Consider the following 72,089-nt stretch of genomic DNA (forward strand, 5'->3'; position numbering starts at 1 on the left):
GAAGAAGAAGAAGGTGCACATGTTGACCCAATTACATGTGCTGAACTGTTAAATGGGGAGATTTAATGTCTTGATGGAAGGCAAAATTGGGACACTCAGGACACCCAAGATGTGGACGATTTGAGGTGTAGAGTGAAAACTGATGAAGACCAATCTTGACGAATCTAAGCACTAGTAGTCTCGCTAGATGTTGAGAAATCATGTATTAAACCTGTATATTCCAGATCACTTGTAAGGAAAGCCGCAACAAAGCTAGCAAATGGTTGTATATACGGAGAGACAGTACGATGGATAGATATAGCCTAAGAAGTTCTGTCTAGGAGATTGGGTTTTAAGCGGGACCGTTGTGACCCCTCCAATCTTTCCTGGGAACTTGCTTAGTGGAAGGATTATCCATACGGTACTATTTTCGTATATATAGCAGTTTGTAATGAAACGGTTGAAGACGGCACAAGGGGAACAGTTGGGTTCCGTATGATCAAGGATCTGATGGAGTGGTGATTTCTTCAAAGAAGTTAGATTCGGTGACTGTGATTTCTCGAAGGGAGAATTGATGAAGACCCTGATAATGGAAGAGAAATACAACAAGGGAATGAAGATTGGCACCCTATTTTGACTTGGACAGGTGTTGTGACAGGATGAGCTGCTGTCAAACATAAGCAAGGAATAGGGAGAAATCTGGAGAACATAAATTGCAAGAGGGCACACGAAGATTGTGCAGGAGTACCCGAGGGATCCAATGAGGTACTGTAATGAGACAACAGGTGCAAGGAGAAGAAGTGTTCCCAGATGAAGCTCAGAGCAGAGACTGTTAAAGTTTGTACAACAGGAAGTCTTTTATGCTCTTGATGAAGACAACAAGCGAAGACCTTTCCAATGCATGCAAGGATGGAAAGAGAGTTGTTGCAGAGGCACCTAATTGAGGGGGTGCGAACGCCTGTGATAAAAGGCGACCGCCTATGATAAAAGGCGAAGACACCAAAGAGAGTGGTGTAGGTGGAGTTGTCAAGCAGAAAGGCGTAGAAGCTCCAAACATAGAAATCGAGGTGGAGGATTGCGAGGAGTATACCGCAACTTTCTCTTTCTATGTCGTTAGTGGCAGTAATCTCTCCCAAGTCCACATGGTGGTAGAGAATCTTGAAGCCACTGGAGTCATCCCGATGAAGGAGGATGAGACCGCTCCAAGATGAGCGGAGACACCTTGGATGGAAGGTGTGAGGGCCATGATATGAGCCCAGATTTCAAACCGCCACATGACGACGAGCGGAGACACCTCATGAGAAGGTGTGAGGGCCAGGATAGGAGCCCAAGTTCAGAACACCCCAGAGCCGATGTGATGGCTAGATATAAGTGGACAGATGGATAGCCAATGAAGTGGCTATGATGAGTATGAAGACAAATGCAGGATTGACTTTCATGGATATTGCCCCCATGCTAAAGATCAATGAGCTAGAAGACATTTGCCTTGGACAATAAGTGTGTGACTTGTGGAGCATTAAGACGCGGCTGCTATGAAGGAGCAGAGGGCATGCGCAGGTTCCGGGAACGAGTTGACTCTTGTCAAGATGGTGAGCTCGGTAATGGCATTGTAATACTCAGAGTATGGAGATAGATATGGATCAACCTTTAATGGGCTGCCCCCATGGTTAAAGGTGGAGAGCTACCTGGACTCTTACGACTAAGAGCGAGAGACTCATGGAGAAGTAAGGCGTGGTTCCTATGGTGGAACAGAGGGCAGGCGCAACTCCTGGATGAGTAGACTCTTGAAAGAGTGGTGGGCTTGTGATCATATTGAGATACTCAAATAATGACTGTCGCACTTGGAATATCCGTTTGAGGGGGTGTTGTAAGCCTTGGTGTGAGGCTTGGTGAATCATTCCGGACCGAGCATGATTGATACGCTCGAAGGGGAATGTTGTGTTCCCAGAGACAAGCGTTAACACTCTTCAGATGTGATGTGTGAGACCATCTGGTTGAAGTGATCCTTTGGTGTAAGCAAGGGTGTGCTTTGGTGACTCTGGTGATTGAAAGGTTTGGCGAGTACCTGTAAACTTGGCCACAGACGCTCTCGGAATGGTAAGCTTGGAAAAGCTGCAGAATGCAAGCTTGTGCTGAAGAAGCAAGAGGACAATTGCCCACATAAATGGCAAAGGGGGTGATTGTTAGGTATTGCCATTAGTGGGACTACCCCACCACCAAGCAAGTGGTAGCTCCATTAGTGCCACTAATGATGGCATGTTGGCCCCTCCATGATGGCCATTCATTGCCTATAAAAGAGGCATGCAAAGAGAGCTAAATGTGAGAGGGAGAATAACGTGAGTGTGTGAAAGAGTGAAGAGAAGAGAAAGGGCTGCTGCCCTGCAGCTGCAAGGGCAGCAGAGATGTGAGTTGAGTGGATGATCCTCCTCCATGTATTTATTGTATTCTTTTTCTACTATAATAAAATGGACTCTCTCCCGTGGATGTAGGTGGTTTTGCCGAACCACGTAAAATATTGTGTCTCAGTGTGTTTATTCCTCCGTTGAGCAATTATCAGTACATCACCGGTCATCGGATTCCGCCCAACACTTTTCATAAATGATTCAAAACATATTCTAATCAGTTCTTTTCTCGATCATTTATTAAACAAAATGTTTAGATACTATTATTTCTGATAAAGCGTTGACCACACTTTACAGTACTCGTTTGCCTTCAAAGGTTATATGTGATTTTCTCAAGAAAGAACTTCATCGATAGCAGCAGTTGAGCAGAGGAATCCAGAAACAGGAGAGCTTGGACTTTCTACAAACTCATCGGTGCAACATACCATGCACTTACTTCTACTTTGATCAGTATAGAAAAGTGGTACGACCTCAATATGGAGTGTCCCAATCCAGTTGGACCAAAAGAGATGCAAATAATAAACTTGGGGAAGAAGAAAAGAACAGAGCAAATGTGACACTTCAGGTAACGGGATAACAGGATTTATTAATTCTCAAAACTAAAACTCAGTCATAGTTGAAGGGAATTTCCAAAATACATAAATGGTAATTAAGATAATCATGGAAGGAAAATATCAAGCCAAATTGATTTGTCCTGCGTCAGATTGAATCACAGATGTTTTATTTATGTTTTATTTTCCATCGAGTGTCTTAGTCATAAGAGAAAAGCAACTGAGGCATGGCCTCCCATAAACAAGAGTCGTTACAAGGAAAACACAAGTAAATTCTTAACTAAAGACAATAGTAGGTCTACTGACTCATACGACCTTACAGACATTTTCAAACGCCACCAATTGAACTCCCAGGCCTTGCTTTCAAATCCTTAAGTCCCTTGCTTTTTCTTCAATGATACAGTTGGTCCCCATTAACCTGTATCACAGATTAGTTAATATTTGTAATAATTCAATTTTGATCCCCTCAACTTTTATAAAATTCTCAAAAAAATTAAAACCAAAAGCAAAGAAAGTTCAACGTGAAAAAAACATAGCATGTCATGAGTGCTCTTTACTGCTTACACGTACGTTTAGGAGAGCTTATCTTTTGTAACCAGCTAGTAAGCCAAACAGAATATTCCCCTCCTTTCCTACAACGCTGGCACCGAAAAGGACAGCAATATCGAGGTAGATACTCCCCGGCTTCCTTAAAGAGGTCCTTCATAGTGCTCAGAAATGAGACATATAAAGGGAACTGCATTAGTGCAAATACTGTCACTGGAAGGAAAGCAGCAAACGAAATAAGACCCGTGGTCCATTTCTTTCTGAAATGAATTACTAGAAAAACGGTGCAAGCAAAAGCAAGCATGGTTGTCATCACTGAGAAGAAGAGTAAAGTGAAGCCCAATATCAGTTTCCGAGGAATATTGTGGTAGAAGTTCTCATATTCAAAAGGAGAGGTGAGGATAGAAAGGAACATCACAACTGAGGTCAAGGAGCTAGCCAAGGCGATAACATCCAAGATAGTGAAAGCTAAGAAGAAACGGTTGTGAAGGAAAATGGGAAAGCCACGATCGTCAGAACCTCCAGGTATAGTGTAAGCGGCAGCAAAGACAACGGTGGCCAAAAGAACGGCTACTGCTGAGCATGACTGAGAGGTCTTCTCGATCCATTCTTGCGCCAACTTGAGTTGAGCTTTATGCTCCTCTTTGAAGAGCTCGAGTGCAGTCAATTCCTTTCCACGTTGCATTGCTTTATAACGCAGAACCACCACCCTTAGATGATCTTCATTGTCAGGCGGAACCACCACCCTTAGATGATCTTCATTATCAGGCGAATCCTCCCTCGGTGCCCGCTGCTCGGACAGAGAAGGTGGAATCGCCCTCTGCACCCGCTGCTCGGACAGAGAACATGTAAACAAATTCATTAGTGTCGGTAAAGTCATTAATTACAGGAAAATGGGTTCCCTATCATGGACACGTATTCTCTTTTATTAAAGCAACAGAATGTACATTAAAGTACACTCTTATTTACTGCAAGGCATAAAGAGCTGCGTTTCACTGATTTTGAGTGTATTTTACAGTGTGGTAGCGGTTGCTTTTCAAATAGCTTTTTGTGTCAAAATACATGCCAATGATGTTTTTTTATTTTTTAAAAATCATTTATGATATCAGCACATCAAAACGATCCAAAAAGTACAAACCGAACTCAATTTTAGCAAAAAAATAATAATTTAAATTTGGGTAAAACACCGTTTAAAACGCAATGCCAAACGATGTCTTTGTGTATGGGTATTGAAAATGAACTTAGATTTCAGTTTGTTTTTGTGTATTGGTTGCGAATTAGTTGACTGGTTGATAAACAATTGATTTGTTAAGTTGGTAAAATTATTATTTTTATTCAGAATAGGTTTTATTTTCATTAATTTAATTTTTTATTTGTCTAAAATTTTAAGCTTATAAATAGACTCGTAATCAGAATCATAATTCAATAATATAAAGAGTGATATTAAAGCGGGCAACACTTAATAAAATATATCAATATATCTCAAAGTTTTTCTTGTTCTTGAGTTTGCTATTTAACAATGTTGTTCATGAGCTTAATTAAAAACATTCTTTAATTTTACCTAACCAATGAATACTACTCATAGCTAGGAATAAAGAATTGTATTGTTAAAAGTAAACTAAATTTCTAAAGAACTAGTTGGACAGGTCGACTAGTTAGGAACTGGTCAACTGGTTGAATTAGGGCAACCAAATTACATTAAATGAATCGATCAACTAGTTCAAAAAACAATTAACCAGTTGAGTCAGTAAAATACATTTCCTTATAAACTTAGGTTTTCCTCTTGTTAATTTAAATTTTTTATTATCTAGGATTTTATACCTATAAATAAGCTTGTAATCAGAACGTGAGAAATGTATATAAAAGAGCTTATAGAGTGTATCTTTGAGAAAATACTTAATGAAAAACATCATTTCTCTTAAATTTATGTTGTTCTTTAGTTTTGGTTTTTAGTGATTAGCTTCTACCACACCTAGAGTTTATTCTAACAAGTAGTATCAGAGCTTGTGTTTGATTATTTGACATAACCAATCCAAACATCCCACTTCAATGTCTTTGTTAGACAAATGATAACTATGAAACTTAGCATCTTCAAGTGAAAGCTTTGCTAGGTTCCCTAGAAAACAATTAAAAAGGGCTTTAAAAAGCCTATGGAAAGAGTAACGTTGACTTCATCCCAAAATGAGGCCATACAAAAGGCATGAAGAAACGATCAACAAGAACTCACAATCATCCACCAATGCATGGATGATGCTATTTTTTAGATAATAGTCAGCGCAACCACCACTAAGTTGGTATAGGAAGGTTTGCAACAATCAAACTAAGAAGCTGACAATGTAAGAAAGTTATGTCTACAAAATTTATAAAATGACTTTAAAAAGTTATATATGCTTAAATTTAAGAATATTTTAGATTACTTTGCTAAAGTATTGGTCATATACAATAATAATAATAATAATAATAATAATAATAATAATAATAATAATAATAAAGAATATAAAGTGATATCAAAGAGAGAAACACTTAAAAAAGTATACCTCTCTCAATCTTCTTCTTATTCTTGAGTTTTGCAACTTAGCATTGTTGTCCATAAGAATCTACTACGCCTAATTTACTTCCAACAAGTAGTATATACTCTTTGAGTAGATGGCTTAACACATGTGGTAGAAAAGATTCTACGCTCGTTGTAAAAGAGATTCCATTATGTGATGATTGCGATAGAGGAGTAATAAAATATGGATTTTTTTACAATTCAAGATCTCATGGGTAAACTACAAGCTCATGAAAAAAGAGTCAATGAAATTCAAGAGGATATAGATGCATAAGCACTCTTCTCAAAATTCTCTACAAAAAAGAAGCAAGATGGTTTTGAATATACCCAAAGAAGTAAACGACGTGGACAAGGCAGAAGAAGAGGAGGAAAGGGTAAATTTAGAAGAGGAAGCCATGACAGCCTTAGCAGGTTAACCAGTCAACCAAATAAAACAAACGGGTCAACATGTTCCACTTACGGTAGCAATCCAGGACCTAAGAAATACCTCTGATGAAGGTCCTTCTAATCAACCGATCACCTTTGTTCCGGCTCCTACTACAGTTCAGCCTGAGGAAAGAATGAGCGAACATGGTTAAGAACCTCAACAAAATCCAACATTTATGCAGTCAACGACACCTGCACCATCCCCAACAGTCGTGAAGGCATCTGCTAATGAGTCCCACAAGGCTAAGTCATCTGATAGCATTGATCAAGCTAAGATAGAGGCGCTGGAAGCCAGACTCAAAGCCATTGAAGGGATAGACTTATATGACCCGGTACGGGAAGCAGAGATGTGTTTGGTCCCAAATGTGGTTGTCCCAAAGAAATTTCGTGTTCCTGAATTTATCAAATACAGTGGAACACAATGCCCCATGACTCATCTCAGGTCCTACTGTATTAAAATGGCTGAGATAGTACATGATGAAAAACTACTAATGCACTTTTTCCAAGACAGTTTAAGTGGGGCAACTTTGAGTTGGTACATGAGATTGGATAACACAAAAATTCGCAACTGGAAAAATCTTGTGGATGCTTTTGTCAGGCAATACAAATACAACATGGACATTGCGCCCGACAGAACCAGTCTGTCCAATATAGAGAAAAAGGATAAAGAAAGCATAAGGGAATATGCTCAAAGATGGCGAGAATTAGCTGCTCAAGTACATCCCCCACTTCTGGACAAAGAGATGGTCTCTTTATTTGCCAACACACTCAAAGCACCATATTACAAACATATGATGGGTAGTTCAACCCAACAATTCACTGATGATGTGATAGTGTGTGAACGCATAGAGCAAGGTGTCAAGAGTGGTAGAATTTCTGCACCAGCCGAGAAAAGAAGCTTTGAAAGAAAAGAGGTTCACCATGTTGAAGATGGCTACATGGGTAAAACAAATACATCCCAAAATAATCATACTCCATCCTAAATTGCCAACATAAAAAAACCTGAACCCCAAAACTTTCAAGCCAAAAGCCAAAATTTCCAAAGGGTTCAAGAACAACTACCTTCACTCCCGTTGCCCCTGAATGAGATGTATCAAAAGCTATTGCGCATCGGGCAAATAGCTCCAGAACCTCTACCACCTTTGCAGCCACCTTATCCGAATTGGTACAAGCCAGAACTCAATTGTGAATACCATGCCGGTATTACTGGGCATAGCATCTATACCTGCAACGCCTTCAAGAGAATACGAACCCGTTGCCTAATCATGCTTGAAGCATATTAGGATGGAATGTTTTGGGAATTGGAAAGCATCAATGGTCCAGCATGATAGCTTGAATTTTGTAGAACTCAAATTTTGACCGTGATGTTGTTCCACATTGTCTTTGAGTCCTCTACGCAGAGCTTTTGAGAGGAGGTTAGCCTATGAACAGATTCACCAAAGCCTGCCTTGTTATTGCCTTTTGTTAATGCTTTTGAATAAGACTTCTCTGTTATTGAGCTTCTCTTGTGAACTAAAATCATGTGTTTTCTTGTGTTCACATCACACTCTTCTTTGTTGTTATTACATGTAAATAACATGTTGAGTACAACTTTTGCTCACAAAACTACAACATGAAGAATCCTTTGGTGTTCTTTTCTTCCAAACCCATACATAATCTCATATGTTTTCAAGGATATTTTTTGGGACCTCCAAAGTGAGTACAAAAACAATAATCGTGTTGATATTTGTCCAAAACAAATGCATTTTGGAAATTCAAGTGATTCCTTAAATAGGTACACATATACCTAGAAAACTTGAAAGAAAAAAAAGACAACAAAGACAAACAACACTATGAGGTGACTCAAAAGCTGATGTTTTATTTGACTGAATAAATCACTTTGTATACGCACATGAAAGCAACACTTATCGATCCTCAATGCATGAGTTTGAGATGAGGAAAGACCATCTTTGATAATCCTTTCACAAGGCTGAAATATGTCCTTTGCAGTCCCATTTTGAGCCTAGTAATGTTTTTTTGAAATAACCTTGACTAGGATCACACCCCACACTGGGGGGCAAAATAAGAGTTTGTTGTTCTTACCATCCAGACAAAGCAGTGAAGATGGGTGCTGGAATTGATCATGTAATGTTTCATCTTTCATTATCATCCAAATGAAACAGCGAAGAGAAATACTGCAATTGGTTAAAAGATTTGAGCTTCTCATAAAAACAACTAATATGATTGTGCTCAACGAAACAAAAATGAAGAAAACAAAGAGAAAAGCCCAAACCCGACACTGGGGGGCAGGACAATTCATTTTGAAAAACAACAAATCCAAAAGACAAAAGGTCAGGAAACAAGTAGAAGTGATCCCTAGTTTTTGAAATCCCTTTAACACTTTTTGAGCCTGCAACATATCCTTTTCTTTGTAACCAATAACTAAAGCCTACATTACGTACCTGATAAAGCCCTTTCTGATCAAAGGCAAGCAATCTGGATAGGGAGGCAGTGCTTTCTCGTGCGGGTCAAATCATTATTCATGCAAATAAAATAAATGCTTTGAATCAATTCAGTTCTCAATAACCCTCAAATTGAAATTTCAATCTTTTTTTGACCAACCAGATGTCACTTCATCTTTATACCAAAAGCAAAAAATTTTCATCACGTCAAGAAACCTGTCCATAGGAATCACTTGAATTTTTAGAACAAGTTTATTTTGAACCAATATCAAAATCATTTTTGTGATTGGAATAACTTTGAAGTTCCAGAAATTTTGCATGAAAACATTTCATTGTACAAAAAACCCAAACTTACTTTCACATATCCTCACCCTAAACTAAACCCAATTTGAACACTTGGAGGGCATGATCAAGATGGGGGGCAATAAAAAACACATGGTAGGGCTGACTCCATTATTTCTTTTCTAAGAAAACTGTCTGGCGAAATTAGCAACCCTTAAGATAAAGGGTGAAGGACAAAGATGTATGATGACATCAAACCATTCTCAAACCATTCTCAGAGGTCAAGATCACAAGATGTAACCCGAGGAAGCAAAAGCGGAAAAGCCATCGAAGTTTACTACCAACACTACAACTTTTGAGAGAAAACAAAGACACCATGAAGAAATGGGAGCCTATATTTCTCAGGTAAGTATACATGCATATCAATCATAATGCATTTGCTTTTCAACATTGACAATCATTGTTTCAACATCAACTTTTGGGTAGTGCGTTTTATAACCCTACCTCTTTTTTAGTGCGCCTTGAGCCCTTACCTCCTTTTGAGTGCGCCTTTGAGCCCTCACCTCCCTTTGAGTGCGCCTCTGAGCCCTCACCTCCATTTTTTAGTGCGCCTTTGAGCCCTCATCCCTTGGGTAGTGCATTTTCTAACCCTACCTCCTTTTGAGTGCGCCTTTGAGCCCTCACCTCCATTTTTTAGTGCGCCTTTGAGCCCTCATCCCTTGGGTAGTGCGTTTTCTAACCTTACCTTCTTTTGAGTCCGCCTTTGAGCCCTCACCTCCATCTTGAGTGCGCCTTTGAGCCCTAACATCCATTTTGAGTGCGCCTTTGAGCCCTCATCCCTTGGGTAGTGCGTTTTCTAACCCTACCTCCTTTTGAGTGCGCCTTTGAGCCCTCACTTCCATTTTGAGTGCGCCGTTGAGCCCTCAACTTCGTTGGTAGTGCGTTTTTCTAACCCTATCTCTTTTCGAGTGCGCCTTTAAGCCCTCACCATCCAATTTTTGGATAGGTCACCCATTACAATTCGACCAATTCTTCATTTTTTTACCTGGGTAGGTCACCCATTACAATGAGACCGCACTTCACATTCTTTCCTTGTTTAAGTTTCGGGTTAAAGGGGATTGGCGAAAGGAATCTCAGTTTAGCCCAACCACACACAAGACTTTGGGTCCGGTTGAAGTTTTAGGTCAATCAAATTTTGAGACGACCAGTTTTGGAAGACCAATTTTATTTTATCTTTACAACACTTACTATGCACAAATCACAAATCTTTGCTCTGTAAGCATTGAAAAGAGGGGGGCAACTGTTGTAACCCATTTTTGGGTCCCCACATAAAAAATAATAAAATACAAAAAAATTCAAAAAAATATATTATCAAAAATATATCAGTGAAAAAAAAAAGCCAGAGCGCCCTAAAAATGCTCAAAAATGGATTGAGGATGTTTAAAAATATAAAAATTAATTTTTGACAGTATATCATTGACTGATGAGAGCCCTGTTTACAAAGAAAATTCATCCTAAGGAAGAAAAGTCCAAAATCAGAAGTTTATGGACTCAATTAAATTTTATTGAAGGTTTAATTGAATTTATAAAGAGTTTAATTGTAAGAAAATTGATTTTTTGAGTTAATTTGGGCTTTAATTGGAAGAAATTAAAGTTATGGGATCAAATTATAATTTTTAGAAGTTAATTTGGTCAAATCAGGGGCTTAATTGCATAAATATTGAAGTTTAATGGCCATTTAGGGACTAAATTGAAGAAATCCGAGACCAAGGACTAAATCGTAAAACGCGCGCAAATTGAAGGCCTACTTTAAATTTGACGCGTTTTGGCGCCAAATCCATTTAAATGAAACGGCGCGTTTTGGTAAAAACGACACCGTTTCATGCACTGTTTTTTTTAAAAAAAAAAACAAAGAAAGAACCCAAAACAGTGCCGTTTTGAACGGCGCCATCATCTTCTTCCCCTGGACACGCAGCGAAGCAGGGGAAGAAGAATTATTTTTCTTCTTCCCACGTTCATCTTCAATAAGACGCCGCCTCCCTTAAAAAAGACACCGAAAAAGGACACCCACTTGCCCCGCTTTCCATGTATTAAGGGATGGTGGAGGGGCGGCCAACAGTGGCCGCCCCACCTTGTTTTTGCCTATAAAAACAGGGGAGGGTTGCTGAAAAAAAAAAGGAAAAAAAGAGAGGGAACAGAAGGGAGAAGAGGAGAGAGAACATAGTAGAAAAGAGGAGAAGAGGAAAGGAAAAGAAAGAAGAAAAAACCGAATAGAAGAAGCAGAAAAGAGCAAAAAAACGACAGAGGCGGTAGAGAGAGAGAGAGAGAGAAACAGAGCAACGCCGGCCACCGTGCCTTCGCCGCCAGCAACACCACCGGCAACGCCACCGCAGGTAATCTCTCACCGCACCGTCTCTTTCTCCGATTGCCCTCCTCCCTTTTTTTCGTTTGCATGCAGAACGTGAATTAATTCACGTTCTGCAGCTGAAGGAAGGCTGGTTACTGTGCCCATTTTGGTAATGGGCCGAGTCCGCCCCTTTTCAATTTTTTTTTTAAATTTTATTTTATTTTTTTCATTTTTGTCAGAAGTTTTAACAATTTTTCGTTTTTGTCAGAAGTACTGTTCACACGGTACTGTTCTCACATGTATTTGGGCCTAACCCGGCCCATTCAGAAAGCAAAGAAATCAAAAATATTTGTTTCAACATTTTATAATTTTTCCGCGTAGTTTTTATGTCATTTTGATTAATATCGGGCAGTATTTTTATGTCGTAAAAATATAAATCCGGTATTAAAATACCCAATTTTCAGATAAAAAAATTCCAAAAGTACAAAAAAAAAAAAAAAAGTTTTTGTGCATACGGCCAAGTGTCTCAAATCTAAAAATCATATCGTATTTTTCATATGTAAAAAAAAAACAATATTTTAGCATGTATATTGGCTTTAATAACCAGTTTATTAAAGTCAAGAGAACATTGGCCAAAATCTCAAAAACAACAAAAATATTAATTTGTTTGATTTTAGTATCAGAGATTATGAATTTATACGTAAATCGTATTCCTGATAATAAAAAGATATTTTCTTTTGACGATTTTGAATAGTTAGTTTTTTTACCCGATAAAGATAAGGATCTTCGTACAGAGAAGGACTTTTTTTAAACTGTAAACAAACCAACAATTAAAAAACCACAAGAAGATTTTAGATTTTATCAGACATTAAAACAATGCAGCCTACCTTAGGTAGGGCGTAGTTGGGGTGCTAATACCTTCCCTTTACGCAACCAGCCTCCGTACCCGATCTCTAAAGACCAGTTAAGGTTCCTAGTAACCAGAATACTAGGTGGCGACTCTCAGTCCGTATTTTCACATGTAGAGACAAGAATTCCTTGTCTCTCCCTATTTGCCAGGAATAAATATTCCGATTTTTCCTTGAGGGTGGACGATCGCCGCGCCGCCGCACACGTGCGACAAGAACAAAGCCTTTTATGGATTGAAGTAAGCCCCAAAGAGCTTGGTATAATCACATTGATGGATATTTTTTAAAAAATGAATTTGGTAAATGATCCCATGAATATATTATATATGTGAAGATAAAAAGAGAGTGATGATACTCTTATTATATGTTTGTATGTGGATGACTTGATGTTTATAGGAAATAATCCAAAAATGTTTGGAGACTTCAAATAAGCAATGATCAAGGAGTTCGAGATGACAAACATTGATCTTATGACATACTATCAAGGGATTAAGATCAAATAAGGAGAGTAAAATCTTTGTAAGTCAAGAGAACTTTGAAAAAGAGATTCCTAAGAAGTTCAAGATGGAGGATTGTGCAAAAGTGAATACTCTAGCTAAGTGTGGAGTGAAGTTGTCAAAAAATGATGAAGGATATGGAGTTCAAAGAAGTAATCTATAGTCATATTATCAACTTGTAAAGCTGAATATATAGTTGTTACAACATGTCTTTATCATTCCATATGGCTAAAAAGATTATTGAAATAGTTGTTAATGTCACAAGATAAAAATAAAAAAATTTATGTGGATAACTCATCAACCATTGTCTTAGCTAAAAATCCAGTTTTTCATGACAAAAGTAAGCACATTAACACAAGATTTCATTATCTAAGAAATTAGATTATAAACAAGAAAGTTGAAGTCAAGTATTTAAAGACTCAAGATCAAGTCGTGAATATTTTCATAAAACCACTTAAATATAATGTTAGATGAGAGATTTATTGGGAGTTATAAATAAATCAAATTTAAGAAAGATGTTGAAAGTAAACCAGATTTCTAAATAATTAATTGGACTGGTCGACCAGTTGGGAATTGATCAACTGATTAGAACAAAACAACTAGATTGGATTATATGAATCGGTCAACCGTTTGAGAAAACGATCGATTGGTTGAGTTAGTAGAATAATTTTTTTTATCAATTGAGGTTTTCCTTTTGTTAATTTAATTTCTTGATTGTTTAGAACTTTTTACCTATAAATAAGCTTATAATCAAAATCGTGATAGATGCATGCAGAAGAGTTTAAGAGTAACTTTGAGAAAACACTTAATGAAAAGCATTAATTCTCTCAAATATTTCTTGTTGTTTAGTTTTGTCTTTAGGGATTAGCTTCACCACACCCAGAGTTTCTTCCGACATGTATCTCATAAAAATATGGCAAGGGGTTACGATAGTACAAGAGTAGCTAACTCACCTTGAACCATTTTATTTCTTCTTGTAGTTTGAGTGCAGGGCTGGGCTTGGTTCCTCCGCGGTAGTGCTTAATGTGTGCAACGTGGTGTAACAATGTGTAGCCATTATTATCGATCCTCGAACTCAGCCTGATCATAATTGATTTGAACTTTTTCTCTACATAACTATAAATCTCCCGCCGTCGATGCATCACAGCTACATGCATTATGTTCTGTCCTGTTTCATTAAGAAGCTCAACACCCTGAGGAAATTTTTCAAGTATTTCTTTAGCAATCTCTTCTATTCCATTACTAATTGCTATAAACAACGGGATTGGGTCTACTCGTTGTCCTCCTTTTCCTCCTCCTTCCCCTGGGTCTACTCCTTTTCCTCCTCCTTCCCCTGGATTTCTTCCCCCTTTTTGTCCTTCGCTTTGTCGTCCTCTTCCTCCTTGACCAGGGGTTTCGATAGTAACTTTGTTAGGACCCACTACATTGATAGATTGCCACCAATGATGCTTGTTCCTTTCTATAAGCTCCTGTGCAAGTTTCAATGCAGATTCATGCTTGTCCTTTTCTTTCTGGATTCTTCCCACCTGCCATCCTATCATGTTTCTTCATATGTGAGATATACAGAGAGAGATCTATAATGAATTTTCTGCAAATATGAACAGAGTATACGAGAAAATAATACAAATGTTCAATTTTGGTGAGATGTGTCCAAATTTCTACTCCTATGTCAATTTTCCGGTGTTTCTCAATTTTCAATACAGACTTATATTACGTAATTTTATTTTATTTTTTGACTAGTTCGTGGTGAGGTACTGAAGCAATAAATAAATAGTGAAAAGGTAATACGTGATTTAATTTAACCATAACCACAACCATAACTATATTTAAATGCAGTAACTTTAATAATTCGAAATATGGATTGGACAAAAACACCCTTCACTAAAAGTCTTTCATAATCAGAGGCTCGTTTACTTGTATTGAGAAAGCTCTAGAGGTAAACTTTAATCCTTTAATTACTAGATAATTTAGAATCCCAGGCTTCGGAAATAATTGGATTTGGTACTGCTTCAAGAAGAGAGATCTTGTGGCATCAAAAGGCATTAGTTTGGGAGACAGAAATACCAAATTGTACCATGCTCTTACAGTTGAAATCTGCGGATGGAAGCTGGTGTACTGATGTAGATGTTTTGAAGATCATGGCTATAGACTATTATAAACAGTAGTTGATAAAGGATTCTCCTTTGGTCTTAGGTGCATGTGTTTCGGATATTTTCCTGCTCTTTCCTCTAGTGATCTCCTCACTCTTGCCAGGCCTATCACTAATGATGAAGTAGAAAGAGTAATTTTTCTATGGATTCTTATAAAGCACCTGCATTGCATGGACTTCAGCATTTTATTTTATTTTTATCAAAGCTAATGGGATATTATTGGTCGTTCTTTGTTCTCTTTTATTCGGAGGTTGTTTCAGCACGGGATATGAGATTATGCATCCATTCTTGTCTTCTACAAATTCCCTAGCTTTTGTTCTAACTCTCCACAACTGCATTGGATACGACTTTATTCCAAACTTATCATCTAAAAGAACATCAAGAGCTTAATTGGATAAGTTAGGGTCGCCATTTACTATAGGTAGTAGTTTTTAGCCACCCATGTTGAGTTAGTTGTAATGACCTAATACAACTATGTCTACCTCTCAATAACTTAATCATAAAAGTTTTGCTACTAGGTAACAAAGAAGCATAAATCCTCAATTTGTAGCCAATGCCTAAACAAAATGCACCCACTTTACTTTTTTAATTAATAGTTCTTTTAAATTTATAACCACACTTAACTTCATATTTCCTCAACATATCCCTAAAATGATAAACATTAATGAATAGTTTACATTATTAAAAATCAATAGACCCATCAACCAAAACCCTAAATCTTTTATATTTAAACTCAAAAGGTTGGAGCTACATTCTTTTCTTGCCCATACAAGTTTCATCCTCATTATTGTTAGATTTATGACTCAGATCAACATCATTATCCTCACTACTCTGTCTTCATTAATTCTCAAAATTAGAGGCATCATTTAATGTTTATCCCATTATAAAATTGCTATTAATATTGTAAATCCATTCATCCTCATCTTCATTCACAAATTCAAACCACTTCTCGTCTAATGGAATATAATCATCATTCATACTATAAATATCACCATCATACTCATTTCCTTCAACAAGATACTCAAAACCAACATTACTAAGATCTTCTTTGACACCAACACTACCAATATCATCATCATCATTATAAGCATATACACTAACTAATAGAACTACTCTATTGCTACTATTAGCATCATCATTATAAACAAGAAAATACTTAATCCTTAAATACATACCTTCATGAGGTTCACTTGAGTAGTATTGAGGTCTATATTTTGGAGCTGTTTCAACGTCCAATTTAATCTCATTTTCCTTTCCATGTTCATGCAAAGACAACATCTTCAATGTGGAAGCATCATCAAAAACTTTATTGCCTTCTCCATCTCTAATTTGAAATTCCTTCGATCCATTATCTTTACCTTTATTGCCTTCTCTATCTGGACTTTGAGATTCCTTCAATTTATCAATGACCACTTCCTCGCAGATGAAAAATATGTCTATATATGATATATAGTTAGCGCCATATTGAATTTCTTTGCGGAACTCTTTGTCAAGGGACACTTTGAAATTTAGCTCTTTGTATCCTACAAAAAATTAATTAAATATTAGATAAAGATCAAACAAAGCTTAAATAAAGTTAACTGCAAATTGAAAAAAAATTAAGGTTAAGGTTCTTGTGAATAGTACTACGAAATTTTTTTAGGGTTTTGAAAATTTGGCATTTTTCCTCCTGCAATAATTAATTAAATATTAGATAAAGGTTAAACAACGATTAAATAAAGTTAATTACATTATAAAAAATAAGGTTTATATGAACAATAACTCATATTTTCAGGATTTTGAAAGAAAAAAAAAAACAATAGTAATTCATTTATAGATGCCAAAAGGTCTTAGATATTCTAAATATTGATGATTTAACAAAAACAAATTAGGATTTTTATGGTTTGGGTTGACGGGATCATTGTACAAAAATAGGGTTTCTTTTGGAAAATTCTAAATAGAGGTTTAGTTTAGGATTCAACACTATCGATATTAACAAAAAAAAAATTTACTTATTATGAATTTTGATATCTTGATTTGTAAAAAATATTGTTAAGGTTGAATCTCAAACCTGATTTTTTATGACTTCCAAAAGAGAAGAGAGACAAATGAATTACAAAGGGAAGATTTGTGTTCAATTTGTGTTTGTGAGAAGGGGAGAATATGTCGTGGAGAGGGAAAGTAAATAATTGACGTTCGTGCACTCTAATGGGCTGATTTGTTATCTGGGTTGTTGGTGTAAATGGTAGAATATTTTTATCTTTTCATTAAAATTTAAATTTTATGTTGATCCTGAATGTAAAATATAATTTATTGAAAAATAAAAGTAGAGTGTTACTGTGCTCATTATTCAGAAATGAAAAACATCCTTCTTTTAAGAGTAGTATGTGGCACCAACCACCAATCGAATGTGTTGAAAGAAAACATGCTATGAAAGAAAATAAGGGTTGTGGCCATGGGTATTGCGATACAAGAACCACAAATGGCATGGAATGAGCCACACGAAAACAATGGTTTATTAACTGGCAAAGCCAAGAAAATCTAGGTCAAAAATCAAAGACTTAGGAATCTATTTAATAAAATATAACTTCAAAGCCAAAAAAGTATTGTAGAAATATAGAATCAGTAAAACAACCAAGTCTCAAACTAGAAAAAAACAAGTATGAAAATCTTGGGAATCATTTTAAACCAGTGAAAAGCTAAGGTTAAGAGCATGTATAAACAAGAAGATCTCAAAGAAACCCAAAGCTGAAACAATGTTAAAGAGGTAGAATATGCATAGACCAATGCTAAAACTGGAACGAACATAGTAAAGAAATCATAGGAACTAGTCTGAAACAACACCAAACCAAGTAAAGAAAGGTCGAACCAAGAGACCCAATACAGTTAGTACATAATTTGGTTGAACTAGAAAACTAGGAGAAATAACAAAGGAGCGTGAATCACACTCACGTAAGAGTAGGCGATGTTACAGAAGATGTTAATGGAGATCGATCCATTGACAATGAAACTTCGTCGAAAAGTTCCTCGGATAACGAGAAACCCGACGGTCTAGGAATTGTTGAGAAAAAATTGAAATTTGGGATAACAAAGAGTGACAGCGATGTAGACAATTGATGAAATAAATAAAAAAGAAACACTTGAAGCTTGCTTAAGCTGGAAAAAACCCAGGTCATAATAGGGGGCTCTGATACCGAGATAAAATATGAAACTATTTAAACCTATAATTAAATAAGAAATAGAATCATATTTAATCTCTAAAAAGGGAGGATATCTCTAGATATGAAGGATCTTAGATTGAGTCTCAAGTCAATCCTATAATTATTAGCAAATTATTCAAATATAATCTAACATGCTTCTAAAATACATCTATTTAGCATCGTTATTGTTGACAAAAGGAAATTTCGTCCTTCCACGAATTACTTTTGACACTTACTAAGGAGGATTTTGTTGTATGAGCAGTATCGTTATTGTTTCTAAAGCTTTAAACCCTGGTTGCTTGTGTTTAAAACCACAAGGCCCAGGCAGCATCGGTCAGCGCAATATTATTATCAATATAATAGTTGAATTACTCGATGATTTAGGGCTGTTCAAGATACCAAAATAGTTTCAATTTTCAGTACCTTTTTTACTCTTGCTCTGGTCGTCATCACCATTTGATGCGGAAAGGCCTGCGAAAAGAACTCTCAACTTAAGTCTAATCAAACCTTGTAGGATTTAAAGCAATACAATTTTACATGGCTCCCGAAAAACAATTAAAAGCCGAAAATCGTGTTTACTTAATCGGTTAAACAGCTTTTCCTTGAGAGCAGATGCTCGAACGGGGTTTAGCTTATTAATGCTTATCAAATAAAATAAAGGAATGGAAAAGAAAATGTTGCATCAAACATACAACAGTATATCTTCCTAATGGAATATTTGAGCATTGCATATCCACTCTTGAAAGCACTAGGCATCTCAGCAAGGAGATGAAGACAGGTCCTGCCCTGTTCGTCCGTCATATCAAGTGATGGATCCCCGTTTGGGCAACGTCAGAGCAGTTTCTGCCTTGAAAGTATAATGTCATTTGATTTGTTTCTAATCAATTATAAATTTATGTTGCATCTAATCTTAGATGTTTATGGATGAACGTGTGTGCAGGGGGAGTGTCTATAGATGTCTTGAGAATTTCATATGAGAGAGCATAAGACAGAAAAAATTGAAATTTAGGATACCAAAGAGCGACAGCGATGTAGACAATTGATGAAATAAATAAAAAAGAAACACTTAAAGCTTGCTTAAGCTGGAAAAAACCCAGGTCATAGGAGGGGGCTCTGATACCGAGATAAAATATGAAACAATTGAAACCTATACCTAAATAAGAAATAGAATCATATTTAATCTCTAAATAGGGAGGATATCTCTAGATATGAAGGATCTTAGATTGAGTCTCAAGTCAATCCTATAATTATTAGCAAATTATTCAAATATAATCTAACATGCTCCTAAAATACATCTATTTAGCATCGTTATTGTTGAAAACAGGAAATTTCGTCCTTCCACGAATTACTTTTGACACTTACTAAGGAGGATATGGTTGCATGAGCAGTATCGTTATTGTTTCTAAAGCTTTAAACCCTGGTTGCTTGTGTTTAAAACCACAAGGCCCAGGCAGCATCGGTCAGCGCAATATTATTATCAATATAATAGTTGAATTACTCGATGATTTAGGGCTGTCCAAGATACCAAAATAGTTTCAATTTTCAGTACCTTTTTTACTCTTGCTCTGGTCGTCATCACCATTTGATGCGGAAAGGCCTGCGAAAAGAACTCTCAACTTAAGTCTAATCAAACCTTGTAGGATTTAAAGCAATACAATTTTACATGGCTCCCGAAAAGCAATTAAAAGCCGAAAATCGTGTTTAATTAATCGGTTAAACAGCTTTCCTTGAGAGCAGATGCTCGAACGGGGTTTAGCTTATTAATGCTTATCAAATAAAATAAAGGAATGGAAAAGAAAATGTTGCATCAAACATACAACAGTATATCAAGTTCTTAATGGAATATTTGGGCATAGCATATCCACTCTTGAAAGCACTAGGCATCTCAGCAAGGAGATGAAGACAGGTCCTGCCCTGTCCGTCCGTCATATCATCAAGTGATGGATCCCGTTTCAGCAACGTCAGAGCAGTTTCTGCATTGAAAGTATAATGTCATTTGATTTGTTTCTAATCAATTATAAATTTATGTTGCATCTAATCTTAGATGTTTAGGGATGAATGTGTGTGCAGTCGGAGTGTCTATAGATGTCTTGAGAATTTCATATGAGAGGGAAGAAGATTAAGAACAATACCAAAGTGTTGTCCTTCGATGGCAGCATGAAGAATCGGCTTTAAATCTACTTTCTCGGAGTTTTCATTCTTTTCTTTTTCTAAATATCCTCTCCTGCGGTGATTTTTTAATAGCTCTCCCTCGGAGATTTGCTTCATTTTTATAACTAAATACTCCACTATTTCTTTCTTACCACATGAAGCAGCTCTATACAATGGAGTCTCCCCAAGCGCGTTTTCAGTCTCAAGTTGCATTGAAGGATGATAATTACCCTGTTCTTCAGGGGTAAACTGGAGTAAGAGCTCTACAGCTTTCATATTTCCAGTAAAAACAGCTTCATGAAGAACTGTGTTTCCATACGCATTCTTTAATGTACAGGGATTCCCGGGAATTGAGTTTTCATTAACAATACAAAGTAGACTTTTAAGCGGTTCATCCTTTCTGCTATACACTGCCAGGTGCAATGGAGTATCTGCCGAAACCGTTATTGGAGACATCACGTACTTATCATATTCTCCATCGTAAGCTTCTTTCATCAAATCCCATTTTCCTTCCGAGGCTGCTTCGTAGACCATCTTCATCAAACGTTGAGGTGTACCCATCTAGCCTTCTCTTCTTTGTCTATCTTAAAGTTCTCTGCAATTGCAGTAATAATCATGAGCGAACTCTTAATGGTACGTACGTAAGTTCCAGAAAAAAGATGCTCTTGATTAAATACATCAAGTAAACAATATATATATATTAGAAGATTGATTGATACGGATAGCTAGCTAGAACTTCGCTCCCAAGACGTACGGATCCTTGTGGATTAACATCTAAGATTTCCGTTGAAGGATGAATTCTAAGCACACTTCAACATGACAACCAATCAGGGGGGGGGGGGGGGGACTTGCCTATTAGAAAAGAAAGGGAAATCAATAGATTTGATTTTCTATTGGAGGAGACTTTGTTTAACCAAAAGTGTGTTATTCAATGCGTTGGTTAAAACATAAAATTATATTGACTTTATGCTTAACTGAATGTTTCAAGATTTAATAACAATCATTTAATCCATTCATTAAGTACTCCATGAACCTTTTAACCAAGAACAGATATATATCTAAGTCTACCTCACCTCTTAAAAAGAAAGATACAAAACATAATGAAATTCTTAAAAAGACTTTATCAATTCCTAAAAAAATTAGGCTAAACCAATTTTTAACCGAATATACTAATATCAAAATCAAACCAACATCTACATTTTTTTTACATAAAAAGACTGAACCGTGAAAAAAAATCAGGTTTTGAACATTGAGATTGAGGAGGGCTAGTTCTTTTATTTATTTATTGTAATGATGGTATGTTTAGGTAAATACCTTGGAGCAGAGGAGTGAGCAGTTGGCAATGGGAGAGAAGAGGTTTAGTGGAGGAGAAGAGATGGGGAACGGATATAAAGAAAAGAAACCAGGCAGGACTTGATTAACAAAGTTTCCATGTAGTTTTCTTATATTACAATAATACCATTGGCGTCCATTCTGTTTTCAAGTTTCAACATTCAGGACATGCCAGGTTTCAGCAAAGGCAAAAAAACGACTGTTAATTAACAGGAAAAATAATAATCACAAGAGCCAGCATTAACTGACATCTGACACCACCAAAGTCTTGACTTGAGACAAATCTTGATCACTTTATAACCTTGTTTAAGTTCTCTTGGCAACCAATTTTTTTAAATTCGATCTCTTTATTTTTTAGGAGTGGAATGTGATTCTTTAGACAACATGTTTAATTTAAAAAATAAAAATAACTTTAAAACATTTTTAAACCATAAAAATATCAATAGTGCACATAAAGGTCTTAATTAGATTATGTATTTTATATATAATATATTTGATAAAGGTCTTAATTAGATTTTGTCTTATTTATATTGAAAAAGGATATTTTGACTTTTGTTTATTTTTTATTTAACTTATATTACTTCAAACATTAATTCAATTTACTAATAAAAGTATTCATGTTTTCAATAATTTATTTTAATTTCTAAAAAAGTCTTTGAATTTAATATGTTAGATCTCGTATACATAAAAGTTGATTATCAAATATTTTAATATATTAGATCTAGCAATACAATAATACAACTAAACAACCATTACAAGAACCAAAAAGACTTAAAAGATTTTTTTCAAAAAAAAAAATTGTGTTAAGAAGGGTAGAGAAAGGGAGGTGAGGGATGAGAAAAGTTTTATCCATCGCCTTTTTTTGGATAAATAGGAAGGGGGAATGAAGGAGAATAAATTTGCTTTGATTAATAGAAAAATGAATATAAGATAATAGATATTAAATGACGATAACCTTATCCCACTTTCATAAATTACACTATGCAATGTTTGGTTATATTGTTGTAATTATTTTTTAAAGTATTTTTTACTTTGAAATGTATTAAAATAATATTTTTTTTATTTTTAAAAAATTATTTTTAACATCAGCGCATCAAAATGATCTGAAAATACTAAAAAAATATTAATTTAAAATTAAAAAATAAAATAATTAAATTTTTTTAAAATATAAAAACAAATAGATTTGAAATCGAACAAATCAATTATTAGGATGGTGGCCATCTTAACCACTCTAATCCTCTAATAATAGATCAAGGCCCTTGACCCTCACCTACCAAGAGACAAACAGTACAAGAATAAATGTTCACACATGTCTTAAACACATATCTCTATTAGAACTGAGAAATATCTCACTATGAATTAAGGACAAAACCCACACCTTTTCAGAAGTAGCTTTAAAGAATCCTAACATATCTTATTATTGAAGATACTGCAGATATACTGCAGGCGTTAAGGCAGAATCAGCGATACGACAACAGATATTGAGGAAGAAGATATTGCAGATATTCGACCTTTATGTCATTGCCTAATACAGCTTATATATTACCTTGTTTATATATGTTTGTATTATTAGTATATGATCTTAGCAAGATTCATGGGAGAAATTATGTGTAAGATTATCTTTTCTTGCTGCATAATTTCCCTGCTATATATACATGTGTACAGCAAAAGAATAATTCAAGAATTCCGTTTCTTGCAAATCACTGTCTCAAAATTCTTCACTTATTAGGCCACAACACTATAACAAACTAATGGTAAAATACCATAATGCTTCTCAGTGAGAATATTAGCTCATATGTGCTAAGGTTGTATAGGGTGGGTGGCAAAAACTTTTCCTTGTCTTTTCCCTAATCTTGCTTTTTTGTTCTTAAACCACCACCAATTTTTTTCCTTTTATACAGGACGAGATGTACCATAAGATATATTTTTTTAGGAGAATAGTTTGACTAAAATTTTGAAATAAAGTTATTTTGTTTTCTCTAATGTCAATAAATTGAAATCGGGTGGGTGTCAAACTTTTAGGCTTCCTCATGAGCACCCCATATGAAGGGGAAACAAAAAAAAAAAAAAACAATAGCAAGACTTAATTTTTTAGAGGTATAGTTTGACTTGGTTAACAATGTAAAAAAAACTTAGTATTGAATATTTCAGTAATCACTCTGTCATATTTGTTTATTACAAAAATAAAAATATTTATATTTTGACGATATAGAATGGACACAACAAACTAACATTATTTCAAACTCTTGATACAGGTAAATAAAATAAGAAAAAAAAACTTCAAACTTCTTTTTATATCTATATATAGAGAGAGGGGGGGGGGATGCAAAACATTATTGCTTAATTGGTAAATTCATAAATAGGGCACTTTCAAGGGGTTAAACTTGGAAATTTAACTTTTAGCTAGGATATCAAATAATTAAAACAAAGAGGGCCTCACGTGCAAAAATTTCTATAAATAACTTCGCTATTTTTGCTTCTTTTCCCATAAATACACGCGTAGAGTAATAAAATAATTAAAAAATACACTAATAAGCTTTAATTGCTTAGTTTATTATAACAAGTGAATACTAATTTTAAGAAATTCAACAATTAGACTAGTATTTATGCAAGTTCAATTTCTAAGCATATAAATTTATACATCATAAACATACAATCAAAAATAAGAATATATAAAGATTGTAGTGTATATATTATATACATATTTTAAAATTAAAAGAGATTGAAATACAATCCTAGCATCGATACCAATCATATATATTATTTAAACAACACTACTTATTGAAGCAGTTAACATTTTATTAAGCTAAAAACTTTTGTTGTTAAAGATAATCTTTTTGTTCTTAAAGTTTTATTACTCCTCTTTTAGTATAAAAAAATGTTTGCAATAAGATACTATTGCAATTAAATCTTGATTATGAGCAGTGAGGAGGTTTGTTTTAGATATAAAGGGGAAGAAGAAGAAGAAATAGGGGAGGATCGATAGCCAAGTTATATATTAAATATTACTCATGGAATTATCGACAAAATAATTTTGTCTGTCAACTTGTTAGCAATTCTGTTGGTATAATAAACATGTCACTGTCGGACATCTAGGTTTGAATCCCATTGTAATTTCATCATTAAAATCATCCACAAAAACATATACGTCATCGCACTACTTTATTTTTAAAATTCTTTATATTCTGACTGGGATTCCCTAGGTATATACTGATGGAATGTTTCTATCGGTATATACTGACAAGGTTAGTGATGAAATAAATTCTGTTGGTAAATATCACTGTAAAATCATTGGTGATTCTATTTGTATTCGTTGATTTTTTAGTTGTGGAAGATATTTTTGTCATTGACAAAAATTGTTAAAAAAAAAAACAAGAGGTGAACAATTTTTTATAAATATATTCTCTTTTATTTTTACTCCGTTGGGATATTTTGATTAAATGAAAACACAAATATTAGTTTTAGGAAGGGAGAAACAAAAGCCAATTTCTAAAAAAAATAAAATAAAATTGCAGATCACAGATGAAATATTCCTTCTGTGTTTTGAATTGGTATCAAAAATTACTAATGAAATTACAAATAGAAACATGTCGGAAAACATATAATCGATGATTTTTATTTCATCGATCAATCCATCGGAATATAATCACCGATGGATTTACATATGAAATTATAATGCCAAACAAAAAAAAAATACAGGCATTAATTCTGTTAGTAATTCCATCAGTGATTATGGTATATTACCGATTTAATAATCATTTGGTAAATACATTGGTGATTATTGCATATCACTGACATAATTAAATTCTTAAGAAAATTACATAATTGAATACCAAAATCACCACCATTGAACTTCTCTCTTAAAACCGAAACCCATCGACACCAACATAGTTGATATTTCATTAAGAGCATTTTACTATACTTTCACTTGGTATACTAAGACATGAAAATCATTAACACAACTCATTCTTTATCACATTGAAGCTTGGACCACTTTTATCATAAGAATAGATATGCAATAATAATTTTAAATGCCACTAATAATGTTATATGACTTATTTTTCATATGAACCTGGATCTTGGAATCTCACAACAATTAGGTATAGTTACCATCATTACATCTTGTTATTATTCATTTTTGGGTCCCACATAAAAAATGAGAAAATACAAAAAAAAGTCAAAGAAATATATTCAGAAGAAAATAAAAAAAATAATAATAGTGAGAAAAATATTACAAAGCGCTCGAAAAATGGATGGAAATTGGTTGAGGAGGTTCAAAAATACAAATATTGAAATTTGACAGTATATCGTTGATTGATGAGAGCTTTATTAACAAAGAAAATTTAATTTGAGAAAAAAAAGTCCAAAATCAAATGTTTATGGACTCAATTAAATTTTATTAAAGGTTTAATTGAGTTTATGGAGGGTTTGTTAGCCAGAAAAAATGATTTTAAAGTCAATTTGGGTTTTAATTGGAAGAAATTAATTAAAGTTTTAGGGTCAAGTTACAATCTTTCAGAGTTGATCTAGTTAAATCAGGGGCTTAATTCTATAAATATTGAAGTTTGATGGTCAATTAGGGACTTGATTGAAGAAATTCAAAATCAAAGAATCAAAATGGAAAAAGCCTGCAAATTGAGACTGATTCAAAAAATTGACACATGCATCTTTACACCTTTCCTTTTAAATGAAACGGCGTGTTTTGGGCAAAATAACATCATTTCATGCCCTGAAAAAAAAAACATGAAACAATGTTGTTTTGGATGGCATTGTGCTTCTTTTCCCCCTGGACATGCAGGGACAGGGGAAGAAGAAGTTTCTCTTCCCTGCAACGCCACTATCTCCCTCCCCACTTGCACAAATCCTAACACAACTCACGCCTCTCATCTGCCGCCATGATAAAGATTAGATAGGGGAGCCCTGCGGATAGTTGAGGCGACTGTACAGAGGCCGCTTGAGACGCCCTACCCTGTCTCCAGGATTGGACAAAGGTAGGGTAGCTCCCGCTTCCCCTATCCTATAAATACCCTGTTCAACCAGGGGGAACAAAGGAAAAAATTTAAAAAAAAAAATAGGGGAAAGTATAGATAGAAGAGACAAACATAGAGGAAGCAACGATTAGAGAGAAAGATTACATAAAGGGGGGAGATTGACAAGGAAGAGAGGGTTCGAGAGAGAAAAAAATATTACAAAGAAGATTGAAATAGAAGACAAACGAAAGGGAAGAAAAACAAAGGAGAATAAAGGAAGAGAAGGGAAGAAGAATGAAAGAAAAAGAACAAAAGATGGATGACAACCGCAAGGGAAGAAAAACAGGGCTTCCCAGCCACCGTCAACTCCAGTACCATCAAGGCCACCGCCTAGTTAGCCACCTCCCATCATCTTCTTCTGCTGCTTTATTCCCCCACCCCTCGCAATCTCCATGTTTTGGCTAATGAACAGTGGGGAGTTAATTGTAATTCACTCTCCACTGTTCACGTAGCATGTGAACAGTTGAGAACTTTTTACCTTATGCATTGGGCCCAAACAACGCCAGCCTATGACCAAAATGGCTAGGATGGGTTTTGCTCAATTTGAAAATAAAAATAAAAAAAACTTTTAGGCCAATGTAAGAGTGAAATATTAAAATACCCGGTTTCATTAAAATGTTTGCAATAATATAAAAAATGTTAGAAAAACAAAAGGGTTTGTTTTCTATACATACGGCCAATGTCTAAAAAAAATTCATATTGTATTTTCATACAATAAAAATTTTTAGCATGCATTATGGTTTTAATAACCAGTTTATTAAGTCATGAGAACTAGGCCAACATTTCAAAAAAAATTATTTTGTTTTCTTTTAATATTTAGGATTACGAAACTTATACGTAAGATGTACTCCTAAATTTAAATTAGTTTCTTTGATTGACATTAGAATAATTAGATTTTTACTCGATAAAGATAGGGATTCCTTTACCGAGGAAAAACTTTTTTTAAATCATAAATAGACCAATAACTAGAAAACTCAATAAGACCTTAGCTACATCAGATAATAAACAATGCTAAACTACCTTAGGTAGAGTGTAGTTGAGGGTGCTAATACCTTTCTTTTACGCAACATCCTCGTACCCAATCTTAGACTAGTTAGGGTTCCTAGTAACCAAAACACTAAATGGCGACTCTCATCCTTCTTCCAATGATAAAAAGACAAGAATCCCTTTGGTCTCCCCATTTTGTTAGATATATAACCTACTTGAGAGTGGATGATCGTCGTGACGCCGCACACGTGCGACAAAATCCTTTTATTTTTTAAAATTTTGAAGGCTCATTCCCCTCAATGAACTATACATAATCCCTCTTGATGAACTTTGGTTAGCAGATCAGCAATAATTTCCTTTGACTTTACATAGTCAATGGAAATGATTCTATTTGAGAGCAAGTGTTTGTTTAACGATATTATGTCTAAAACTTATATGTCTAAATTATTGTTATACATACTACTTCGCACTCTTCCAGTTATGAATGACTATTACAACGGGCATAAATTGTCGGCACTGGTTTTGGCCCAACGTGAAATATCCTTTTTAAGAACTTCAAAGTCACTCGGCTTCCTCTCCAATTTTATCAAGAAACATAAACTCTAATTTCATCATGTATCTTATAATACACGTTAACTTAAGGGATTTTCATAACACATCTACTCCACTGGTATGAAGATATATCCACTAGTGGATTTGAATCTTTTAAGTTGGACATTCAATTGGCATCACTATACTCTTATAGTAGTGTCGAGTAACTACTATAATATAGCTCAAAGTCCAAGGAGACCTCAAATATTTTGAATACCCTTTTTTATTTTTATAATTATTATAGAATGTGTGTGTGTATATATATAGGAAATACTATATGATTACTCTAGTGTTATAGTTTCTACAATTACAATCGTGTACTGCCTCTGTATATAAAATAGAAAGGTGGCTAAGAGATAAGTCAAGCCTTCTATTATTTCAACTTGGTATAAAAATAGTTTGTTGATGGCTCACTCTTGGTCCTCCTCCACATGTGTTTGCTTGCGATGATACTTCTCTTTAGGTAAAATCACTCTTTTCTTCAGTGGAAACAATAGGACCAACTCATTAAGTGCACCTACTTTCTTCACTCTCCAAAGATGTTATCCATCTTGTTTTTGACTATCAAACCTTGCATTCAGATCTTCGACAAGATGATGGTTTTGGATACTAAGTTTATAAAAAGCCAAGGCATTAATTTGATGAGTTGGTCGCTGCTGGCCTGGCTAGTTTCGCTAGAAGATTTTACTTTGTATATGTTTCGTGGTCTTCGATGGGGAATTTAAAGACTTAGTAACAAGCCTATGTGACGAAGGCAAAAACACCTATCATGAACTCCCCTCGTCAAAATGAACAATTTGACACAAATATCGTTCTATTTTGGTGTCCTAAATCGGTGTTCAATCACGTGTTTCACTCTCTACCGTTGGATTCCAAGCAGCCTATCCCTCTCCTCTCTCAACTAGGGACTACAAAATAACAAAAAAAACCTTAACTTTTGTATCATAATTCGAGAAGTTTGAAAAATATTGTAACAATAGGCACAGAGTACCAAAAATTGTATTAATTTGCGAAAATTTCTAAAGTTTAAGGAATCAAAGTTACTCGTTTCAAAAACCTTATGACCTTGTCACCCATGTTTGCCGTCTTTTTCACTCATGGTCTCTCTTCTTTCAACCACACCCTTTCTTAAGAAATCAAAATCAATGGTTCTTCAATTAAGATGAAATAGTTGGAAAAAAAAAAACTTGAGAATCAAATTAAAAAAGTAAAAATTTTGCACTTCCATCCACAAATAATACATGAGATGATTAACAGTGCACACCAACACATTGAAAATCCCATGTCTTTTATAATTGTCTTTTAATTATAGGTAAATAGGTTTGCTGATATTACGATGCTGCCATCTGTAACTTTAAACTCCAGAAACAGAAGCATCCTGTTACGAAAAGCAACTATTATACCAAAAACCTTTATAATTTCCTATGAGAAAAATCTGATATAGGACTCACATCCCTATTTCTATTTGTATTAAAAACAATGACGTTGAATCACAATTTACTGTTGAGTTCTTTAGAATTCACTTGGAAGGGCAATGGAACATGCCTCTGGTATTCTGCCAGAGCCCACATTGGAAAGATATTTCTGTTGCTTTGTGATGTAGCATGCATTTTTTGCATGAAAACACCAGTGATTTCCTTCATCAATAAGCATCATGGGCATAAGGTTTTGATTCAAGTGATTTCCTCACTAAATTAATTTCAGAAAGTTACCCTGCTGGGTCGGAAAATCACCCATCTTCCAAATGTTGAATTGATTATCTGCTCGCCGCTCGGTGATAGCGAAAAGGATTAATGTTCAAGAATTATGAGCCATTTTCTTGACAGGCTAGAACATATATAGAACTTATCCCTCTATACTAGACAGATCTCTCCCCACCCTCACTACTCTCCATCTTTCTAAATGTTAACACACCCAGAGACAATTACACATACATCTTGAGGGCTTAGCTTGCTGTGCGATAAACTGCAGTTCAATCCTTGTGCGACGTCCCGGGTTCGAACCTTCAAGAGATTACCCCTGCTCACCCCCGTGGTGTACACTTACCTGCTCACTGGCTTGTAGGATGTTCAGTGAGCGGGGATTAGTTGTGGTGCGCGCAAGCTAACCCGGACCACCTCGGTTATCAAAAAAAAAAGAAAAGAAAGAATTAACATATCATGAGCGAGCGATTGCAGCTTAACTAATTAGATTTTGAATTTATTTTTAAAAGTTATCAGTTTATGTTTTATAAAATCTTTATGATTAATAAAACTATATATAATAATATTAATTTTAAAATTTTATAAAATTAATCAATACTTATATACAAAATATCTACTTTAATAAATAAATAATTAATTAACGTCTTTCGCTCGATATAGTCACACAATTACTCTTTGCTCTGCGCGAGCAGCCCTGCTTACGGCCTCCCTACGGCCAACCATGTTCCACAAATGAAGCACATTCCCCTGATTTCCATACTGTACTGGAACAATATTTCTCCTATTTATTACTCACAAAAAAAAATTAAAAAAAAAAAAAAAACTGAAATTTACTAGGAAATGTACCATCCACTCTCAGGAGTTCGTAAGCTTTCAAAGAACGGTACAGCTTTTGTTATGAAAAATATCGATTTCCTGCTTCCTATTACAACTTCTTGAAAAACATTTTATTTTTACGTTTTAAAAATGTTTTTTAAAAAGTTTTTAAAAAAATTCTTTACTTCAAATTAATAAATTTTTTAGTTATTTCAAATTATAGATAATGGATCAGATACAAATACGCCCGTGAGAAATGAATGCCTGGCTAGTTATTCAGGATTGAATGATTAAAGCCATTAAAAGTAAGTTCAACATGGTCAAGCCTCGTGACTTCTTTAAAAAATTTAATAGATGGACAGATTAGGCCGGTGGAGAAATGAATGCCTGCTAGTTATTCATGATTGAATGTTAAAGCATTAAAAGTAAGCTTCAACATGGTCAAGCCCTTACTTCTTTAAAAAATTTAATAGATGGAACAATTAGGCCGGTGGAGAAATGAAATGCCTGCTAGTTATTCATGAATTGAATGTTATAGCATTAAAAGTAAGTTCAACATGGTCAAGCCCTTACTTCTTTAAAAAAATTTAATTGCAAATCATAAAGCTTATGTATATATCTAATTAAAATAAACCCAAAACTAAATTACTAATAAATAAACTATATAATTATTAACGATATCTAAAAATTATACAAATCTATTAAAAAATTCGTTTATAATTGAAAAAAAAATTCAAGGTGTGTTGTGGTCTGCACAAGTGTTAGCAACCAACAAGATAATTTATATAATATAAATCAAACAATATTGATGACCGTATTTTAACACGATTAAAACCGGGTCGACCTTTTTCTTCAGGGTTATTCGCAAGACAGAGCCGACAGGTGGCATGTGGAATTTCCATCGCTTAGCCTGACGAAATTGACATGTAGTGCGTTCGTGAGAATTTTCAAATCGCTTTTAAAGATTTCAATGTGCACATCATTCTAAAAACACACATTGATTTTAGGGATGCATAAGATATAAAAATATAAGGTAATGATTGGGTTTTTAAAATATGTTTTATTTAATATTATATTAAAATAATATTTTTTATATTTAAAAAAATTATTTTTAATTATCAGCAAATTAAAATATTTAAAAAACATCAAAAATATTAATTAAAACAAAAAAATTTTAATAACCCCCCAATTTACTTAAAGAATTATCTAACATAATTCATAGATTTTTAGGTCCTAGTCTTGATCTTTTTAGGATCAGGTATTGACCATCATTTCAAGACTCCCTTACATTTTAAGCATTTATATGAAAGTCTTATAAATTTTCCATAACTCATAAGATGTCTTTTTTATTTTATTTTTTGTGGTACTTTGTTTAAGTATATAATTAGCATTAGAGTTGGCCTCCCCCCACAAGTTTTGAAGGATGCTCTCAAAACTTCTCAACATGGCATTTCATTCATTTCTTTTAAATTTTAGTTCTTACGTCCACAATGTCATTTTATCAATGTGAATAAGATAGTAATAGATTCATGTTATAATTACTATTTTAGAATACAATTAACAAAAAAGTGTTTCGTTATACTCCACATCTATCACTTTTTATTTCTTTTATCATTTTATTTAGTTGGATTTTAAGTTTATTTTTATAATTGTAAACATTTAATAACCCTTATCTTTATTTCAAGCAAATAGGTACAACAATATTTTATGCAATCATCTATAAAAGGTAAAATAATATGTCTTTTCCACCTTAATCTTTCATAAACTTTAAATCACTGATATCTAAAGTTGAAATTAAATCTAGAGTTCACACTTCTTTTAATTATTGAAAAGAAGTTTGTGAATTTTTTCTTATACAAACTTTTTACACTTATGATTTTTTTTCAAAATCATACTTGGTTTATAATTATAAGGTTAATTAACTTGTGATAGAATTATAATTCTATGTTCTTAATTTGTCATTGTACTCATATTCACAAGACATGGACAAGTAGAAGATGAGATATTCATAGGTCGTTCATCGTTCATATTATTATTATATTATTTATTATTATTATTATCCTTGGTTTAATGGTCATTATATTTATTTTTAAAGAGGCCATCATTAGAAACCTCATTTGTACAAACATTTACTATTTTTAGAGAGTATAACTTGTCATTCTTAAGATGTTTTAAATTAATTTTTCCATCTAAAATGAGCTTTAAATACTATCCTTTAATGCCATCATTTGAAATAGTATCTGTTGAGAGTGAGAAGCGTTTTTTGAAAGTCTTCTTTTAGTATGAACTTCCCAAACCTAAGAGACGCCTTTTTAGAGGTTTGATGATTTTTTCATGTATAAGTGTTTTCCATCATTTCTTTGTAAGTAAAAATATTATTTTCTTCGCACCATATATGTTTTTATGCACTAATGTAAAACCCACACTAATTAGGATTTGTTAACCTATGTTAATTTGAAACAAAATAAAAAAAAAAAAATCATTTGAAACTTCTTTTAGTGAGTGATCAACTTTGTAATATTGCGTGAGCAGTCTTTTTCTTTTTTAGGATAAATTTCTTGTTGGCTCTATTTCTACAATTCCCGGCCAAATGTCTAGTCTTATTATAAAATAAAGCATAATAGTCCTTCTTGTTTTTTAGGGATTTCCTTCTTAGTCATATTACTATGATCCTTCGACTAAGTTTTTTAGTCTTGATGGCAAGTAAAAAAACATTTTCCATTGAGCTTCTTAGAATTTATTTCCCTTTTTCATACAAAAGCTTTTTTAATTTTGATTTATTATGGAAACTTTGCCACTAGTTCTATAATTTTTTCTTTGGAGGCCATACCAGAAAAATTGGCTCATCTCTCAAACAACTTATTATCATTTTTTATTCTTAAATTTCAAAATAAGGTCTTTAAACTCTCATTTTGTTCTTGGAAATCTTTTGAAAGATGGTTTGGGCAACTTTCAATAATTACAGTCACTTGAAAAGATTTACTCATTTCAACATGAATATCATATTAAAAATAAGCTAAAAAACTTTTGAACTTGGCTTATAAATATCTTTGTGTCTCCCATCTGAAATCAATCAAAAAATTTTCCCTATTATTTAACTTTTCCATACCATCATCTTTTAGCCTTGTGCTTTCTTGTCTAAAGCTTTCCATTATTCTATTGCACTCTTGATCGAACTTTGTTGATAACTTAGACCTCCCGATAAAGGGAGACTCTAAAATGAAATTTTTGATAAAAAATTTGGTGGAACCTGTATAAAAACAATTACTAAAAATTTTCAATGTATCTCGAAAAAAAAAAGATGTAGAAAATTGGTTGTTGTAATATTAATTATCAGAATAATGCAAATTATGATTGAACCATGTTAGAAAGTATGAATTTATGAATTAAGTGTTTAATCTTTAATAGAAAAAACAAAAAATTCCTTTCCCCCTTTTATTAGAGGCTTCAAGATAAAAAGAGGAAGATTTGAGAGACTTAAAGTTTTACGGTAGTAGTAGTTTGGAAAATGTAGGTTTATAGGTGTTAATAGATGAAATAAGTAAGAATTTTTCAAAAGAGAGAAGAAAAATCCTCACTTTCTTCTTTTAGGTGAATTTCGACTAAGAAAAAAGAAGAAACTGGGGGACAATTGAGTTTTGATAAAAATCATGAGAAATCATGAAAATTGTAGATAGTTTGATGTTTGATAGGTTAATTGAATAATGATTTTTTTTGTAAAGGAAAAACTAATTAAAAGGAGGTTTTCATCCTCTTGAATTAAAAGTTTAATCAAACTTAACTAAGGTGTTGAATTTAATCAAGAAATATGTAATTAGTATTAGAAATTGAAACCGTTCAAGTGAATAAATAAGAAACATACTAAATTGTGTTGGTACAGAGAAAGTTGTAGGACCTAATCAATAATAAGAAACCTTTTTGTGCACACAGACACTAGTAGGTATTCTACACCTTGAGATAATATAATAGCTTATTGAAGGAATTTTGTAAATTGTAAATTTATTATAAAGTTATGAAATAAAAAATGAGGTAGATAAATGCCCTTGTTGGAATGGGCAAGTTGAGAAAATTATTTACTGGTTAATGAAAATAATGTCATGTTGAATAATAATGCCTTGTTGAATGGGCAAAGTTGAGAAAATTATTTACTGGTTAATGAAATAATGTCATGTTGAAATAATAATGCCTTGTTGAATGAGCAAGTTGAAAAAAAAAAATTACTTCCTAGTTTATCGAAAAGAATTTGCCATGTTGAATATAGGCAAGTTGAGAAGATTAATTCCTTGTTATAGAAATAATGTCTTGTTGAATGAACGAGTTAAAAAGATTATTTATTGGTTAAAGGGAATAATGTCCTAACAAATGGGCAAGTTAAAGAGGAATTAACATCTTGGTTAATGGGATAAATACTTGTATAATGGATTAAATTATAAATTTAATCGATTTAAATTGAAGTTAAATATTGTGGGATTGTTAGAAGGCACTTTGGTATTCATAAATTTATTTCTATCTAGAAATTGTATTAAACATTTAATGAAATCATTAAATTACTAGAGATAGGAATATTTCAATTAATGATTTTGGGAATTGCTTTAATGCACATGAAAAGTTAGTCCTTTAATCAATTATTTATCAAAATGTGCAATTTTGATCATGCTTAATGTGATTATAATTTTTAGATACATCGCACTCTCAAACTGAAAAAGTAGATACATGTACATATAATTTTGTTAAGTAATTAATGTAATTTGAAGAATTAATATTTTTTTTTTGTAATACACTTTTAATATTTTTAAGAATTGTAATATTTAACTTAATACTTATGTATGATATAATTTATGATATTGTCTTATTATTAAGTTGAATTACAGTTGGTTTTATATATATTTTTGAGGCACAATTACCTCTAAAAAAATAAATTGATGCATGTTATGAATTAATTAAGTTTTAAGTAATTTTTCTATAGAATATGGAAATGAGAAGTTGATATTATGGTTGAGTTTTAAATGTCCAGATGATAGGATGAAAATTATGATTTATTTTTATTGGTTGAAAAATATTGAGTTAATAACTTGGTATTAAAATAATACAAAGAAGATTCTGCCAAAATTTCAGCAATATATATATATAATATATATATATATAATATATATATATATATATATATATATAAAGATTTGGTAACTATGAATATATGTAATATAATTTGAGATTATATTTGGGGTTGTTACAAGATATTTTTTTTCTCTTACAAAAAAAAATTGTACATGCAAGCTTTTTTTGATGCGTTTTTTGTACATAAAAAAATTAGAGTGTAAAATGAAAAGTTTATATATATAATTAAATAAATTGAGAACTATGTGAGTTAATAAACGGGAAAAAAGTATTAACAATAACTAAAAATGAAAAATGAAAAAATTGAATGTCTTAATAAATGAAACAATTTACTTGGTTTTGTTTTTTAAATTTATTTATTAAAATTAATTCTTTTATTCAATCAAATGATATTAAAAATAGACGCACATATTAAATTGATTAAATAAAATAAAAGTTAAAAGAAAACATATTATGCAAGGTTACATATATTAAAAATGTTTTCCGAGCATAAATAGTTTTTCTTTTTTAAAAAATAAATTCCTTGGATTAAAAAAAGATAAAAAAAATATAGATAAATCAGAATAATGTTTTCAAAAATTAAATACATACAACACCATAAAAAAACAATCTCTATCCAAAAAAAAATATTAATTAAGCAAAATAAATCATAGATGAGAGATGTTATTTGAAACATGAATTTAAAAATCATTTAAAAAAATATATTTTAAAAAAATACCAGTAAAAAATACAATATCAGAAAAAACAAATATCCGGTTGTTGTGGCTTAACTCGTTAAATCTGTTAACCCAAACCATGAACTCAACCGGGTTCAATATTGTTTTCTTTTAAATTTATATTCGACCTTTGAAAAAAAATAAACTCATGACCCGAATTATGAACTCAATTGAGATTAATATTATTTCCCTTAAATTTTTTTAAAAAAATTAAATTCATGACTCGGACCATGAACTTAACTTAGTTTAATAACTTTTTTTTTCCATAAATTTAAATTCAACCATAAAAAAAATTCAAAAAAGTAAACACACACAACACAATAAAAAAACCATTCTTTATCTAAAAATGTTGAATAAGAAAAAAAATCACATATGAGGGATATTCTCTTAAATAAAAATTTTAAAAACAGATACAAAAAAATATATATATAAAATAAATTGTCCAGTGTGTTATGGGCTCAACTCGTTAAACTCATGATTCGGACCATGAATCCAATCAGGTTCAATATTGTTTTCTCTTAAATTTATATTCAACCTTTAAAAAAAACTTGTGACCATACAATAAATTTAAACCGAGTTCAATATTATTTTTTCCCTAAATTTATATTCAACCTTTTTTTAAAAAAAAAATTAAAACTCGTGACCTAGACCATGAACTCAACCAGGTTCAATATAGCTTGTTAAGAAGAAAATTAACAAACCTTGAAAGGTACTAGTTATTAGTTCAAGTCTCATAAATTTTGGAGACACTAGAGTTTTACATGGTCGTTAACTTTAGAGCTCCTAAAATTAGTCGAGATATACACAAACTGGTCAGGATATTCACGTTAAAAAAAACAAAAAAAAACAAGAAAAAGAAGAAAATTAACATCTTTGCCTATAGCCGCACAATTACTCTAGCTCTTGCGAGCAGCTGCGAGGCCTCCTAGGGCCAACCATGTGCCATAAATGAGGCACTCTCCCCGATTTCCATATTTATTACGGCTATCAAACTCCTAAGGTGGTTTCAGAGATGAAATGAATTTAAAATTCATTAGGGAAATGTACCATCCACTCTAAGGAGTTCGTAAGCTTTCAAAGAACGGTACAGCTTTTGTTATGAAAATATCGATTTCCTGCTTCCTATTACAACTTCTTGAAAAAACATTTTATTTTTACGTCTTAAAAAATATTTTTTATAAAATCTGAATTTTTTTTTTCTTTACTTCAAATTAATAATATATTTTTTAGTATTTTCAAATTATTTTTTATGTATTCATATCAAAAATAATTTTTAAAAAATAAAAAAAATATTTTAATATATTCATCCAATAAAAAAAAACAACCACTTCTACGCCATAAATTATTTTTCAGTAGATGGAGAGAAGCCGTGGAGAAATGAATGTAAAGCATTAAAAGTAAGTTAAACATGGTCAAGCCCTGACTTCAAACCAGTTCTCAGCTCCAGCTGGCTCCTAAGTTATTTAATAGATGGACAGATAGGCCGGTGGAGAAATGAATGCCTGCTAGTTATTCATGATTGAATGTTAAGGCATTAAAAGTAAGTTCAACATGGTCAAGCCCTTACTTCTTTAAAAATTTAATTGCAAATCATAAAGTGTTGTATATATATATAATTAAATAAACCCAAAACTACATGTACTAATAAATAAATAAATTATTATTAATGACATCTAAATATTAAAACTTGAAAATCAAAAGACAAATACAGATTAAGATATTTAATCTAGTAAGACAAGATATTTTTTCTGATCACATTTTCTAATTTTGTTTTTATTAAAATATTTTTTATTTAATCAAAAGATAATAAAAATAGATAAACATATTAAATTTATAAAAAAATGTTATGCAGGTTGCATATACTGTGGTGATCAAAAATTCTAGGTTTAAGCTCTTTTGATCTAAAAATCTATTTTTAACTTATTTTTTAACCCAAAACACTTTTGAAACGATGATAACATTATCCATGACTTCAAAAAACCAAAAAAAAAACCACTTCAGAAAACGAAACCAACCTGAAATCAAAATTTAACACAGACTCAAATATGTTTTATCCATAAACTTTAAAGGTAAAAAAACAAAAACAAAAACACGTGATATGAACTCTACTAATCAAAATGAACAATTTAACACAAATATCATCAATTTTGATGGCTTAAATCAATGTCAATGACTTATTTCTCTCTATACCAGTGAAATTTAGTGACCTCTCTCTTCTCTCTAAATCAGGGATAAAAAAAATAACAAAAATAAATTTTTGTACCATAATTAAACTGGAAAAACATTGAGGGACCGAAATCATAAAATTTACATGATTTTTTAAGTTGAAGGATCAAAGTTCATCTTTTGCAAAACTTATGGTACACCACTTATTTTTGTCGTGGTTTTCATTTCAGTCCCTCCTCTTTTAATTTCACCCTTTTATAATAATTCAGAATCAATTGCTCTTTAATTCAAACACATTAAATCACTTAAAACAAAATTTGATGACCAAACTGAAAAAAAATATAAAATTTTGCACAATCCAACTACAATAATTCATGAGAAGATGAACTGTGGAGCCGTGCACATTAGAAATCCCATTCCTTTTAGGTTATAGGTAAAGTAATGGTTGACTTAGAATATTAGATCGTGGAAATTGATACTCCCAAACAACAAAGCTCTCATTATTGTTCTTGTATTGAACTTTTACCACATAGTTCCTTGAAATCTCTTTGGCATACAGGTCATGAGTACTTCTTCCGAAAAGTCAAGCAAAGGGGCTCCCGAAGGCTCTCAACCACCGCCTCCAAAGGTCGGAATTCTTTTTACTTCTTCAATAATTCAGATAATCATTTCGTAATGATCAGGGGAGCAAATGAAATGTTTTAATGATATGACAATCTGGAATTTTTCTTGTGTGGTATGTTTTAAAGGGCGCTGGTAGTGGATCACCCGATGTTCGAAATGCAAGGTGAGAGTATGGTTTTTTTTCCCTCCTATTTGAAGCTTCTATGTGCATGCTTTTTTTTGCAGTGGTTGAAACATTGTTTACTAATCAGTTTATTTTTGGTATATGATCTGCACATAGAAAATGGAAAAAGGTCCTTTATTCTATTTTATGTCAATAGATCAGCCAGCCATCCAAGGGCGATGCGAAAATTTATTATTGAGGTGATAAAAAGACAAGATTGATCTATTGAATAAAATCACATACTTGTTTAGGTGAATCGAGATCGCCAATATGTTGAGGTGTGATCGAAGAGCAAATAATACCTTAACCACATCTTTATCTTCTATTTCTTCCTTGCATATGACCTTTCCGATGCATTCTCCATGATTTCTTTATCCTCTCTACTAACAATCTTTCACAGGTCCTGACCTTGGAGATGGGTTTTGTATACATAACTCTCAATAGTAATAATTGGAGCCATTGAGCTTTTACATCCCAAATTGATTCAAATTACTGTTGGAATCCATATTTAGTAACACAATTTTTTTTTCACAAAACTTCTTTTTTTACTCGATCACGATCAAAACTAGGAAAAAAAACAACTTGGGTCCACTACAAGTTCAACCAATAAAAAGAAGAAAAAAACTAGCTATAAAATTATACTTTATGCTAAAAGTCATCAACTTTCACTTTGCGAATCCATAGTGAAATAAAAAATGCTTTTTAGCTATTTTAATTAAAATTTTTTTGTTTAATTTAGTTTTTTAATATTTTTTTTTGTTTAATTTAATTATTATGCTCCTGACACGAATTTTAGATTAGACCGGTTAACTTAGTTGATTCATATTTTTTTAATTAGTTTTTTTTTTCAATTTCATCCTAATATACATTGTGATCATCTATTGGGTTTTGGGTCAAATTGTTATGTTTGTATTAATGGATCAAAGATAATTTGACGAAGAATATTGTAAAAATACAGGTAGTCATTTGGTAAAAATATATGGTACTATTTTATATGTTAAAAAACAAACGTAATTAACTTAAAAAAAATCTTCCTATGATAAATATAATAACTTAAATTTATAGTCATTTGTGATATTCATTGCAGAATAAGTATGAATTAAAGATTTCAAATCATACCTAAATAATTTATGGGTCTCATAAAAATATATGGATTGAATATTATCACAAGGACATCTCTTACAATTTTTTATATATAATCGAAACATAAATATTTTTATATTGAAATATATTTTATACTGGTGGTGATGCTTTATCAAATGTTTTATATTTAGTATAGTGTAGTATATATAATGATAAACTAAACATTATAGGTTAATTATGTAATTTATTTTAGACATGTCAAGCGCATTTACAATTAAATATACAGCCTAAGGGCATTTAAAAAAAATATTCACAAATTTTTAAAGTTTAATTTATTTTTCAATAGTTGTATATTGAATTTAGAGTTCCTTCAATTATGTGATATCATGAAAATTTTGACAAATATTAAGATTTCTATAAAGGTGCAAGAAAGAGGGCTAATTATTTTGTCACTCTGTCATGGTATGGAGTGGGATAAGTAATCATATCACCCTTCATTCAAAACCTTAATTTCTATTTTCTTATTCGGAAAAATGATTTTCATAAAATTGTTTTTATACAAATTGATGTGTCAGTTGATTATCGATAAAATATGAGTCCTCCAAATGATAAATGGTTGATCTTCCATGAATTGAAATAATTTTTCGGTGTTTGTGTGCAAAATTTTGTATAAAATATTTGTTTATACTGCATCATTAAGTTTAACATTTTTTTTATTAAATACAAGTCCATAGTGGAGTCAAATTAAGATGTGTTGTAAAAAATAAGATTTATAAATGATGATACTGCATGTTTTCGGAGTTAACAGGAAGGAGAAGCCTGGAGAGCCAAAGAAGGATGAAAAAGGCTCCTCAGAGGTTAGAATATTATTAGTGCTTGAATGGTAATTAATTAAGATGATTATGTAATGATTAGGGTCAAACGAAACGATTTAATAATGACAATTTCGAAATTCTCTTGTTTGACACAGGGCACTGGTGGCAGAAGGGTGTTTAAACCAAAGGAACTTAAAATCTGCTGGCAGGAAGAGAATCAATTTTGGAGTATTCCTAAAGAGTGAGGATAACATACCTGTTTTCTTCTTGAATAGTTATGCGCTGTTATGTTACAAATCTTGGTGTGCTTGATCTAGTTATGTTACAAATGTTTTGTTAATAAAAGTAAAATTAGAATCATTGAATTACAATCAAGATTTTTAATTAATATTCTTGCATGTATTCATTATAAAAAATCAATACATAATTTACAAATATATAAAGTTTTAAGAGGATCAATATCATAGAAAATTTATATGGTGTTTAAGTTGTAACTATCAAAATTTAATAATATATATGAAAATAACAATAATTATATCTGGTCTTTTTAGAATTGAACCAATTTAATTTTTTTATAAAGATTCTTTATCCTTTTCATGCATAACTCTTCTCTATAAAGAAAGTTTTGATAGTTATAATTTGAATATCATGAAATGTTTATGAAAATCTTTTAAATTTATAAAAAATATTTTATATTGCTGGATCGGTTCACACCTAGTTTCTTTTTTTTTCTTGTTTTCTCTTTTAGATACCCAATCTCCCCAAATTTCTCCTTCTATCTTCTTCTCTACTATTCAATCCATTAATTAACCCAACAATAACCCAAACAGTAATCACCATAATCAAGCTTTCTTTCTCTTCCTAACCAAGCTAGAAATCATTTATTGTGTTGATGAATTTGTATGGATTGATTCATTCATATAAGTTGTTTGTTTAATTGCATGTGCAGACAGTTTAGTTATTTAGTAAAATTTCTAACATCTCTGGGTACGTCATGCAAAGTAATTTGCTTTGGCCTAATATTGTTTCCAGGTGCATGCATCTATATGCATCTTCTCTACTATTCAATCCATTAGTTATTGTTTCTCTCTGTTGTTTCCTTTCATTTTTGGCCGAGACCATAAAACAAAGTTTTTTTTTTTATTTACATGACAGGATTGAATTTTAGGGGTGAGTATATTAAACTAAAGACCAATGGTTTACCATCATGATGGAACTGTATCACTACCTTTCGTGAATCTGCAGATTTTGAATAGTGGTGCTATAGTAATGTAGAGCCTATTTTGTTTATGTCAATTTGAATCTATTTGCTCTTTGCAAAATATAGGGATGGTCGTCCTGTAGAGCTGCTGGAGGTGTGCTGGCTTGATGTAAGTGGTGAAATGCCTGTAACCAAAGGGAAGGCGTATGAAGTTAGCTTTATGTTATCCATGAACACAAAGGATTCCTTTGGCTGGGAAGTTCCTGTAACAGTGATGGCTAGGATAGGAAAGAAGGGAAAGTATGAGCGCAAAGAAATAGATCTATCAAAATTAAGCGAAGAAGTAAAGGAATTTCCCCCGGATAAGTGTCGGATTGAGTTTAAAAGTGATGAAAATACTAAAAATGACGAGGAGACGCTCTATTTTGGCTTGTATGAAGTGTGGACTAACAAATGGAAGGGTGGTCTACGGATTCATGGGGCCATAGTTCAGGAAATTCCAGCTGGGATTAATGATCCTCCACCTAATTAATAACCCTTCCGACGAGTCCAGAGGGAAGGAAATAGCAGCTCATGACGATTAATTCTATTTCAACATCTGAAAACCTCCGATCGAGTCCAAGTTCAAGGAGTACGTAGAAGCTGATTTAGAGTCCTGCTGTAACGTGGGAATGTTTTTTCAGGGATTTGATCAGTGGACCAGATTGCATCTCCTGGTTATCTATTACATCTATTTTCGTCAGTGTCATATTTCAAGTTATTTTGATTTTCTTAGTTAGCCCAACTATGGCAAACTTATAATATGCACTGCTAGGACTCTAGTTATTTAGCTATGGTTTGAATAAAAACTATAGACTTAAGACTCTTTCTCCAGAGCTTTTCTGTTTGTCTTATGATATGCTACGTCAACATCCTAAAATTAATCCTCTGGTTTGATATATATTGTTAATTTCAGTATATAAGCTGCTCGTGCATGTGCGTTCATTTTTTAAGATTTTGAAGTATAGGGTAGATAAAAAAGAACCATCTTTTTTTTATTATTAAAACAAATTAATGGATTTTTAAAGACAGGTCGAAGAGATGCGGTAGAAAGGGAGATAACGAGGATACAGAAATGACACTTCCTTTCCTTATGGTACTCGTGTCATCTTGGATGGGTCTCAAAATTTTCTGCATTTGATGTGCAAAATTTGATGTAGATTCTACAGGTGCATATTCAGGATAAAAGGCAGTAAAATAGATGAAAAAAATATCAAATAAAATATTAGAGTTTCAATATAATTCTTGTAAATTAAAAGATCTAAATAGAAACCAAATAGTTCAGTTTTTAGGATAGAAAAATCTAATGATTAAAAAAAAAAAAACTGAGAAACAACTACTCTAAATAAAAACGGTAAATAAAATAGTAAAAAAGCACAATTAAAAAACATAAAGGTAAAGCATGGAGAGGAAAAAGAAAAGAAAAGAAAGAAAGATAAATCATAGAGTTGCACTGTTTTAGATTTTGAGTTCTTCATGGAAAACAAATTGGTTTTTTTTAATGAAAAAAAACACATTCCGCTCTTTAAATCATCTTTCCAAGGATAGCTAGGCCATGTTTGTTTCCCGGAAAGTAGTTTCCGGGAAACTATTTTCCAAACGTTTTTGTGTTTGTTTGTCATTATAAAAGTTGGTCAACGGAAAATACTTTCCAGTCAATTTCAGTCAAAGAAAAATTTGACTTGGTTTTCAGGAAAGTGTTTTCCCTTTAGCTGTGTTTGTTTTCCGGAAAGTAGTTTCCGGGAAATCACTTTCCAAACTTTCTTGTGTTTGTTTGCCAGTAGAAAAGTTGGTCAATGGAAAACACTTTCCAGTAAAAAGAAAATTTGGCTTGGTTTTCAGGAAAGTGTTTTCTTGAAAAATTTGAGGGGAAAACACTTTCCGGAAGTTGTGAAAAATTTAGAAATGTCATTATTTGCTGATTATATCAAATTTGATCCTCAAACTTTAGATTGCTATATATATTTTGTTTTGAATATTTATTTTTTAATTTCATCTCTTAAAATTTTATTTTTATATTAACTTTGGTCCTTATTTTTATAATTGCTATTTGTTTTTTCCTTATCATATTTTTATTGAAATTTTTTATCTATCAAATTTGGTCCTCATTCTTTTGATTGTTACTTATTTTATTTGAAATAATTTATGAAATGTTGATTATTATTATTTTAATTTCTTCATTATTCATTTTTTTTTTAATTTTTTAGATTTGATCTATATTATTTTGATTATTATTTATTTTATTTGAGATAATTTATGAAATTATAATTTTTTTTCAATTTCATTCTCATTCAACTTTTTAATTTGTAAGATTTGTTCCTCATTATTTTAATAAACTTGAGAAAAATAAAATATTAATAAGTTATTTTTCAGCTCATTTTCCATGACATAACCAAACACTGAAAAGTGTTTTCCAATTCATTTTTCATTACACTATCAAATATCGGAAAATATTTTCTTAGAATTTACTTTTCTTGAAATTCATTTTCCAAAAAAAAAACTACTTTCCAGCAAACAAACGGAGCTAACAGGAAAGTAAACAATAATATTCTAAAAAACACTTTCCAACAAATCATCGTTCCCAAATAAAACAATGGCACGTGTCAATGTATTAATGCAATGACATTTAAATGATGCACCGGTATTGTACGGCATCAGCAAGGTAAGAATTGTTTTTTTTTTATTTTGGGATCATTGTAACAAAAGCTGAATACTGCTGTAAAAATCATTTTACATCAGAAATATTTTATTGTGAAGATAATAATTTTACTTTTTATTTTTTATTTTTTTATGAATAAATAAATATTTTTTTATTTATTTTATAAGAATATTCAAGTTTTTTTCAATTTTTAAGTAGAAGCAAATAACACTTTTAACTTTAAAAACATTACAAAAAAAAAGCTTTGTTTTTAGAATATTTTGTTAACTTTACATGAATATTTTATGTAATTAAAAGGATCATAGAGATATTTTAGTATTTTTACATAATTTTTAATCAAAAAGCTATTGTTGTGTGTTTCATATGTTCATTGAATAGAAAGCATTTATGCCATTAAGGAGGTTTGTGGAACACTTACCGGTGACCAAATCCAACCATCCGTCGTATAACTAGATGTATAGTCGTGTTTTTTAACACGGAGTTATTCATGTAGATATATTATGATTAAATTATAACTAATGATGAATTGTTTATGTTTATTCTTTCTTTTTTCTCTATTAATAACTAAATTGAACAATTATTTTTTTTTATTTGTTATTTGTTTACGTCTAGCATAAATTACAATCCTCGATAGACTGGACCGGCTAGGCCTGATGCCGAGCTTAGACTTAATATTTATTTTTATTTTTTGTTAGGCTGGACAAGCTGCCTTGTCATTGTTCCACACCAGTGATCCAGACCGTTGGGCAAATCGGCAGGCGTGCGTGAAATGTTAATTTAAGTTTTCTACAGGAAGGAGTTAATTATAACTGAAGATGCACGATATCAAATGAATTATTTTGCAAAGCGGGAAGAGAAGAAGAAAGGCTTACCTGGTCTGCTGGAGCGACGACGTCTGGACAAGGGCTTCTTCTTCCTTCTTTGTTCTTCTCTCTGTTATGTGTTTTCCCCTGTGTTGGGTTCTTTTCTGCTTTTTTGTTTCTCTGTTCCTTGTATCTCACCCCCTGTTCTCTGGGTTTGTTTCTTCGTTCGTGGCCTCTAGTGCCCCTCTGTTCTGTGCTTCTGTTTCCTTATGGTTTTTCTCCTCAGTCTTTTTCCTTTTCGTTTATATCCTCTTATTTGCCCTCGGTTCACTCTGTATTTGCCCTTGTGTTTGTTCTCTTTCCCTGTTTGCCTTTCTTCTTCCCCAGTTTCCTTTGTTCCCCCCTCTGGTTTTTCGTTTCTTCCCTCCCAGTCCTTCTCTGGCTTTTATGAAGCCAAAGAATGTATGATCGTGCACGATCTGCACGATGGGCGTCTTGCACGTTCGCCTTCATTTGAAGACTAGTCGGGTGCTAAAGGCCCTGTCATTGCAAGACCACTTCTGGCATTTAGAGAATATCGTGTGGGTGAGGCCGTGAGGAGATCGTGTCTGGCCGAAGCTGTGTTAGTAGTGTCTCACATGGATTTCCTTTGCCTTTCCTAGAGAAGAGAATGAACAGTGTCTTGAAACTGCGTCGTTTGACTATCTTCAATTTCCCCCCTAAACTTTTGACATTTAGCAATTGGGTTCTTAATCAAGGAAAATCTTTTTTTTATTATTATTTTTTTATTTTGCTCCTAGATCAAATTGCAATTGGACCCCTAGATTATAGTGTCATTTCCAAAACAATTCTTGCTTTCTGAGTTATTTAATTTGATCCTTAATTGACTCTTCAACTTTTAATTCTTTCAAGATTATCCCTGAAAAAAATCAGTTAAACTCCCTAAATTACCCTCATCATTTTACTTTGGTCCTTGGATTTTAATTTCTTGCAATTCTGCCTCGAATCAGCCCCAAACTTTGATATTTCTTCAATTAAACTCTTAATTTCATTAATTAAACTAATTTCAAGTTCAATTAAATCCCCAAACTTATTAATTCTTTCAATTTTTTTTATCAAAATAACTCCCAAATTTATAATCCAATCCTTATTAGTCCTCAAACTTTCAATCTGTGTTGTTTTAACTCAATTCTCATATTATTTTTTATTCATTCATTTTTTTAAAAAAACACAAAAATTAGGTTATGATAAAAGTAATAAAAATGGAAAGAAGGGAACATATAGGACTGAGGATTCTATACTATTGGACAATAATTTAATCTTTCATTTACCCTTGATCGAGACATGTTTTCCATTGGCATAGCCAAGTTTGAATCTTCCACGTCACAGCTCTTGACCAAGAAAGATAGTTCAATTCATTTAATAAAACTGAGCCCAAACATTGATTAGGAGTTGGCTCTCCTTCCAGCATATTGTAGGATTTATTGGTGTCATTAACACTATCAATCTTGAACGAGTCTTCGATAGGAATTTCAACTAATTAGCAAGGTATTAAGAACTTGCTCTGATACCATGAAGAAACAAAAAAAGACAAAGTAATATTATATGTTGAAGAAACAAAGGAGACAAAAGAATCTTGTATTATGTTTTTCTATTATAGTAGCAGATATATATACACACAACTAAGAGTTTTCAAAAAAAACTGATCAATCGAGAAAACCAAAAAAACCGACAAAAAATTAATCGAAAAAACCGAACCGAGATGAAAAATCAATTAAACCGATTTTCAAAACCATAAATTCTAACAAGTTCGGTTTGGTTTCAGTTTTAAAACTGAAACTAACAAACCAAACCGGACCAACCATAAAACCTAAAATCTATACAATTTAAAAGGGGCATAAATAGTTAAATACTGAAGTTAACCTAACCTTAACATAACCCCCCTTCCCCTCACAAAAAGTCGCCGCCCTCACCCCTAAAAAAATTTATCTTAATCTTCATTTTCCTTTCAAGTTTCAATTGCTCCACGCCTGTCTCCATCTTAAAAGTCTCACATTATCTTGATTCTAGTCAAACACAAACCCACCTCTCCATCTCCTTGACTTCTTTTCTCTCTATATTTCTGCACAAGCCATCGCAATCCTTCTCTATTCTTGCAAGTTGCAGCAGAAAGAGATGACTCCTTCATTTGAGAAAATACAAGGAAAATTTTGACCCAATACTTGGTGTTTGACCAAGGATCCAAGGCATATCAACAGAAAACAATGAGATTCAAACTAAATCAGTTTTTTTTTTAGATTTAAAAAATCAACCGAATCGAGTTATATTGGTTTTGTAAAAATAGGAGATTCAATAGCAATCATCCTTCCTATCATGGAGGAACCAAGCCCGGCCCTGCACTCGAACTACAAGAAGAAATAAAATGGTTCAAGGTAAGCTAGCTACTCTTGTACAACCGCAACCCCATTCTATATTGTTATGAAATACATTTCTTTATTCCTAGCTGTAAGTAAAATTTGTTTGTTAATTACAAGGAAATTAAAGAATGTTTTCAATTAGCCCATATTCCAAATTACTTCAAAATCAGTGAAATGCAGCTTTCTATACCTAGCTATAAGTGATTTGTATTGCAAGTGTTCCAAAGAAAATGTAATCCTATAATTAAGGACCATGATAGGGAAACCTATTTTCCTATAATTAATGACTTTACCAACGCTAATGAATTTGTTTTCATGTTTCTCTGTCCATGCAGCTGGTGCTGAAGGTGCTTCCACCTTCTCTGTCCAAGAAGCGGGTGCTGTGGGTGGTTCCACCATCTCAAGCATTGCAAGGTGGCAACGAGAATAAATTGACCACACATGAGCTCTTCCAAATGGAGCACAAAGAACAGCTCAAGTTAGCGGAAGATTGGATCGAGAAAACCTCTCAGTCATGCTCAACAGTAGCCATTCTTGTGGCCACTGGTGTCTATGCTGCCGCTTACTCTATACGTGGAGGTTCTGATGATCCAGGCACTCCCATCTTCCTTTCACAACCGTTTCTTCTTGGCTTTCACTGCCTAGGAGCTTATCGCTATAGTGAGCTCCTTCACCTCAGCTGTGATGTTCCTTTCTATCCTTACCACTCCTTGCAGCGTTGCCAATTTCTCATGTAATCATATGATACACAAACGAGAGAAGAAACACCACCCCTTTAGAGGGGCTTTTACGCAATCTATCAATAAACTAAAAAACTTAAGCTATTCCTTTAACAAAATCATTACTATATAGTCTATATTAAAAAATAAAAACAATAATCACAAATAGACTCAAACTAATTCCCACGTTAAATAAACAAGAAAACATTTTTTTTTCCCATATTGGATCATAAATTTTTTTAAAGAAAAATCAGGTTTCATATTTCAATTCCTTGCAATATAACATAGTTACCGGAACACCCATTTGGAATAGGAAGCCTGGCACCTTGTAAATTCCTGCTTCTAAAATAAGCTTCCTCAACTTTCATCCCCTCCATTTCTACCCCTACAAAAGCATCCAAAAACTACACAAAATTATAAGAAACAGAACATTGAGAAAGGCCAAAAGGGAAAAAGAAGAAGTTGAACTTACTTACCAGTGGGTTTGGGTTTGGGTTTGAAGCAGTGAGAAACGGCAGAAGGGCCATCATAGTTGATGCAGCAAGGTAGTAAGTGGACCTTGCTTGTCAAATTTGAGACTTCTGTTTCTGATTTATTGTTCCTATTGTTCCTGCTTTTGAATTTGCATCCAAACCCATTTTTGCTGATTGTTTTCTTGATTTGGGTTTTAGGTTGCCCCTTCAAGTCTTGCAGTCTCTCTCTATGTTTTCTGTTTTCACGCACTTTCTTGGCTCCAAAAATGGAAGACAGAATGCCCTAACTAAACAGACAAGACAGGCTTTGTTTAGATTCTTGGGGATGTCTGTACGACCTGTCATCTGCCAAAGACGACTCTTCTCGATGGGCATTATAAACTATTTTAACTTTTTTTCTTTTAACTTCTTGAGTTTAAATATTTAGACTAACTTTTAATGAAATTTATTAAACAGTGAAGGACGATGCGTCCATACATTTTCTGCATCTCAAAGTTGATTGGCCATCTTCGTGAATCTTTTTACAAGCGAAAGGAAAAACCTCCTCTTTCTCGAGGAAAAGCAATTACAATGGCAAATGTTACTTGCAGGTTGACTACGTGAACTGATTGATGCTTCATGTTCGGAATCTACACAGGTAAATAGAGGAAAAACAAATGAAATATTGTACAAGCTCAAAATCTTCCACCAATTGCATTGCGTAGAAGCAGCAGCAGCTTCAAGAATTGAGTAAAAATTAGCCTTCACTGGGCAGTTCTAACTTCCAAATTGCATAAACTACCTCACTTGACAAGATACATCAGCTGGGACTAGCAACTACAGAGTTGGTCAGCATGAAGCATTGCTCTTATGTTACCGTTCTAGAATTACACCTCTCAACTAATATTAATAGATATACTACTGCAATATATTTTGCTACAACATTTGTGAGCATTACGTCCTATGACATGCATGGTCCTAAGCCTCACAATTTTAATCTTTACATCCAAAAATTTGATCAGAGATTGCTGTCATGGAAAAATCTTCAACCCTCGGGATCAGTGAAATACACGGGACTATCTAGTTCACCCATGTTTGCAGAAGCAAAAGACTTGAATGATTCTATTGACGAAAGGGAAGAAGCAGTCTCGTCAGAGTCTGAAACCATCTCGTCGTGTATGATAATATGGTCCTCGTCAACCTCAGATGTGTCTGACCCAGACGTTCCTAACAAAAGTTTGTTGATGGCTGTCCTTGCAGTTTCAACGAACCATTCATCCTCAGGTAGTGCACTGCACAGGAGAAAGGTGGCAAGATCAGTTGCCAGTAAGAACAGCAGTACTTCATGGAAATGAAATGTGACTACCTTTGTGGGTCTATGCCTCTAGCTGAGAAAGTCCTGATTGCTCGAGCAATTATGGCCGAAGCAATCTGATGCACATGTCGAGATGGATAGCCAGCAAAACAAGCAATTTCAACAGTGAAGTGCATGTCAAGAATTAACTGTAAAAAAAATTCAAGTGATTGTCAATGAATACAGAATAGGAGAAGAGATAACAAGAAAGCAAATCTACCCAGTTGTGGGACCAAGTCACTGACTCTCACTCAAACAAATAACTTCTTAACTTCTGATTTTCACAATACTCAATTAGTCCTGTACTCTAACTTGTGATATAAAAGAAGATTATTACTTACAGAAATTATTTATTAATGGACAAACTTGGAAGAGTGCAACGAATACAAATTATTCTTCGCGGAAAGTATTTTTCTAAGAACTTGGAAAGAGCTGGTAAATGTATTATGACCAACAAAACAATTTTTTCTTTTAGAAAAAAAAATAAAAACACATAAACACCCCCACCCTGGCATCCTCTCAGAGGACACAACAAAAACCTGCTGCAAACCAAGTGGCTTAAGTGGAACTGATTCATCCTCAAACACATCCCAGAATTCCTGCTCCTCAGACAGCCACATCACAACAGTCTCTGTTAGCCTAGCAAGCAAAATTTTCTGTATTTTCTCTTTCCCAAGTAACACGTCTCCAGCCACGGTTGCTAATTGCTGAAGCTTTGAAAATAATGCCTGCAGAAAAACATAGTTTCAGTACCAAAAGGATACTGGTGCAAAATACATAGTAAGCCCAATTTCTGTATAGTGGCTGAATGAGAGAAAGGGGGTCGGATCCAAGATCCTTGGCTTGACAATAGGTTTCTCGTGAGCATGTTTTAAGTTGAATAGCAAGTAAATAGAGTCAGATCAAAGCATTAACACACTATTTGCAAAACCGAAGAATAAGACAATATATCACAAAGGACTAAAACACTCACATAAGTGCTAAAGAGCATGGGGGTTTGAGTCCTCATCAAGACATGAAAGATAAGGACAGTTTATTGAATGAGCAATTCAAAAAAAGATCTCAGTTCTAATAAGTATTTATGAATATCAATTCTATCTAATATCTTGGAATGGGAATAAGTTTGGTGGTGGAAACAATAGGTTGCTATTCAGCATTTATATCTAATAAATATGAATTTAGAAAAGAGATGGAGATAGTTTAAAAGTCAGGGTTGATGTGATCACAGTAACAGAGGAATTCATGAAGTTTCCTGAAGATACAGGGATTGCAAGAAATACTGAAATTGAGAATGAAAGCACATGCACATCCAAGAGTAGCATTAACAGCCCTTAGTGGGGAAATCAGCAGTAGGAAAAGAAGGTAACCTGAAATGGCAATGATGGAAGAGGATCAGAGTCCCAATACAAATCCGCCCCTTCCCCACCTAAATAAATTAGTGCATTTAATCGTGTTTTTCCTTGTCTTGAATAGATGAAAGTCAAAACATATTGCCGACAGAAGTGATCTCTAAGCTTGTCAAAAGAATGCTGAAGGCTGCGCTTCCATTCCTTCAATTCTGCTGTAATGCTCGCATTAGGCACAATATTTTCACTTTCCAGCTCCTTGCTTTCATTTGTTAGACTCCAAACTTTTATTACTGCAAGTGGTAAAAGTTCATCCAGAATAGTAAATGCTAATCCCAAAAGTGCAAGCTGCTCCGAATCAGTCTCAGCTCTGAAGTGTATAACCTCCTTCAGCTCTGTGAGATTGTCATCATCAGAGGGACCTGGCAGGGATTTAATTAGCATATCCATGTATTTATCAAACAGCTGTGAAATTCTTGTTAATACATTGGCTCCAAAATGCAAGACAGCCATGGGCGTTAGCTGTGCCAATATATCCTGTACAAATTATTTGAACCAAATACTATCAATGAAATGATCATTAGAACATCATAAACTACTAGACTACTAGATCAATAAGTAGATGTGAACCAAGAAAGGAAACATTGTGAACCAAGAAAGTGTCATGCACGCATACATACATACTCAAATGCATATGTATGTGTGCAGATATATTCACAAGCTCTAGGACACAAGGTCTAAAGATGCTTGTTTGAACTTTGAAGTAAATGTGTAAAATAAAGCACTAGGACACAAGGTCTACACAATTTTTCATTCGCAGAATAACAGAAGAGAGCCAGCTTACTTCAATGATGTCCATGAATTTCATTCCACTATCAACAAGCACACTATCTGACAATGTTGCAAAAGCAGATAATGGAGACATAGATCGAGGTGACAAAAGCGAGCTCTCATCTATTTCTGTCACATCCAGAGCTGCCCTTCTGGCCCATCTAAAATTCAACTCTAACACTTCTTCAATGTATGGTCGTAAGAGCACCAAAAGCAACTTTGACAGTTTCAGACCTTGTGTTTCCAGCATTGAGGAGTATGTAAGACTAGCCTGAACACAATTGCTAGCTGTGCCCAAAGCAAAAGGTGTTTCAGAAGAGGGTGCATTCTCCTTCACCAACCGTACAAAGTATTCGATTTCCCACTCCACCCATTGAACAACTCTATTGGTATATACAGGATTATCACCAAATATCAAACCAGATTCTTTTGTTGTCACAGAAATTATTGAAAAAACAAGCCTGGATAGTGTAGCTGGAAATGTTTTGGGATACACAGAACATGAAGGAAGGAAAAGCTCAATACTCTTTTGGAGGCGGGAACCATATGATTTTAGCAGTAGTTGATGTGCCAAAGGACCTTTCCCAAGCTTGATCAAAGCAGATAAAGCTTTCTTTAGTTCCAGAATGCTAACCAAAGGCTGTTCAGTAATCTCAATCAGTTGATCCTCGAGCATGGACTTTCTCTTCAAAAACGCTGATCTATACGAGGATAATTCCATGGATGAGGTATCTCCAGGACCTTTCAGCTCTGGACATTTTTTCTCTTCAGCTTCCAAAGCTTCAACTGCTTCTTCCACTTTATGTTCAGCCAAGAGAACATCAATATTCTCCAAGAACATGGCTTTCCGATTATCTGCGTCACTTAGCAAGGAACTTTGAAGCTCATCAACTTGAGGATCTTGCTGACAATCACCAATGTTGCCATTTGCAGAGTTCCACTCTTCCAATTCACGGCTAACCCCAGTCATCAAATCCTGCACAAGAATCCCTTGAGCAGAAATATGCTTTTTCAATTCCACCAACTCATGCTCCATTTCCACTACTTCTTCAGACATTCTACAAATATCAGAAAACAAAATTTCGCAAATGAGATTAGGAATGCAAGGTAATTTACAGCAGGAAACTGTTAAGTGCAGATCTGAAATGACAATAAGCAAACGATGGAAGGAAATGTTCAGAAGAATATCTGCAGACATTATCGTTTATCTATTAGAAAAACCTCCCATGTATCATGATAGATATCGTCCATACAGGGGTCACCTATCCAAACTACAAGTGTTTAGATGGCCACTCAAATAAGGAAGAAGCAAAACATTATGCAAGTTCTAGTATTTCAGTAAGTCAACCCAAATTGTAATGAATTGTGGGCCCAAATTCTTCTGGAATTCAGAACAAAACTTAAATGAAGGAAGTGCTTAAAATCTAGGAGAAGAGGAAGCAATACCCTGCAGAATGTAAGAGAGAACAGATTTCTCCAAATGGCTTGCAATCGTTTCCTTGAAGCACTTCAGGTATGATAATCTAATTCTAAAGTCTGAGAATAAAAAATCTCTAGCTTGTTTTCTTAGATCGGACATGACATGAGGTACATCTAACTATCAAGCAAAAACACACGGAAATTTTTACCTCGAGAAAGCCAAGTACTTTGTTTGCATATTGCCGCATAGATTCTCCACAGCATCCTTCAAATCCAAGAGTTCACAACAAACTTTTCTGATTCCCTGCAGTCACAAACTTACTTAAGTTAGTGGAAAAAATACGCAGCCATCTGACCACAGTAACATTCATAAAATCAACACAAAAGGATGACATAATAGAAAACCATTTTCAATGCCCAGGATCAACACCAGTAGCTCCAACCTATCAAAATCCGGATCTATTGAATGCGCAAAACAGGGAAAGATGCCATTAATACATCCGAACACTACAATCACTAAAAATCTAATTCAATGCACTTAGAATTTCGAATCAAATCAATGAATACAACTTAGAACACGGCAAAACACCAAGAAACACACTTCTGCAATAGTATGAGAGAAGCCCAGAAGACAAAAACGGCTCTTGACGCTAATTGAGCTCAAAATGAAGAAACCCCAGATTCAAAAATAAAATATTTTCTCAAATAGTCACAAAAAAAAAAATTAAATACAAAATTTAAGGTCCAAACTTAAGCCATTCTAGCTTAAATAAGAAACAAAGAAACATTTGGAAAAAGAAAACAAACCTTTTCTGTGTGAGACTGGTACGAAGAGTCGATCTTGGACTGAGAAGTAATGCTTTCTATAGAAGGGAAATCATCGTCTTCTTCACTGCTCTCCATTTCTTTTTCTGGAAGTGTTTTATCGCAAAGCTCCTCCTTTTCTCTTGAAATATTCAGTTATGCGTAGCTAAGTAATCAAATTAAAGCTCGAAATATAGTAAGAAAGAAAGTAGTGGCAATGTGAGGGTCAGCTAGATCCTAGAGGACAAGTTGGCCTGTCACTTTGGAACTTGCGCTCTACTGCTAGTTTTTTTCTTCTCTCAGAGATGGGAGGTTTTTCGATCTTGAGAGCTAGTTGTGATGGGTTGGTTCATTAACATAATCAATTATGGATTAAATTCAAGAAAAGATTAAGAAAAATAAATTGTTTTCCATAATTATACTTATGCCTTTCTGTATGAGATCTCCTTAAAATGCATATATGTTAGATTCAGTTTTATATTACTAAAATTGGCTCCAAAATACTTCCACTATTAAAACTTTAAATTTGTCCATCAAGGGAATCTTGTAAAAATTATGCAAGATTTGTATTTTAGTCTTTGCCCAGCTAAAATTGTGTAAAAAAAAATTCTGCTATTTTAGTGGGTAATTTTCTCCTTTAATTTCACCATGAGATTACTTGGTGACTTTGCAATGGTATTTTTTTTTTGTGTGTGTATGTCTTTTCATAAACTATGAAGCTTAGTTAAAATAACATAGAAAGAGAGTTTTTGTATTATAGTTTAGTAGTTTTTATACTTATATTTTGTATTTTTAAAAAATTATAATTTATATTTTTAGTAAGTATAAAATAGATTAAATAATATAAAATTCAAAATGTAAATTATTATACATACAAAAAAATTTAAGATATAAACTATAATTCTTTAAAAGGTAATGTAAGGTAAAAGAACAATATTTAAATTATAAGATCTTCATAGTAATTTTTTTAAAAAAATCAAAACTCTTAACTACCTCCTAGATGAATAATTAGAGTTGGATTTAGGACTCTAATCTCGGTCGTAATTATAACCAAAAGTTTAAAAGAGAGAGATGACTGTAATTACATAATTGAAGATATGATTTTTTATAAAAAGAAGTTTGAAAGTAAACTATATGTTATGAAATATTAAAAATAACGCGAAGACTAGAAACGTAAAGCCGTCTTAGCTCAGCTGGTAGAGCGCATGGCTTTTAACCATGTGGTCGTGGGTTCGATTCCCACAGACGGCGAGATTTTATTTATTGTTTGATCTTTTTTTTTCCTCCTATTCGACTACCTGTAGGGCGCATGATGGCTTCCGCTTCACATCCCTTCACCAACACACCACCATCTCCTCCTCCATTGCAGCAAACTGTGTCTTCAACAACAAGAAGAGCTCGGTCTATCATTTCCATATCTACTGTGTTTTCCGTACATATCAAACTTCTATGCTTCGTCTTTTACTACAATTAGTGACTTCTTGGACCTCCCAAATTCCGGTGGTGTCAAGGCCTTGGACATATTTTTAAGACCATTCATTTAAATGTATGAAGGTTGCAGCAATACATTGCTATGGAAGGTTAGCAGCAAAACACGGTTGGATGCTTTTCTTATGGAACTTTTCCCCCCTCCTATCTTAGGTTATCTATAATTCTTTGCAGTGCCATGGCCTTGTATGTTTCTCTGATTAATCTCTATATATGAAGCAATTTCAAAGTCATAGGTCATTTTCCAAATGTTAATGCCTCGTATTTAGTCCTTCTTTGGCTCCAAGTATCTGAGCAATCTCTTATGGTTGAGTGGCTATGGAGTTCGCTGTTCACAAAGCTCAGAAAAAACTTGGTACTGTCCTTCGCTTCCTGGAGAATAGTTGGTGCAGCTAGCCTTAACTGGACAGACTGAACAATCTTCCTCACAATTGCACAATCTAAAGACTTTATTTAGCACGGGTGAATCTTCATATTCCTCTCCTTTCATATGATGCAAGTGTAAGAACACCATGCTGATCTTAACATATTAACCTGAGATCCTTTCTTTCTGCAAATCCCTCTTGGCCCAATTCAATTCCACTCCACGTACCAGGTCTCCACAGGTCTATCAATGTCAGAAAAATGCAAAATAGTGCCCCAAATGTTCTTAACAGCAGCACATGAGAAGAACAAAGGATTCCTTTCTTCAGAATGCTGATTGCGCATTTGGGATATCCCTCAAGTCTGCGATATTTCTCCCCATTTCTAACTTTTGTGGCCTTTGTAGATTAGCAAATCCAGTATAGATAACCACACAATAAAGATATGCCTTGGAACCCCGAACAAGTTTGAGCTAGTCCACTCTTGTATTTTTCTGCCTCGTCTCATCTCATATAGTCTTCACTGAAAGAATGCTAGATACACTCAGATGTCAAGATATACTGTCTAGTACACAAATAGAACCTTGAATGTTCTCCATTACAACTCACCTTGTATTTGGCTATTGCCACTCATCACCAACAATTAATGTAGAATCCTTTGCATCGCTAGAGTTTTCAGTTTCATAAATCAGTCTAGTTCCATATTTTTTAGCAAGAGGGCCACGAGGATGCCATTTATCTCACAAGAGAAAATTTTCTTCCCCATTTCCAACAGCATGGCTGGTATTCCCTCAAATGGCATATCTATGCTTCATGAGTTCCTTCCAAGACCAAGAACAGTCAATAGACTATCAAGCTCCGGTGAAGTCTGTCTATCTTTGAAAAGGTAATTCATACCCCATTTGCTACCCAGAAGGAAAATAAGGTTCAGGAAACTCTAGTGTGGTCATGGCCAGGGGGTCTGTTGCCCCTCTGACTACTTGAGCTCAAGAATTGCATATAGAAACACTCAGTTTTTCAAGGCATCATCATAGGATAACCACATAGCATGTTTGAAATGGTTTTTGCGTTAAAGTCAGAAGCAATAGAAATAAGCATTTAGCAAAGTGTATGGTTTTTTGCGCTTTTCCTTGTCCTTGAGAGGATTAGAATGTCTTAATATCAATGCCTTTTCTACAGAGGTGTCCATTTTCTCAATTCAAGGTCTCATGTGTTTCATCATATTGGAGTGCTGGAATGAAAAAAACATTAAGGAATTTAGCAAACTCATTGCTTCTGCAAATAGATTACCAGTAGATTGCTAGAGCCTGCACTGAATAAAGACTCTGCTGCATTTGATGCTTCTTCCTGTAACATTTCTTTGAGCGATTTCTTGTGGATGGCAGAGTTCTCAGCTCTTATTGTTCTCTCTAATAAAGACTCCTCTTTGGAACATAAAACTGTTGAAGCATGTGGTAAAAAAGCACACAAATCCGAGCATTTCAAACTCTTTTAGGCATTTTCATTTATAAAAAGAAACACTGGATCCTTACTATAGAATTGTATATTTTCAATAACTTGACTGAGTTCTGGCCTTAAATTATCATAGATTCACTTGTGGATTCTCACTGATATTATATTCTTCTTATTAGTTCTTCGAGAGGCAGAGGCTTTTTACTGCCATTTTCAATCCAACGCGTCTCGCCATTGGAGAAGACTCAACTTTGGGAGCTCTTATATTCGACATTGAGTTTGTCAGCCTGAGGAATCAGTGAAGCAGATATCTTGAATCTAAAAGACAACTTTGTACACATTCTTAAGCAAGCCATCGGAATCCAATCAGTTTACCAGTAATCAAGATTTTTGTACCCTATACGCAGGACAACAATTGTGCTCGAGTAATGCTAAAGAAACTCCTTTTGTCTGAGACGTCACTGTTGTCATAACGGGCTTTTGACCCCTTTTTCAAAATAATTGAGAAATATCAAGAAAATTTAGGGGAAAAAAGAAGAAGAAAATGGCCAGAAAAGGAAAAAGGAAAAAAGAAGAAGAAAATTGCAACAGGCTCCTCTCTCCCCTTATCTGTCAGATTCTAGCCTCCACAGTAAAATCAATCCATCAACAGCCCCCTTTTCTCTCCTTACCGACCAGCCTTTCTCCTCCATTTTTATTCATCGACCAGACCTCTCTTTCCCTTTAGCCAAGACTACTCAACCATCTCTACCCATCACAGACCAAACCAATAGCCCCTCCTATCTCCTCACACCTATAGCCCGACTAATCACCATCACTCACCGACCATCACAAACACAACACGGCCCATAAATCACACCAACACAACCTTAAAAATCCAATCTTTTTCTATCTTTTTTGCATGTTTCAATATTGGCGTGTAAGACATGCGCGCTACGCTCCACAGTACATACCGGCGCGCTAGCGTGTGAGGCGCGTGTGCCCCCACTGTCCAATTTGTTTCTACAGTAGGACTATTCTCATTTTTCCATTAAAGAATCAACCATGGGGAGTATTATTTTAAATGGGTCATGTTACTTAAAAGTAGAAAATTTTAAATTGTTGTCAATACACACACTACTGTGCGCACGCATATATGAATCTAGGTTTGTCAGTAAGAGTTCAAATGATAATTGCATTGAATATATCAGTTCAAGTTCGTGCAAAATAAGATGAACATAAATTAAAAGAAAGAAAGGGGAAAAACAAAACTGTATTTAAGATCCAGGGAAATTAAGTGAAATAATATTTTATAGATCCCAAATTACAATATCAGACGTTGCACTGAAGAACTTATACTCGACGTGATACAAGCATGGGGCACAACTGGAGAATTAGAGCTGGCAGTTCCCTGGACATTATTGCATAAGGCAGATATTAGTTTTCCAGGATCGGATGAGATGATGTCAACATTGCCCATTACAGTGTTGGTGCCCGTTACCCCATCAGCTGAAGATCCAAGCATGGCAGGGCGTAGTTTTCCTAATCCAAAGTGTCCTGATTTCGTTACCAATCTATATATGTTTTTTTTTATTGTCAAAAGGAGTTTGTAATATCTTAACCTTTATTCAAGAAGATTCTTGTGATTTAAGGTGTAAAAGTAAAAGAAAAATTATTGTAATGTTTTGAAATTTATAAGATAGGATATTACAACAAAGCCCTTGGAGGCTTAAAGAGAGGGTATAAATGATTGAAGGGTAGTGTGGTAATTGACCAATAGTTGATAAATATAAATAGGAAGTAAAAAAAAAAAAAAAAGGGAAAGTGATCTGAAATTAGAGAGCAGAACCGTGAGAGAGAAGAGAGAAAGAAGAAGAAGAGAAAAGAAGGGAAAATAAGGGAAAAAGGAAGAGATTTGGAGGAAATAAGTGGAAAAGGTAAGATTTAGGTTGTTTAATATGTATAATATGTTAATTCAACTTTAATTTCAGTTTTTATGAATGTTAGGGTTTTGAGAATTTGTTTTTTTGGGTTTAATTGATGAATTAAATTGAAGGTTAAGGGTTGATTGTTGTGTTTAATTGATGATTTAGTTGATTATGGAAGATTATGATGATTTTGAGTTATAGAATTGTGTAAATGGTGAAATTTGAGTTAGAAATCAGGGGAGAACAGTGGGGTTTCTGTTAAAATCTGGACTGGAGGTTGAAGATGACGAAAATTCGATTTGGTCCCTCAATTTCCGAAAATTACAGTTTAGTCCCTGAACTTTGGAAAATTACAAATTGGTCCCTGGAGCATATTCCGAGATTCTGAACAGAATAACATATGAATTATGGACAGAATTACTGTATAGATAAGATAATTTCAAACTTTCAATTTAGTCCTCCAATTTGACAAAAAGTACGATTTGACCCTAAAAATTTAGTAAAATTCCAGAATGATCCCTGAAGCATAATGATACATCCTGGGCAGAATTGAGGATTAATTAAGGTCAGAATTTCAGTATATTCATGGATTTATGACAAATTTCAGTTTGGTCCTCCATTTGATAAAAGTTACAATTTGGCCCTAAACTATGGAAAAATTCCAGATTAGTCCCTAGCTGTAATATTAGGTTTTGCAGATTAGTTGATGAATAATTAAGGGTTATTTAGTGAATTATTACCAATTTTATTAGTTGTTTTTATTATGGATTAGATTTTGGGAAAAACCGTTAGATTTTGGGTTTTTGAGAAAAGTGACTAGTTAATTTAAAAACATATATAGGATTACGGAATACACCCTTAGTTAAGTGTATTAAATAGGTTATATGTTCTTTCGAGTCGTTCTTGAAAATATTTCCTTTGTATTCAGATAATCCTGATATTCTACGGCGGGACGTCAGTAGGATTTTCTTCAGTGTTTGCTTTTGGCTTCTGTTTGCTTTTGAATCAGGTGAGTGGATAATTTTCCATATGCATGAGAAATATTATAAATATTTGATTTGTTAATATGAATTGGATCATGCTTCTTGATAATATATATTGATTATTATCCTTGTTATGATAAAGCATGATCAATTATTGAATCTGAATTCTTGATATGAACCAGTATGTATTTTGAAGTGAATTCTGAATTGATGCTCCTCATTTGATTGATGTCATGAGTTGAGCTTTGAGATATGAATATGTTTGTTTGATTATGATTATGAACCTATGGTATGTCAGTCAGAATACCCATGCTAACAGGGTAGTGTTAGTCTTTGTGCACATCGTATCTGAACCCTAGTTGGTCGGGGGAGACACCAACCTGTGTGGACTGATCATCCAACAGTACGGAGCCTCATGCTCATTGCATTTTGATTTTCTGACGAGTTCTACCATATGATATTCTTGTTATGGCCTATTTGATAAACCTTCGTATAAGAACTAAAGCCATACTTGTGTATATATTTCTCATTGCTATATTACCTCGTGTGTGTATATTGAACGTTATCTACTCACTGAGTTGTTGAACTCACCCTCTCATTATTTATTCTTTTCAGGCTTATAGCTTGATAGCGGGTTACTTTTGTTGAACCTTCCGAACCTGCTTTTGGTTGTAATTTGTATCTTTCTTTTTATGTCAAGTTAGTGCTCCAAAACTATGAAATTATATTAAATCTTGTATTAAGACAATCGAATTATATTATGAAGTTAGTTTGTTGTTTATGCTGCGTTGAACAACTCTGATTGAGTTTTGAAGGATAAGATTGTATGTAAGTTTGGGTTCGCATAGGTTTGGAACCTTGGAGGGGAACCTTGCCTATGTGCCGGTCATGGATCCGGGAATCGGGTCGTGACAAACTTGGTATCAGAGCTTTAGGTTAAAGAAACAATAATATAATTAATTTCATAATAAGTGGAGCATTAGGATCCGTATTGTCTTGTTTGTTGTTTTTGAAATTTTAAAGTCTCATCAAGTATGTCTTCTTCCTTGTGATAGATATGCTATCCTAAAATTCTGTGATAATCATCATGCTATTGTTCCAGCATGACTTAAGTGCTCTCACTTTTATTTTAGGAAATGCCGAGGAATAGACGAACAACTGATACTCTTAGGGTAGATGATGATCAGGATGATGTCCCTATTATGCAGTTGATAACTGCAAGGCAGAGAAGGAGGCGTGGTCCACCCGTGCCTCAACATGTTGATGAGGTACCTCCACCAGTGGAGGAAGAGCCTCAGGGGATAGAAGAGGAAGATATGGTTGATGAAACAGGTGTGAGGGTAGTTGACCCTGAGCCTGTTACAGAGGTTCAACAACTTAGCCAGGTTGTGCAGACTTGGATAGAGTTTACTATGGAGAGAGACAGAATGAGGGATAAAGATGTACCCTCGACATCCCACACTGTTCAGGGAGTTAATGTGCCATTGGATGCCTTTATGAAGTTGGCACCTCCTATTTTTACTGGGATAGACAGTTCAGAGGATCCTCAGAGGTTCCTAGATGACATTTGGCGATGATGTAAAGCTTTGGGATGTACAGACCACCGAGCTGTGAGTTTGGCATCGTTCAGGTTGGAAGGAGATGTGGCAATCTCTTGGTTTGAGTCTAGGGAAAGAGCAAGACCAGTAGAGGCTCGATGGACATGGAAGGAGTTTAGCTCCATGTTCTTAGACAGGTTTCTCCCTCAGAGCATCAGGGATGCTCGACTTTATGAGTTTGAGAGGCTATCTCAAGGGAGCATGACAGTGGAGGAATATGATCTGAAGTTCACTCAACTGTCTAGGTATGCAGAATATCTTCTACCCACTGAGGAATGGAGGGTGAAGAGATTCATTAGAGGACTCAAATCCTCTATGTATATGGTATTGGCGCCACAAGTGTTTCCATCCTACTCCTCAGCTGTTGATAGTGCCAGATTGCTAGAGGCGCGTGAAATAGAGGACATAACTGTTGGCCAGTCTAAGAGGCCTAGAGATGAGGGTCAGTCTTTTAGGCAACAGGGAGTAAGTGCAGGTCCGTTTAGGGGTCGAAGTGGTCGTCAAGGCTCATGGGTTCAGAGAAGGTTTAGACAGAGACCGTCAGGTAGTGGCTCAAGTGGTCAGAGTGGCAGTAGTGGTACCCAGAGTTTAGTTCAGACTGCACCTCGTAGTTCATTTGTTTCATCTGGGGATAGTTCTTTGTGTCAGCACTGTGGAGGAGGTCATAACAGTGCAGAGTGTTATAGAAGGACCGGGGCTTGTTTTAGTTGTGGCCAGATAGGTCATAAGATTAGAGAGTGCCCGAGGAGACAGTTGTCCACTTCAGGGTTATCTACTTCAGTCCAGCATCCTATTCAGGCACCATCGACGAGCCAGTCTGTGGCTCATGGGGGTAGAGGTTTTGGTGGCCGTGGTCAGAGAGGTCGGGGTGCAGGTGATAGAGGTCAGATAGAGCAGGGTCAAGGGCATGCTAGAGTTTTTGCCTTGACTCAGCAGGATGCTCAGGCATCCAACACAGTTGTTTCAGGTATTCTTCCTGTTTGCTCTTTTGAAGCAAAAGTTTTGTTTGATACGGGTGCAACTCATTCGTTTGTGTCCCCATATTTTTCCATGAGGTTAGATAAACAACCAACCTTGTTAAAATCCCCCATTTCAGTCTCCACTCCCTTAGATGAGCTAATATTAGTAAAGTATGTGTATCTGGATTGTGAAATAGAGATTGGAGATAAGATCTTTATGGGAGACTTAAATGTCTTAGATATGGTTGATTTTGATGTGATTTTAGGAATGGATTGGTTGGCTAAGCATAGGGCTTCGGTAAATTGTTGGGGTAAGAAAATAATGTTTGATCTAGATCAAGAAGTTGGGTTGGTATTTCAAGGAGATAAGATTGGGTCTCCATCAATTATGTTGTCGGCTATCTCGAGAAAAATGGTCCGAAAAGGGGTACAGGGCTACCTAGCATATATAGTGGATGTAGAGAAAGAAGTTCCCCAGTTAGAGGAAGTCCCTATAGTAAGAGAGTTTATCAATGTATTTCCTGATGACTTACCTGGATTGCCTCCGTATAGGGAGATTGAGTTTTGTATTGATTTGGTTCCGGGTATCGAACCAATATCAATGGCACCATATAGAATGGCGCCAGCAGAATTGAGGGAGTTAAAGGAGCAGTTGCAGGATTTGTTGGATAAAAAGTTCATCCGACCAAGTGTGTCCCCTTGGGGAGCCCCGGTGTTGTTTGTGAAGAAGAAAGATGGGTCATTGAGGTTGTGTATAGATTATAGGCAATTGAATCGGGTGACAGTTCGAAATAGATACCCACTCCCTCGTATAGATGATTTGTTTGATCAGTTACAGGGAGCTCAATTCTTTTCTAAGATCGATCTTCGATCTGGGTATCATCAGTTGAGGATTAGGGAGGAGGACATTTCAAAGACAGCTTTTAGAACTCGGTATGGTCATTATGAGTTTTTAGTGATGTCTTTTGGGTTGACGAATGCACCAGCAGCTTTTATGGACTTGATGAATAGAGTGTTTGGTCAATTTATTGATCGATTTGTGATAGTTTTTATTGATGATATTTTGGTGTATTCGAGGTCTAGAGAGGAGCATGAGCAGCATTTGAGAATGGTGCTTCAAACTCTGCGAGATCATCAGTTGTATGGCAAGTTCTCAAAGAGTGAGTTTTGGTTGGAGAGTGTAGCATTTCTTGGGCATGTAGTGTCAAGGAATGGGATTGAGGTTGATCCTCAAAAGGTTGAAGCAGTTAAGCAGTGGCTTAGGCCTACTTCGGCGACAGAGATTAGAAGTTTCTTAGGTTTGGCCGGCTACTATCGAAGGTTTGTGGAGAACTTTTCTCGAATTTCTGCACCATTGACTAAGTTAACGCAGAAAAATGTTAAGTTTCAGTGGTCTGAAGCTTGTGAGAAAAGTTTCTTAGAGTTGAAGGAGAGATTGACTACAGCGCCTATTCTAGCAGTACCATCAGGTTCTGGTGGTTACACAGTGTATTGTGATGCTTCAAGAGTGGGGTTAGGATGTGTTCTAATGCAACATGGCAAGGTTATTGCCTATGCTTCACGGCAGCTGAAGAAGCATGAACAGAACTATCCTACACATGATTTAGAGATGGCGGCTGTAATTTTTGCTTTGAAGATTTGGAGGCACTACTTGTATGGTGAAACTTGTGAGATCTTTACAGATCACAAGAGTTTGAAATACATCTTTCAGCAGAGGGATCTAAACCTGAGGCAGAGGAGATGGATGGAACTGCTGAAGGATTATGATTGTACCATACAATACCACCCGGGTAGGGCAAATGTAGTTGCCGATGCTTTGAGTAGAAAATCATCAGGGAGCTTAGCTCATATTCAGGAGGTACGAAGACCTCTGATTAAGGAGTTGCATGAGTTAGTGGATGAAGGAGTCAGATTTGATCTTAGTGAAGCTGGAGCAATGATTGCTCATTTTCAGGTTAAGTCAGATTTGTTTGATAAGATAAAAGCAGCTCAGAAGAAAGATGATTCCCTACTCAGGATTCGAAATGAGGTTGAGCAGGGTAAGGCTGCAAGTTTTGTGATTGGTGATGATGATGTGCTGAGATATAGGGATAGGCTTTGTGTACCTGATGTTGATGATCTGAGGAGAGAATTGATGATAGAGGCACATCAGACAGTTTACACAATGCATCCAGGTTCCACCAAGATGTATAAAGACCTTAAGGTGTGTTATTGGTGGAATAGGATGAAGGCTGATGTAGCAGATTTTGTTTCTAGGTGTTTGACCTGTCAGAGGGTAAAGGGTGAACACCAGAAACCTCCTGGATTGTTACAACCATTGTTGATTCCAGAATGGAAGTGGGAAAGGATCACAATGAACTTTGTGACAGGATTGCCTAGAAGTCAGGAGGGTTATGATTCGATATGGGTGATTGTTGACAGATTGACCAAATCAGCCCATTTTCTGCCAGTTAAGATTACTTATGGATATGCAAAGTTGGCGGAATTGTTTATTAGTGAGATTGTACGGTTGCATGGAGTGCCAATCTCGATAGTGTCTGATAGAGGTCCACAATTTACATCGCGGTTTTGGGTGAAATTTCAAGAAGCTATGGGTACTAAGGTGCAGTTGAGTACAGCTTTTCACCCTCAGACAGATGGTCAGTTTGAGAGGACTATTCAGACCTTGGAGGATATGTTAAGGGCTTGTGTTATGGATTTTGGAGTTAGTTGGAGTAAGTTCCTACCATTAGTGGAATTTGCTTACAACAACAGTTATCAGGCTAGCATAGAGATGGCACCTTATGAGGCTTTATATGGTCGAAAGTGTAGATCACCGGTTTGTTGGTTTGAGGTTGGTGAGAAGAGGCTACTGGGACCAGAGTTGATTCAGATTACCTCAGAGAAGATAGAGGTAATTAGAAAGAAGCTTCAAACAGCTCAGAGTAGACAAAAAAGTTACGCGGATAAAAGAAGGCGTGACTTAGAGTTTTCAGTGGGTGATTGTGTGTTCTTAAAAGTATCACCTACAAAAAGAGTATTCAGGTTTGGGAAGAAAGGCAAGTTGAGTCCTCGATTCATTGGACCGTATGAGATTCTGGAGAGAGTTGGGGTAGTTGCTTATAGGTTAGCATTACCACCAAACTTGTCTGCTATTCATCCGGTATTTCATGTTTCCATGTTAAGGAAATATATGTCAGATCCATCGCATGTGTTAGAGGTTCATCCCATTGACTTGAGGGATGATATGGTTTATGAGGTGCAACCGGAAGCTATAATCGACCGACAAGTGAGGAAGCTTAGGTCGAAGGACATAGCTTCAGTGAAAGTGAAATGGAAAGGCCATTCACGTGAGGAAGCGACATGGGAGCTCGAGGATAAGATGCGTGAGGAGTATCCTCATCTTTTTTATAATCTCGGTAAGTATTCAATCTTTTCTATTAAGTTTCGAGGACGAAACTTTTATAAGGTGGAGAGATTGTAATGTTTTGAAATTTATAAGATAGGATATTACAACAAAGCCCTTGGAGGCTTAAAGAGAGGGTATAAATGATTGAAGGGTAGTGTGGTAATTGACCAATAGTTGATAAATATAAATAGGAAGTAAAAAAAAAAAAAAGGGAAAGTGATCTGAAATTAGAGAGCAGAACCGTGAGAGAGAAGAGAGAAAGAAGAAGAAGAGAAAAGAAGGGAAAATAAGGGAAAAAGGAAGAGATTTGGAGGAAATAAGTGGAAAAGGTAAGATTTAGGTTGTTTAATATGTATAATATGTTAATTCAACTTTAATTTCAGTTTTTATGAATGTTAGGGTTTTGAGAATTTGTTTTTTTGGGTTTTAATTGATGAATTAAATTGAAGGTTAAGGGTTGATTGTTGTGTTTAATTGATGATTTAGTTGATTATGGAAGATTATGATGATTTTGAGTTATAGAATTGTGTAAATGGTGAAATTTGAGTTAGAAATCAGGGGAGAGAACAGTGGGGTTTCTGTTAAAATCTGGACTGGAGGTTGAAGATGACGAAAATTCGATTTGGTCCCTCAATTTCCGAAAAATTACAGTTTAGTCCCTGAACTTTGGAAAATTACAAATTGGTCCCTGGAGCATATTCCGAGATTCTGAACAGAATAACATATGAATTATGGACAGAATTACTGTATAGATAAGATAATTTCAAACTTTCAATTTAGTCCTCCAATTTGACAAAAAGTACGATTTGACCCTAAAAATTTAGTAAAATTCCAGAATGATCCCTGAAGCATAATGATACATCCTGGGCAGAATTGAGGATTAATTAAGGTCAGAATTTCAGTATATTCATGGATTTATGACAAATTTCAGTTTGGTCCTCCATTTGATAAAAGTTACAATTTGGCCCTAAACTATGGAAAAATTCCAGATTAGTCCCTAGCTGTAATATTAGGTTTTGCAGATTAGTTGATGAATAATTAAGGGTTATTTAGTGAATTATTACCAATTTTATTAGTTGTTTTTATTATGGATTAGATTTTGGGAAAAACCGTTAGATTTTGGGTTTTTGAGAAAAGTGACTAGTTAATTTAAAAACATATAGGATTACGGAATACACCCTTAGTTAAGTGTATTAAATAGGTTATATGTTCTTTCGAGTCGTTCTTGAAAATATTTCCTTTGTATTCAGATAATCCTGATATTCTACCGGCGGGACGTCAGTAGGATTTTCTTCAGTGTTTGCTTTTGGCTTCTGTTTGCTTTTGAATCAGGTGAGTGGATAATTTTCCATATGCATGAGAAATATTATAAATATTTGATTTGTTAATATGAATTGGATCATGCTTCTTGATAATATATATTGATTATTATCCTTGTTATGATAAAGCATGATCAATTATTGAATCTGAATTCTTGATATGAACCAGTATGTATTTTGAAGTGAATTCTGAATTGATGCTCCTCATTTGATTGATGTCATGAGTTGAGCTTTGAGATATGAATATGTTTGTTTGATTATGATTATGAACCTATGGTATGTCAGTCAGAATACCCATGCTAACAGGGTAGTGTTAGTCTTTGTGCACATCGTATCTGAACCCTAGTTGGTCGGGGGAGACACCAACCTGTGTGGACTGATCATCCAACAGTACGGAGCCTCATGCTCATTGCATTTTGATTTTCTGACGAGTTCTACCATATGATATTCTTGTTATGGCCTATTTGATAAACCTTCGTATAAGAACTAAAGCCATACTTGTGTATATATTTCTCATTGCTATATTATCTCGTGTGTGTATATTGAACGTTATCTACTCACTGAGTTGTTGAACTCACCCTCTCATTATTTATTCTTTTCAGGCTTATAGCTTGATAGCGGGTTACTTTTGTTGAACCTTCCGAACCTGCTTTTGGTTGTAATTTGTATCTTTCTTTTTATGTCAAGTTAGTGCTCCAAAACTATGAAATTATATTAAATCTTGTATTAAGACAATCGAATTATATTATGAAGTTAGTTTGTTGTTTATGCTGCGTTGAACAACTCTGATTGAGTTTTGAAGGATAAGATTGTATGTAAGTTTGGGTTCGCATAGGTTTGGAACCTTGGAGGGGAACCTTGCCTATGTGCCGGTCATGGATCCGGGAATCGGGTCGTGACAATTATAAGGTGAAGTGGCGTATTCTTATGAAAGTTAGAAAAGAAATAGGTCTTGGGTTGGGTTATTTAATGTCTGAAAGTATATGATGCTTTTCAAATGGATATTATCCATATGGAGGCTAAGCTTGTCAGGTCATAGTTTATAAAAATAGGTAACTCCTAAAATTTTTAGAATGGAATCCCAAAATTGCATGATCATATTTTTCCATTTTGAAAAGATATTTTGTCAATTTTGGATCCAAACAGTGTTATCGGTTCAGTATTATGTCAAAACATTAAATTCATGATTGGTAATAGATCCTCCATTCTCTTTTGGTCTGATGTGTGGATAGGATCAAATGATTTGCGTAGCATTTTCTCCAGGCTTTACAAAGTTTCTACTATTCAAAATGGTTTAGTTGATGAGATGGGTCAATGTGTGAATGATCATTAGACGATGAAATTTGGTTTGGCGCAAGAACCTCTTTTCTTATGAAGAACAACAATATCATCAATTGCTCTCAATGTTGGAGGCAATGATAATTGGGCATGAAAAAGATGACAAAATTATATGGCCATGTAATTCTGATGGAAGTTTCTCAATTAAGTTTTGTTGCACCCTAATTGATAATACCTTTTCTGCTAATGATAGAGTTTTTGAAGCCAACGTCTAGATTAAAGGGGCCCCTTTAAAAGTTCAGGTATTTCTTTGGTTGGCAATCCAGAATAAAGTTTGTACAAGAATTTTTCTTCATCACCAGCATGTTTTGCCTGTTACTCAAGTTTTGTGTGTCTTTTGCAAATCAGATTTGAAAACTTTAAAGCACCTTTTTATATACTGTAACTTCACTAAAAGTATTTGGATGAAAGTTTTGGATTGATAAGGTATCTAATGTTATTTACTAAGCACACTAGACTCAATGCTTTTATAATGACTCGGAATGGTGCAAGATAAATTTCAAAGGTTAGCTTAAAGATTAATCTCCAATAGTACTACCTGGGGTATTTGGTTGTTGAGGAACAAAATTAATTTTGAGGAGGGAATTATAAACTTGTTTGATTGTTTCATCACCATCCTTTATCGAGTTATTATTTAGTTGTATAATCTAGATTCAAACTTTATTTATATAAAAAATAATGTTTTAAGATTTTCTGATGGTATTAAATTGTGGTGTAATTAAAAATTTTAGATGGTATCTTTGTTTTTGTCGTAACAAATTTTTTCTTAAGTCTTTTTTCCCTTATATTTTGCTTTTGCTATTGATTTTATGTTCTTTTTAATATATGACTTAAAAAAAGAAGAAGCTGAAGGTCCAAGCACAGTGCCGTATGTTACATCACTGATTTGCATAGCAGAGTCATTCCCCATGCCATTACGGTTGAAATGTTGGTCAATAATAATAGGGTTTCTTGAATTTACAAGTACTGTGATATTCTCGAAAGTGATCTTCCTTCCTAACATATCATGATCCACCCTAGAGAACGAAGAAACCATAACATCAGTACTAATTTCTGGCTCTTTCTGATCTATTGTTACCCTCCCATGTCTTGATTCTTGCACCATTCATAGTTCCATTCAGTGTAGCTTTTAACATGGACCTGATCTTCTAGTGTTTCATAAACTCCATCCGTTCCTAGACTCCCAGCACTGCATAGAGAGAGTAATGTTTCAAGAAACAGAAGAAAAACCATTGATGGCAATACAATCATCACCTAATTGAACAGAAGAAAATGTGCACAAGAGAAACCTTAAAAGGTTCGATGACCAGTTCCTATAAATTAAAGAGTCTTGGACACTGGCACGGTTTGATGCAGAAATATCAATTCCATCAGTAGTCGGGCTGTCTTCTAGCTGGAGATGTTGACATCTGATCACATTGATTGATGGCTAAGTGACTCTTAATTTTGACTGCTGGCATGTTTCAAGTGACTTAGACGTTGGAGGCCATTACATTTGCTGAAATGGAGACTCTGCAGGCACAAAATTCATTACTCACACGATCAGAAAGTTGTGAAAGGTGTTCTTGTATGTTTCGAGGATGATGATGATGATGAAGACTCAACGTTGGATTGATCAATCTTACCACGCGACGTCTCGAGCTGGCAATAGCTAGCACTCGTTGACTATCATAGTGAAATGAGTGACAGTCCAGAAGAGG

General features: G+C 34.2%; 4 protein-coding genes and 1 non-coding gene across 7 annotated transcripts; 3 read left to right on the forward strand and 2 right to left on the reverse strand.

Annotated features, from left to right (window-relative positions):
* Nucleotides 1-2,963: 2,963 nt before the first annotated feature.
* LOC118028958 (uncharacterized) lies at nt 2,964-21,903 on the reverse strand. 2 transcript variants are annotated; one of them, XM_073404771.1, is made up of 9 exons: nt 21,725-21,903; nt 20,392-21,005; nt 20,077-20,232; nt 19,809-19,856; nt 18,683-18,730; nt 16,256-16,603; nt 13,884-14,464; nt 3,497-4,307; nt 2,964-3,350 (listed from the first exon to the last, which is right to left on the reverse strand). In XM_073404771.1, the coding sequence occupies exons 2-9, from the start codon at nt 20,969-20,971 to the stop codon at nt 3,346-3,348; spliced, it is 2,577 nt and encodes an 858-aa protein (XP_073260872.1). In that variant the 5' UTR covers nt 20,972-21,005; nt 21,725-21,903; the 3' UTR covers nt 2,964-3,345. The 2 variants fall into 2 exon arrangements, with proteins under 2 accessions (XP_073260872.1, XP_034888599.1); XM_035032708.2 differs by having other exon boundaries at nt 2,968-3,350; nt 3,503-4,307; nt 21,725-21,902.
* Nucleotides 21,904-39,261: 17,358 nt separating this feature from the next.
* On the forward strand, nt 39,262-43,627 carry LOC118028959 (protein PHLOEM PROTEIN 2-LIKE A9). Its single transcript, XM_035032711.2, has 5 exons — nt 39,262-39,494; nt 39,616-39,653; nt 41,545-41,593; nt 41,707-41,792; nt 42,879-43,627. The coding sequence occupies exons 1-5, from the start codon at nt 39,429-39,431 to the stop codon at nt 43,282-43,284; spliced, it is 645 nt and encodes a 214-aa protein (XP_034888602.1). The 5' UTR covers nt 39,262-39,428; the 3' UTR covers nt 43,285-43,627.
* Nucleotides 43,628-48,700: 5,073 nt separating this feature from the next.
* On the reverse strand, nt 48,701-56,020 carry LOC118028957 (exocyst complex component EXO84C). Of its 2 annotated transcripts, none has more exons than XM_073404806.1 (8): nt 55,599-56,020; nt 55,001-55,095; nt 53,386-54,430; nt 52,563-53,078; nt 51,735-51,923; nt 51,208-51,344; nt 49,866-51,133; nt 48,701-49,774 (listed from the first exon to the last, which is right to left on the reverse strand). In XM_073404806.1, the coding sequence occupies exons 1-7, from the start codon at nt 55,692-55,694 to the stop codon at nt 50,887-50,889; spliced, it is 2,325 nt and encodes a 774-aa protein (XP_073260907.1). In that variant the 5' UTR covers nt 55,695-56,020; the 3' UTR covers nt 48,701-49,774; nt 49,866-50,886. The 2 variants fall into 2 exon arrangements, with proteins under 2 accessions (XP_073260907.1, XP_034888598.1); XM_035032707.2 differs by having other exon boundaries at nt 48,701-49,793.
* Nucleotides 56,021-56,773: 753 nt separating this feature from the next.
* Nucleotides 56,774-56,846, forward strand: TRNAK-UUU (transfer RNA lysine (anticodon UUU)). Its single transcript has one exon. It is a non-coding gene; the product is annotated as a tRNA-Lys (tRNA).
* A 4,909-nt stretch (nt 56,847-61,755) lies between these two features.
* LOC118028956 (uncharacterized) lies at nt 61,756-63,475 on the forward strand. Its single transcript, XM_035032706.2, has 2 exons — nt 61,756-61,813; nt 62,921-63,475. The coding sequence occupies exon 2, from the start codon at nt 62,924-62,926 to the stop codon at nt 63,362-63,364; it is 441 nt and encodes a 146-aa protein (XP_034888597.1). The 5' UTR covers nt 61,756-61,813; nt 62,921-62,923; the 3' UTR covers nt 63,365-63,475.
* The last annotated feature ends 8,614 nt before the right edge of the window (nt 63,476-72,089 follow it).

This window comes from Populus alba, chromosome 15 (assembly GCF_005239225.2).
Source record: "Populus alba chromosome 15, ASM523922v2, whole genome shotgun sequence".
NCBI classification, from domain to species: Eukaryota; Viridiplantae; Streptophyta; class Magnoliopsida; order Malpighiales; family Salicaceae; genus Populus; species Populus alba.

Bases quoted from the DNA above. Each gene is read 5' to 3' on its own strand.
- LOC118028959 (XM_035032711.2), top strand. From the start codon at position 39,429: ATGAGTACTTCTTCCGAAAAGTCAAGCAAAGGGGCTCCCGAAGGCTCT. The intron at 39,495-39,615 runs GTCGGAATTCTT...TATGTTTTAAAG, and splicing joins CTCAACCACCGCCTCCAAAG to GGCGCTGGTAGTGGATCACC. The intron at 41,594-41,706 runs GTTAGAATATTA...TGTTTGACACAG, and splicing joins ATGAAAAAGGCTCCTCAGAG to GGCACTGGTGGCAGAAGGGT.
- LOC118028956 (XM_035032706.2), top strand. From the start codon at position 62,924: ATGCCGAGGAATAGACGAACAACTGATACTCTTAGGGTAGATGATGAT.
- LOC118028958 (XM_073404771.1), bottom strand. From the start codon at position 20,971: ATGGGTACACCTCAACGTTTGATGAAGATGGTCTACGAAGCAGCCTCG. The intron at 20,233-20,391 runs GTATTGTTCTTA...CTTTCAATGCAG, and splicing joins CATCGAAGGACAACACTTTG to AAACTGCTCTGACGTTGCTG. The intron at 16,604-18,682 runs GTACTGAAAATT...AATTTTTTGTAG, and splicing joins CCAGAGCAAGAGTAAAAAAG to GATACAAAGAGCTAAATTTC.
- LOC118028957 (XM_073404806.1), bottom strand. From the start codon at position 55,694: ATGGAGAGCAGTGAAGAAGACGATGATTTCCCTTCTATAGAAAGCATT. The intron at 55,096-55,598 runs GTTTGTTTTCTT...TTGTGACTGCAG, and splicing joins ACCAGTCTCACACAGAAAAG to GGAATCAGAAAAGTTTGTTG. The intron at 51,134-51,207 runs GTAGTCACATTT...TCTCCTGTGCAG, and splicing joins AGAGGCATAGACCCACAAAG to TGCACTACCTGAGGATGAAT.